The 71427-nt window shown below is 44.4% G+C and overlaps 2 protein-coding genes across 3 annotated transcripts; one reads left to right on the top strand and one right to left on the bottom strand.

Annotated features, from left to right (window-relative positions):
• Positions 1-37536: 37536 nt before the first annotated feature.
• MFAP3 (microfibril associated protein 3) lies at positions 37537-51974 on the bottom strand. Its single transcript, XM_032771620.2, has 3 exons — positions 51830-51974; positions 42969-43455; positions 37537-40937 (listed from the first exon to the last, which is right to left on the bottom strand). Exons 2-3 carry the CDS (start codon positions 43258-43260, stop codon positions 40195-40197), a joined length of 1035 nt encoding a protein of 344 aa, XP_032627511.1. The 5' UTR covers positions 43261-43455; positions 51830-51974; the 3' UTR covers positions 37537-40194.
• FAM114A2 (family with sequence similarity 114 member A2) lies at positions 51963-68262 on the top strand. 2 transcript variants are annotated; one of them, XM_032771600.2, is made up of 14 exons: positions 51963-52134; positions 54496-54725; positions 55825-55924; positions 56590-56685; positions 57037-57149; positions 58004-58138; positions 58338-58496; positions 60053-60176; positions 61286-61365; positions 62373-62501; positions 62721-62860; positions 63705-63777; positions 64664-64717; positions 66427-68262. In XM_032771600.2, the coding sequence occupies exons 2-14, from the start codon at positions 54510-54512 to the stop codon at positions 66526-66528; spliced, it is 1521 nt and encodes a 506-aa protein (XP_032627491.1). In that variant the 5' UTR covers positions 51963-52134; positions 54496-54509; the 3' UTR covers positions 66529-68262. The 2 variants fall into 2 exon arrangements, with proteins under 2 accessions (XP_032627491.1, XP_032627498.1); XM_032771607.2 differs by lacking the exon at positions 51963-52134 and adding an exon at positions 54238-54352.
• Positions 68263-71427: the final 3165 nt, after the last annotated feature.

The raw sequence follows: 71427 nt of genomic DNA, 5'->3' as shown, positions 1-71427 counted from the left end.
TGCTTGGACGTCGTCTCACCAGTCCTTACGGATAAGTAGTGACCGTCCCCATGACAGCGCCATCCTGGGAAGATGACTATAACAGACCCAATCACAGCTCTTCATTTGCAATGCCTTCTCCCACCTCCTTTGTTGCTACCCAGTCCTTTGCTGCCTAGGGCTCTAAGAAGCTGGAGGGGAGGGGTGGAAATGGAGATAGGTCCTCCACTCATATCTCAGAGAGAACTCAGAGGGTTTTCATCCTCACAGTCCAGTGGGAGCCTGCAAGGTCACTCCCCACAGAGGTCCATGCCAGCCAAGTGTTTGTTGGGCTAGTTCTAGTAGGCTGCATCTGACACAGCCTCCTGCCTTTTCCCATCAGACGATGCTGGGTGTCACAGCAGCTGCCATCCAAGCAAATGAGAAGGCACTGACCTGGCACCTGTGACTGCTTGCGTGGGAGTTCAACGGGGGATCTGGTAGGTGCTGTATGCAGTAAGAAACAATCCCTGTCACCAAGAGCTTACCAGCTAAATAGACAAGACAGGGAAATGGGAAACTAAGCCACAGAAAGGAGACATGCAGGGTCACATAGCATGTCATTGGCAGAGCCGGGGATAGAACCCGGGTTCTCTGAGAATCCACTCTCTCCGGTGGTTGGCTGATTCTTGCTCACATGCCCAGGGTCTAACTAATTACCATATTTGGGGTTGGGAAGGAATTATCCCCCAGGTCATATTGGCAGGGACCAGGAGCTTTTTTCACCTTCCACTGAGCATGTGGGTCACTTGCCAGGATCATCTGGGTTTATCTCACTTAATCATTTCCCTGCCATTGCAGGGGCCTTGGGCACTGGTGCACCTCAGTCCCTCCTATTCTCTGCCTGGGGCATGTCATTTCCTGTAATACTTTGGTCTGATTACAGCTGTTGGCTTGGTCTGCAGGTGCTGGGTGGTTGTTAGTGGCCTGTGAGATACAGGAAGTCAGATTAGATGATCTGGTGGTGCCTTCTAGCCTTAAACTCTATGACTCTTTGACTATGATCTACAGTCCAGGGCTCTATCTGCTAGCCTACATTGCTTCCTGCACAGCACTTGAAGGAATATCCTTTAAAGATGTCATAGTCCATGCTCCATCGCTAGGCAACATAAGTGTATCATCAGTGGGACAAATTCCTGTATATTATTCTAGGAAATGTAACATGAAGAATGAAATCAGGTACTTTAGCAGAGCAGGCAGAAAGAGCAACTGGTACTGATCATGAAAGTCAGTTCATGGACCTCTGGGAGGGGTCCGCAGATTATGTCTAAAAGGTCCATGAAAGGTTGTCGTTACCATAGAACGGTGGTTTTCTACCTGTGGTCCGCAGACCCCTGGGGGTCCGCAGACTATGTCTAAGACTTCCAAAGGTGTCCACTCCTCCATTTGAAAGATTTTAGGGGTCTGCAAATGAAAAAAGGTTGAAAACCACTGATGTAAGGAGTTTTGATTCCCCCCCTCCCACCCCCTCCACATCTTTTCTTCATACACTAACCCAGAGAGCCTGCTTTGAGGCATTCTTCTAGATGTGAAGGAATAATGCCTTCACATGGTACAATGCAGAAGAATTGCATTGCCAAAGGTTAACTCTGTTGGGCTGTGCAGTCTTGTACTGACACACTTATAATGAAGCCCATGCAAAAATAACGCGCTTTCCAAATCTTCTTTTTCATGTCTCAGTTTGTAGCATTTCTCTGGATGTCAGCCTTTGGGATTTTAAACCAAAGATACAGGTTAGCTGTTCTTTGAGATGATATCTGAGGAAATTATGCCGGAGTGGCTTGTAAGTCCCATTACTTTCCTGTGACTTCATTACAAACAACATGTCTCAATACATATCCCTGCCCTTGTTGCCCACATATTTGCCAGAAAAAAATGTCCTCCATCATTTTTCAAATCTAGGTTTTAACTTCCAATTAGAGGGTGATGGAAGGGGAATTGTGTCTTGATGTGACAGGAAAATCAATAACACAACGTTTCAAAGTGATCCCTTTTGAAAGGGCTGATAGTGCTTCACTGAAAGCCCCTTTCTGGATGGGAAAAGAGAAATTCACATGCCAAAATGAATGGAATCTAGTAAAAAAATGCAAACATTTGTTGCTGTTTGTGCTGGTTTTCCTGAGAAGGACCTTGACTGCTGTTTCCTATTTGTCCTCTGAGAGAAAGCTCTCCCGCCCACTAGTTATTATGGGGCTTAGCCTCAGCCCCAGGACTCAGAGACAAGAATACAGAAGCTGGCCCAATACATAAGATGATCACATGGACTCTTTGCTGTAATGAGGCCATGGAGGCTGGCCACAAAGGTGGCTATGTTGTAAATAATAATAATACATAGCTCTTTTCATCCACAGAGTTCAAAGTACTTTTCATCATCCCCATTTTACAGAGGGGGAAACTGAGGCACAGATTAAGGGACTTGCCCAAGGTCACTCAGCAGGCCAGTGGCAGAGCCAGGAACAGAAACCAGGTCTCATGAGTCCCAAGCCAGTGCTGTGTCCATAGGCCTCTTCATTTTTTATTTTATTTAATTTTTTTCTGGAAATTTATCTGTGCTTATTACTATAACAACAAAAACAGGTGAAAATTGGTGGAAAAAATTATTAATAATTTTTCTGGGTAAATATCAGGAGTTTATTTTAGTGGATGGAAGGACGGGGAAAAAAGTATTCAGTAGATTCATGCTTTGAATTCCATTCAGCAATGTGGTTTGCTGCAGAACTAAAACAGAACTCAGAACACAGTGCCACCTCTGAGTTTAAACAATATATCTCTAATCCCTAAAAAAAACTTTTCATTTGAACAAATAGTTTACTGTTGTAGACTTAGAATGATTAGCCTATAAATATTTACATTTAATAATTGGGGCACAGCAATGTAGCGCATACATTCACTGTCATCCTTTTCTTCTGTTTTTCTTTTTTTAAAACATTGGAATACTTCCTTGTGTTCTGAAACATATTCTGATACAGATTTTCATTTTCTTCCCATTTCAGTTTGTCAGATCTTTAAACTGTTATCTGCTAATAGCTTGAAACGTGTACGTGGCAGGTGTGAGATTCCTCAGTACGTTCAGATGCGCACACACTTCAGAACTTGCTTGCATGCCTTTTTGTTTATTGTGTGTATCTTCTAGCTTAATACAAAGCCTTACTTCAACAGGCAGCTTTGCATATATACACAGATTAATGTGTTGTCATAATACCTCTATCTCATGCAATGTATTGGATTTTCCTAACAAGACAAGCTATTGTTTATATATTTGAATGATACAAAAGTAGCGTGAAAATCGAAAAATCCCCTTTAAACTTAATTCCTAACTTAGATCTGATAACGCTGCCACCAACCAAAATATAGTGTTTGGTACACTTTCTGTCCCCCAAAAACCTTTCCCAGGGAACCCAAGACCCAAATCCCTTGGGTCTTAAAACAGAGAGAAATAAACCATTCCCACCTCCTTCTTTCTCCCTCCCAGACTTTCCCTGAGAGATCACTGATCCAACCTCCTTGGATCCTAAAACAGAGAGGAATTAACCTTTCCCCCCCTCCATCTTCCCCCCCCCCACTCCCTGGTGAGTTCAGACTCAATCCCCTTGTCTTACACAAGGAAAAAAATCAATCAGATTTTTTAAAAAAGAAGCTTTTAATTAAAGAAAGAAAAAAGTGAAAATTATCTCTGTAAAATCAAGATGGAAAATGTTTACAGGGTCTAAGCTTATGTAGACTAGAGGGAATCCCTCCCCACTAGCCTAAGATACAAGTACAGCAAACAGAGGAAAAAATATCCTTCCAGCAAAATACACATTTGCAAATAAAGAAAACAAACATAAAGACTAATCCGCCTTCTATCTAGTAGTTACTATTTTTGAACATGAGAGACTGTTTCAAAAAGGTTGGAGAAATCTGGTTGCATGTCTGGCCCCTCTTAACTCCAAGAGAGAACAACGAACAACCCAAAAAGCACAAACAAAGACTTCCCTCCACCAAGATTTGAAAGTATCTTGTCCCCTGATTGGTCCTTTGGTCAGGTATCAGCCAGGTTCACTGAGCTTGTTAACCCTTTACAGGTAAAAGAGACATTAAACCTTAACTATCTGTTTATGACATCTCCGAATAATACTTGTAAAACCCGGGACCTTTTCGGTAAAAATTGGTTTAAACTGAAAAAGTAGGGGCTTATGTGTCCACTATACCTCACTGCCTCCAAAGAAAAGTGACCCGATCTGCATTGCAGTGGAAAGTCACAAAGCTGTCTGTAGTGCCTGATGGCCAGTAACTCACCTGAGAAAAGGGGCAAGGTAGGGGAGAATGAAGCGGTGACACTCTGCCAGGGTCTGGAGCTGCAGCTTGTCATCCCACATCATCCTTTCTCTCCTCTAGGTTTAATCGGCAGTGAAATAGTTAAGAAGACTGATCATGAAATGTCCATCACTGCTTCTGGAAGCTCTTGCAGAGAACTATTATTTCTGCTTCTCTGGAGAGTATTACTTTACATCTGTGTCACTTTAAGAGATTCTTCACCACTGTCATGGCTTGAAATATCATAATCATCTTCTTTTTTTTTTAAATGAGGGTTTAGAATCTGAAGCACAAGATGCAGCCGCCAAGGAAATGGAGCTGGTTTCTCCAGCCGCCGTGAGCCGCCCATGCTGGGCCCGGCACTGGAGACATTCAGACAGGCTGCTGTGCTAACAGTCTGGTACCCGACTCACAATCAATGGCCAGTAGAGATGTTCAAGATACCTGTCCTGAAAAGTGACGCGATGGGGAATAGGATTCTTTCAGCCTCTAGCTACAAACATGGGAAAAGGCCCATTTTACCAAAAGTTCACCAGGTGTCATGGATTCTCTCTGTAGGACGATGGGATCCCCTGGCATGACACCGAGCCTGTTTCGTGAGGAAACAAGACATTTCTCAGCGAGTGGCATCTTTGCAATTTGAAATGGGAATGTTTCTCTTATTTTCAAGGAGAAACAAAGAAACAGCTAAGCAGAAGCAAAATGGGAGGGGTCTGAAAGACCCTAAGGGGTGGGTGGGGGGACGCTGGCCTCGTTTCAGTCAGATATCCCCAGAGCCAGAATAATCACCCAAGAGACAAAGAAGCAGCTGTTTTGGGAAGTCACATGATTCACCATCTAGTGTTCCAGTGCCCAGTTTGTCTTCCTGGAGCCCAACAGTCTTCAGTGGGAGCTAATGTACCCAGCATGGGGGGAAGCAGGCTCTCTGTATCTGTAAATGCTGTGTGGTTCAATGAACAAGCCATGGAGCAGCTGATAGTCTTGACATTTTGTGCCAGGCTGCAGCAAGCAGTAGCTGCTGGTGGCACCTGCAAATGCAAACTGCTCTGCTGTGTGGAAATTAGGGGCAGCTGCCTTTCACTTCTAAGTTGCTGGATCTAAACGACTCCTTGCTACCTGAGTATACAAAATGAGCCAGTGTCTGAAATCCAATTTCTAGTGGACAGGAGTGTGGTGTATGGAGAACAATGTTGGAATTGTGAGCTATCGCTTTAACAGCAGGGAGGGTTTCTGGGTCCTGCTTGCAGGCTAGAGGCTGGGCTCTATTGCATGTGTGCAATCTGGGCCTAGTTAGCAGAGTTAGGATGCAAAAAGTCAGCTTAAAACAAGGTGGGGAATTGTACCTTTCTGTTTTTGGGAGCAGCCTGCTTCGTCTCTCTCTGTTTTGGGATTCTTATGTGGTCTGGATTCTAAGAAACAAAGTAGCGTTATGTTGCAACCTTCCAGCAAGAACAATTTACCCTTTATCTATTTATTCTGTTTGCATGCTGTGAACATAACAAGGAGCTCCCATCTCACAAAGAGCGAGGCCATGAATTGAAGAGGTTCTCTCTCTAGGTCAGGGCTGAGACAGAATGGGGAAGTTGAGACAGCTGCCACCTAGGCTGTGTACCTTCTCTGTGAATAAAGAGAGGACTTCAGTTTCCAGAGCTCTTACTTCAATGCCTTTCACTAGGACTCAGTTCACTTGAAGCCCTCAGTGCAGAGAAGCGTTCAGTATTGATGTCATGATACAGACTCAATCATTCCCTTGCAGTCTCATATAACTCAGAGGCTGCTATTACTACAGAAGCTTTTGGATTTTAGTGGGCTGTTGCCTCCTTAGGCTTCACTTCCTCCTGTGGGGATATTCTAATTGCTACAGTAAATTGCTGGAACAGAACATAGCAATTGTCACACAGAAAGAGATCAATGGTCCCTCTATTCCAGTACTCTGTCTCCAACAGCAGCCAATACTGAAGAAATAAAATCCTTTAATGCACCTAATTGTGCAATGCTATGCCAAGGGGGACATTTCTTCCTGACGCCAGCTGATGATCACCTTATGCCCTGGAACATGAGGAGTGAAAGACCTTCTAATAATTGTCCTACATAGCGTATCTGCAAAATCTTTTCTTATACAGGGTTTCAAAAATGGAGCCCCACATTTTGCTCACAAATCACACATACAGCTATTGTCATTGAGCCTGCTAATTAAGGAACAGCAGGAGCCAATGATCCTTAGGTAGCTTTTAGTATGTGCAATTCTCTGACTATCTTGTGCTATTGTAGTAATTGTCCCTGCAGCTGTGGAGGGTATACTTTTGCACGGGTGATTTTTTTTCCCATAGATCTAGGTATCTAAATGTCTAATTTAAAAGAAAAAAGAAAAAACTTACTAGACTATTTGCCTTTGTAATGTCTTCCAGCACTGAGTTCCACTGGTTAACTCTTTGTTGTATTAAAAAATTATTATCCGTTATGAATCCGATGCAAAGCCCACTGAAGAAACTGGAAAGCCTCCAACTGAGCTTTGGGTCAGGCACTATCTGAATAAACAAGTTGTTTATTCTATTCTATTCCATTCTATTGTCCTTATCACTGGAGTATCTGAGCTCCTTCCAGATGTGCCATGTGACTAACATTTGTCAAGTGTGGTTCATTCATTCCCATCCTCTCCCCACAGGGAGAATAATGTGAGCAGTGGAGGCTTTTGGTTTGTTAGAGGATTTTTTGTTGGTGATGGATTTTTCCTTTTAAGTATGTCCGGGTTGTTCTGGATTTCTAAGTAGAGAAGGCAAAGTCCTTGCACTGGGAGTGGAAGGTGGTGAGGGGTTTTGATGGTCCTGAATTCCTGTAGCAATTTGTTCCACAGTCTCAGACCAGCCCCAGGAAATCTCATCACTTTTCTGGAGCGCCTTCCTGTGTTCATAGTATGGAAAATGACAACTAGAAGCACTAGACTGGCTTCTCTACACCTTTCACATTTCTATATACCTCTGCTGTATCTCCTCCTACTCATCTTCTTGCTAAAGTAATAATGTCGAAGTTCGCTTTGGATGGAAGCTCCTCCTTTTCCCCTGCCCCTCCCAAGGCTGCTAAGCATCTTTTTTTTTCTTTGTTAAGCCTTTTTAACATTAGTGATCATTAATGATCATTAATGATCTGGAGGATGACGTGGATTCCACCCTCAGCAAATTTGCCAATAGGGTGACCAGATGTCCCGATTTTATAGGGACAGTCCCAATTTATTGGGGCTTTGTCTTGTATAGGTGCCTATTTACCGCCCACCCTGTTCCAATTTTTCACACTTGCTGTCTGGTCATCCTATTTGCAGATGACACTAAACTGGGAGGAGTAGTAGATACACTGGAGGGCAGGGATAGGAATACAGAGGGACCAAGACATATTAGAGGATTGGGCCAAAAGGAGTCCGATGAGGTTCAACAAGGACAAGTGCAAAGTCCAGCACTTAGGAAGGAAGAATCCCATGCACTGCTACAGTCTAGGGACCGAATGGCTAGGCAGCAATTCTGCAGCAAAGGACCTAGGGGTTATGGTGGACGAGAAGCTGGATATGAGTCAACAATGTGCCCTTGTTGCCAAGAAGGCTAACGGCATTTTGGGCTGTATAAGTAGGAACATTGCCAACAGATCAAGGAATGTGATCATTCCCCTCTATTCAGTATTGGTGAGGCCTCATCTGAAGTACTGTGTCCAGTTCTGGGCCCCACACTACAAGAAGAATGTGGAAAAATTGGAAAGAGTCCAGCGGAGGGCAACAAAAATGATCAGGGGGCTGGGGCACATGACTTATGAGGAGAGGCTAAGGGAACTGGGATTGTTTAGTCTGCAGAAGAGAAGAATGAGGGGGATTTGATAGCTGCTTTCAAGTACCTGAAAAGGGGTTCCAAAGAGGATGGATCTAAACTGTTCTCAGTGGTACCAGATGACAGAACAAGGAGTAATGGTCTCAAGTTGAAGTGGGGGAGGTTTAGGTTGGATATTAGAAAAAACTTTTTCATTAGGAGGGTGGTGAAGCACTGGAATGGGTTCTCTAGGGAGGTGGTGGAATCTCCTCCCTTAGAGATTTTTAAGGTCAGGCTTGACAAAGCCCTTGCTGGGATGATTTAGTTGGGGATTGGTCCTGCTTTGAGCAGGGGGTTGGACTAGCTGACCTCCTGAGGTCCCTTCCAACCCTGATAGTCTATGACTTTTGTCTCAGTGACCATAAGACACTTTTGAAATGAAATTACCACAAGTGAAGTAATTTTCCTGGTGAGGATGTACCACTAGTTTGCAAAAGGGCACTATAATATTTTCCATGTTATTTTCCATCCTCTTCTCAAGACAGCCTAACATCTCCTTGAGATCATTAATAAAGCCGTTTCACAACAGTGGTCTTAATACTTGTCTATAAGGCAACCTATACTGGCTTTTTTCCATGTTGAGAACTGGCTCTTTATTCCTGCTCCCAGGTTTCTCCAGTTAGCTCTGAACAAAGCTTTTAATTCATGACAGGACTTTACCTCTCATCTCATACTTACCAAATTTCCTTAATAGTCTCTGCTGAGGGACATTATCAAAAGCCTTTCTGAAAATATAAACAAATTATACCCTTCAGTTCTCTTTTATCCTCTAATTTGCAAATACCTGCAGAGAAATCTCACAGGTTGGAGAACCAGGAGTGACCTTTAGCAGAAACTAGCCTACTTTGTCCCAATCATATTGTTCTCATCAGTAGCCACATTCAGAAATATGATGTGATCACAGCTGACCAAATGACAGTACACAAAGTAGGTGCATGCAAATAACTGTCCCTCTCTCTTTATGTAGGTAGGGAGAGATGGTTCCTATGGGTACATCATTTACTTCAGCAAGATATTGATGACCTCATAACTTGTGGAGCACAGTAGAGTCCTCAGCATGTTATGAGGTAATCAATAATGAGTGGAAATTAATGCAGTGGAACTGATGGGTTCAGAGAATGCTCTGTATATACAGCCCAGGTTAGTTTGTCCATTACTGATGGGGTTGCATTGTGTGCTGGAGCAACAGCCATCAGTTTTTTCATAGAATATCAGGGTTGGAAGGGACCTCAGGAGGTATGTAGTCCAACCCCCTGCTCACAGTAGGACCAATCCCCAAATAAATTCCCAAATGGCCCTCTCAAGGAGAGAGCTCACAACCCTGGGCTTCGCAGGCAAATGCTCAAACCACTGAGCTATCCCTCCCCCATAGGTGTCCCCCTGTGCTGCTCTCAAGCCCCTCGGTAAGGGAGAGAGAGAAAGATGGCTTCCAAGGTCCTCTGGCTAGGACAATAAGTGCAATCCCATCCTGCTGTTGCCCTGCATGTGGGTGGGAGGAGGTTTCCCATCTTACTTCCCCTACAACTGGCTCTAATTGTGCTTTTAATAATCAAACGGCATCTCGTTCACATTAAAACCATGCCCCATTAAATGCTTCCTGTGAACACAAACCAAAGCACATCCACTCCCACCTCTGTTGTTTTCTGCTTTAGCTATTCCTTTTATTGCTTAATAAACAGCCTTTGGTGCAATTTTCTAAACAATCTGCAAGACCATGGCATTGTCTGCTGCCATCTCCATCCTGGGTGACCCTGTTTTCCTTGATTTCAGCTGCACTCCAAGGCAGGTGGTCGTCTCCTTGTCCTCTACGCAGCAATCTTGCAGGTAAACCCACAAGAAGACACCTGTCTTTGCAGTGGCAAATAGAGGATTTGCTCAGAGGAATCCTCCTCTGGCCTGACTGAGCTGAGGGATTCCAAGGAGTGACTTCTTTTATCAGCCAAGCTGTAAACATTTCAGAGATGACTTCCCCTTCCCCTCCTTCTCACCCCGTGGGAGCCAGGGCTGACGTCATGAACAACATCATTAAAATTCTTCTTGAGCTGGGGAAACGAACATCGTGCTGGCCTGTGCGTGTGAGGAGTGAGTGGCCCTGCGAACGCAGTATATGTTCAGCGCCACAGTCCCTTGCTTCAGAAGGGGCTGGTCTGGGGGACCAGGAGGTGACTGTGGAGCCAGTTCTGTTTCCTGCTTCTGTGACTCCACTGGCTTGGGGAAATTACTCCAGCACAAGTGAGAGGAATGTCAGGCCCAGTGATGTCGCTGGAGCTGCTCCTGATTTACACTTGTCTATGGCCTTACCTGACTCCTATCGCCATGGCAACTCTTTAATGGCACTACCCTCACAATACTCCTGAGAGGAAGGTATTAGTCCCCTTGCGCAGATGGGTGGGCAAGTGACTCACCCAAGGTCACATAGGACAGAGTGCTGATGTTGGGAATTGCGCCCTGGTTAGCAGTGAGCACCAAATGGCCACACCCTTCTTCACTCCATTGGTTGTCTCCTCAGGTTCCCACGTCCTCCACAGAGTGAAAGAGCCAAGTGTTCCTACATACAGCCAGCTGCCCTCATCTTGAACTGTAGCTCGGGCAATGGCTACTATGCAACCAGTGGCTCTGGTGTTAGCTCCCTCAGTTATGCAAATGAAGAGAGTCCTGCCACGTTGGCCTGGTGCCTCATTGCCCTGCCTAGCCATTTCCATGTGATGCCATCGCCTTACAACACCGTGTCCCATTGCATCATAGCAAGAGGAGGTTGTGTTTACTGAAATAATCTTTTGGGGGGAAACTTTTATCCATTTCCTTATTTCTCTACCTTTGTAAAAGTGCCCATCCAGGGCTGTGTTCTTGCCTCTCAAAACTGAGAAAACCAGAACCTCAATTAACTGTTTAAACAAGCAGAGAAGCATGTGTTCCAACAAATTGTCCTCATGCTCTGCCGAGCAGGGGTAAGTGCTAGGACTTCTTTGGATGGCCTCGTAACATACCACAGGAACTCAGCAGAGAGCCAAAGAACTATAAATCCAACATGGTAGGACCTGGAATTTCTTCCTATATAGATATTTCTACGGTCTCTAACCTTGCAGTATCTGAGCAACTTATATATATTAGACAATTAATCCTCATGACACCCAGGCAAGGAATGGAAGCATTGTCACCCCATTTCACAGATGGGGAACTATAAAAGAGAGAGAGAGAGAGAAAGACTTGTCCAGTGAATCTATGGCAGAGCCAGGAGCTGAATCTAGATCACCTGAGTTCCAGTCCAGAATCTTAACCATAAGGCCAATCCTCTTTTATCTCTGTGTACGCACTGTGTAATTGGCCAGGTGCATTATGGGGTTCCCCCTTCTCCACCTTTATCTGAAGCATGAGGTGTTTGATGTGATGTCTATCTTCCTATCTACCCTAAGGTTTTCCATGTAAACACTTTCCAAGTGCATGTCTGTGTAGAAACTGGGACTAGACAATAGGATGGATCACTAGAAATTACCCTGTTCTGTTCATTCCCTCTGAAGCATCTGACACTAGCTACTGGTTGACAGGATACTGGGCTAGATGGACCATTCATCTGACCCAGTATGATCGTTCTTATCATAGAATCATAGAATATTAGGGTTGGAAGGGACCTCGGGAGGTCAGCTAGTCCAACCCCTGCTCAAAGCAGGACCAATTCCCAACTAAATCATCCCAGCCAGGACTTTGTCAAGCCGGACCTTAAAAGCCTCTAAGGAAGGAGATTCCACCACCTCCCTAGGTAACCCTTCCAGTGCTTCACCACCCTCCTAGCAAGGGTGGGTGTTCATAGCAAGGTCCCTAGGTGACTCACAATACTCTGTTCTCCATTTCCTAAGAGCAGCCAAAACAACAAAAGCTTTTGTCTACATCCCCCCCAACCCCACGAAGACATTCACTGCCAGAAAGAAGCTACATACGGAAGTCACTCATGATTCTGACAGAAACATAGTTTCACCAGCAGGGTAAGCTTGTCCTAATGGCCCTAATTGTGATATTATAAACAGAAGATCATGGTGGGGTCAAGTAGAGGGAAGAGCTGGGCTGGAAAGGAGAAAACTCTGACAAATGCCTCTACTTATATCAACGTGGCCAAGGAAACAGCTTCTTGCATCAATGCTTCCTTTTAAATATTATTCTCTGTAGCTCTCTGGTACCAAAGTCTTTTTTAAAAGAAATGGAGAGGAATTTATTTATTTTATTTAATTTTTTAAAATTTTGATCCCGGTCACTTTCTATCACTAGATAGATTTGTCCCTTGGTTGTAGCCTGCAATGTCATGTCAGCACCATCTTTGGCGTAACTAATGCGCTACACCAGGCATGAAAAGAGGTGCTTGTGTTTTGGGAAAGACTGGCCAAGGGTTTCATTGCCTGCCCAGATTCCTCCTGAGATTTTTCTGGTGTGAGATATTTGTGCGCAATGTTTGTTCACGGCAAGGTTCCCCAGAACACTTTTAGTGCACAATAGGCCTGGTTCAATAACCCCATTACAGTCTGTCTTCAGGATGGCAGGACTAATTGGCAGGCACTGGGACCTTCTACCTCAGCTGAAATTTTACTGCTTGTCACCATTACCCATGATGCTGATGTATCTTGGATGCACCAATTCCATGAACTTAGTTTGGAGTCCCATAATGTTTGCTCCAGGCCCTTAATACGCTCGGTCCCCAGTCTGCTGACATTAAAATGCACGGTCATTGCCAGAGCTGATGCACAGTTTGCGGCCAGCAGGATTTGTTTCCAGCATGTTCATTTGGGGGTTCTTAAGACACAAAACACCCCTCCTCAGACCCACATACTCTAAAGGAGGGTGTATGGAGCAGATGGGGAGTGGAGATGCTGAAATTATTGTACTGGCTCTGCTATGCCAGCTCAGATTCAAGCTGCCTGAGCCACCCCTCGGCCTGCTGCTGACGACTGGCATTTTGCAATCTGGGAGCTGTTTGGTTAGCTCAGTCGTTTCTCTCTGTTGCAGCTCACATAGGCCCTGATCCAACAGTCCATCCCTATTCAGCTGAGCACTTGAGCACTTGCTTAAGTTTGAGCACATGTGTAAACCCAAGGCTGTATCTAGGGGTGGGCAAGCAAGGCAGTTGTTGTGGGCACCAGCTTCCAGGGAATGCCATACTAGCCAGCTGGTTTTGCTCCACCGATTTGCTAGCTTTCCCCCTCCGCCCCCTGCGATTGGCTGTCTGCTTTTTGATTTTTTCTGCAGAGCTTCTGCAGGAGGGGAGGCTGCAGTGAAAACATTTCCCACCCTGGCCAGCAAATCGGGTCATTGTAGCTGTTAGTTTTCAATTGTTCTGGGAGTGGTGCCATTTTCCATGTGCGTGGGAGAAGTGGAAGGTGGGGACTGGTTTCCTTCAACACAGCTAAGAAGACATCTTATTCCTTTCTATGCAATTTTGATTTAAGACTTTCTGCCCCCCAAATGCAAGTAAAGGTGTGGGGTCAAATTTTCCAACAGGCCCAAGTGATTTAGGCACCCCCAATTTTCAGAAATGACGTGGACATTTAGACATTTTAATCTCATCGAAAGCCAGTGGGACATAGGTGCCTAAGTCACTTGAGCACTTTTGAAAATTTTCTTGCTCCTTCCCCTCCTCCTCTGCCTTTCTCCATCTAATGTATAACTGACCCTTCTTTAGAGCAAAGGCCTCCTCTATCCTACTATGTCTGTGTGACCCAAATGCTGGCATTGATCTGGCATGATTACAGTGTAAGATATGGAATCACGGAAGTTATCTGTGACTCTGCGTCTGATATTGGAGGGCACTGCTGGTCACGCTGGGGTCTCAGAGCTGGTGCTCACCCCTCTTCTTCCATTTGCTTCTGGAATAAAGATTTTTAAAAAAAAAAGTCAAGTGGCATCGACTGGCAGAAAAGCAGAAATTCATGGATATTGCCTTAGCAGGGATCTATTTCAGGGGGCCTAATTCAATTTTTGCTTCATTTGCTCACAGAGAATATAATTCTTTAGCAGGTGTATCCCTCCATCCTGAGAAGGCAAAGATTTTGAGCATCGTGAAGAGGTGCTAGGAACAAGGGTCCTCAGTGCAGCTTGGAGTTCACCACCAGTAACTTTATATTAGAAAATCTGCATAAATAAGATTCTAGCTAGAAGAAGGAAAAGTTTGTCTGTTTTATTCATGGAGGGCTTGTTGAGCTCAGAAGCAAGAAATGCAGAAGCTGATCTACCCTGCTTTCACCAACTGGTACTGGTTTAGCCAAAGGGAATACAAAAAAAGCATGATCATCTGGCAAAAGCACATTGCCTGATTTAGTCAGGATGAAAACCTAGGAAGGGCTAGCCATTGGATTGCAGAACCATATGCCAGGTGTTTGCGGGTGTTTGGCAAGTCAGCCTCAGTTGAAAAAAATTAGCCATGTTAGTGATGAAATTTGTATTGAATGCAGGCAATAGAAGCAGATATCTGAGCTGTAACAATCTGAATGAGGTGTCACTCTTCTGTCAACTTACTTTAGCTGCTCTTTATGCTGAATGAACACCTGTTTTAGTCCATTTTTTTCCAGCTGTAGCAGTTTATTAAAGTAAAACCAACCCCTGAATTTTTTCTTACTCTGGTTGTTTCTGGGCCTATTAGCTAATTGGGTATCTTTTTGTTAAGAGAGATCATTTTTAACAGCATATGCAAGTTTAACCCAATGGCGAGTACATTTTACAGGCTCCCCTCTGTGTCTGATTCATGGAGGACATGAGCCTATTACAATCCCATCTCGGCAGTTTTAGCTCAAGCTTTTAGCTCTGGAGGTACCTAGGGTGTTCCAGAAGATCAGATCAGTAGTGTGTTGATGACATCAAAATACAGGCCTTTCTGGTTCATAATTTTTTCCCTGAGAACCAAGTATTGTGATATTTATAATTAGGGCCCTACCAAATGCATGGCCATGAAAAAAGCATCCCAGACAGTGAAATCTGGCCTCCCCCTGTGAAATCTGGTCTTTTCTGTGGCTTTTACCCTACACTATACAGATTTCATGAGGGAGACCAGCATTTCTCAAACAGGGTCTTGACCCAAAAGGGAGATGCAAGGGGGTCGCAAGGTTACTTTAGTGGGGGTCACAGTATTGCCACCCTTAATTCCGCGCTGCTGCCTTCAGAGCGGGGCAGCCAGAGAGCAGCAGCTGTTGGCCGGGCACCCAAGTCTGAAGGTAGCATCGCACCAGCAGCAGCGCAGAAGTAAGGGTGGCAATGCCATACCATGCCACGTTACCTCTGCGCTGCTGCCTACATAGCTGGGCGGCCGGAAAGTGGCAGCTGCTGACTGAGCTCTGCAGGCAGCAGCACAGAAGTAAGGGTGGCAATACCACACCAGGCCATCCTTACTTCTGTGCTGCTGGTGGCGGTGGCTCTGCCTTCAGAGCTGAGCTCCCAGCCAGTAGCTGCCACTCTCCGGCCACCCAGCTCTGAAGGCAGCGCCACTGCCAGCAGCAGCGCAGAAGTAAGTACCACAACCTGCCCCCCCACAATAACCTTATGACCTCCCACCCCCCACCCACAACTCCTTATTGGGTTAGGATCCCTACAAATTACGACCCTGTGAAATTTCAGATTTAAATAGCTGAAATCATTAAATTTAGGATTTTAAAAACCCTATGACCATGAAATTGACCAAAATGGACCATGAATTTGGTAGGACCCTATGTATAGCCCCTGGGCTCCAAAATGCCAGCTTCTCTGCTCTGTGACTCTATGGTTTAGTCAGCCACCATCACATCTTCCTCAGGAGGAAGAGGCTGTTCCCATCTATATATCTCAAAAAGGTTGCTGATCACACCATCAGTTTGAGGCCTCAGCAGATAATGCACCTATCTCTGAGCTCCTCCTCTGATTTGGAGACTGTATTTCCGGTGTGCAGTGTCGGGTTGGGGCAGTATTTCATTGTTGCTGGTATTGGCTGATAAACTCTTGATTTTTGCTTCTGGGAATAATAGCATCGTAATGAATTATATTCCCAAGAATAACTGTAATAGCATAAAACTGCAAATAGAAGAAAACTGTAAATCAGTCATCCCTCGTAATGGGCTTACTTTGTCTGAATTACCCTCCCTGGGCAGCTTATCAATTTTATTTGGCTTTTCCATCCTAAACTTTTATTAAGCTTGGTGCCTTATGTGGAAAGATAGAATAGAAGCCATATGTTCTAGGGATTTGTTATCTGTTTATTTTCCCTGCCTTCTCCCTCTGTGTATGTGTGAGCAATAGTTCTCTGGAACTGCAGGCTGCTGACATCTTACCATAAAAGGCCCATGTCCCAGGTGCCAGCTCACCTTTCTTGTGCTAAAAATAAAAGCTGCCTCCATACTACCGTTAATGGTTTGCTTTGGGCCACGCAGAATTACTCCAATGCCTCAGCACATTTAGACTTTCATGTAATTAAAATGAAAACTAATTAGCATATCTCAAGAAGCTTCACCTTTTAAATCCTTGGCCCGGATTTGCACTGCACTCACAGTGCAAAGCAGCCGTTGTGCCAGTTTAACTGGTTGGTGGAGGATTGTGCCTCTACTGGTGAATCCCTGGGTAAGGAGAGCCAGTACACTGTTCTCCCCTCCCAGCCACCACAATAAGTGTGGGTGGCCAGGGAAAGGGAGTGTGCCTGGTGTAGGCCTATGCCCAAGTGCTTTCTAGTGGCTAGAAAGGCCCTTCAGCATCATGGGCTGCTGTGAGTTAGAGCAGACCTGAGGCTGCTCTAATTTACACCAGCTCCTCAACCAGCCCCAAAGATCATGGAAGTAAAAGTGGTGCAAAGCCTCCCCTGCCTTTCTGCACCAAGCCCAGTGTGGCTGCAGGCCAGGATCAGAGCCAGAGCGTCGTACTATTTGAAAATGTGATACCATATAAAAACCCACTTCAGGAATAAGAGATAGCGTGATTTGCACTGCGTTACACACGAGCACGCTTTCTACCATGCTTTGGCTATGCCGTGTGCACTCTCCCCTTAAAACAACAATTAGGTGAAGTCATAAAATGGCATCCAGTGGCCACCATTATGAAGTAAGCATCTGCCAAGACTTTCTACCCAGTGGCATCTGGGATGCCAGACTTCTCTCCCACTCTAAATCTAGTGAAACACTGTGGTAACTTTTGGCAAGCCAAGACCTTCTAATTACAACTGTTGTACTTTCAGAAAAGGCCTTTGTGCTACTTCAACAAACAGAGGGCCCGATTCACCCCACCACTGCCCCAGCTTTATACCAGTTTAACACCACTCATTTCACATGCGTTGCCCCATTGTAAAATGGGGGGAAGAGTGGGGAATCAGGCTCATGACATGAAAGGAACTAATGCACACACACAAATTGTGTAATCGCTAAGCGCAAATTATACTAAACAAAAATGCAGCCATTGGGTTCAATTCTCTTTTCAGAAAGCTGAACAGCAAACCTAAGAGTGACGTTTGCTTCAGCTAGACTCAAACTTGCCAGATCCAGCATGGATTTTATTTAGTTTTTGGAAACACAGCCTGCAATTTTCCATTGTAACTCAGCAGGAAAAGGAGAAACCCACAGCGCTGATTATTTACAAGCAGCTTCTGTTAGAAACCTTACATTAAGCCATCTGAAATTACTACACCACAAAGAAACCCAGAATAATTGCTCCTAACGTTTGTTTTCTTCATTGTTCTTCGTGTTCTCTCTGCTTTCTTCTCTCCTGCATATCCATGGAATGCGCTGATCATTGTTAATGAAGTCTTGCTACTTTCCCGCTGTAAGAAACTTCTGGAGGAAGGAGACAGGTATCACTTAAGATGTCTAGATATCAGTTTCTTACACAGGGGAAGGATCTGATCCACAGCAGGGGAAAATAGACAGCAGCTTTCAGCTAGGGAATAATGGTGGTATCAATTCACCATGCCTAAACCTGTCCTTCAGATCTTGATTCCAATTCAATCCATTGAGCAGCTCTGTATTGAATGTGGTAGTATCAGGGTACACTCTTTCCAGAGTAGGTACTTTATCTCTGTCGTGGTAGGTGACAATCAAGAAACGCTTTCATGTGTCTGTCACGCCTCAAAAGCTTTTTCTCTAAGACCCAGATTTTCAGCTGGTGTAAACTGGGAGTGCCACTGAAAGTGAGCAGAGCTGCACTGTTATACATGAGGATCACATCCCCAAGATGGTACTTCCCCTGCCTTACTGCTGCACTCTGTTTATAAGCTTCGTAGAACTAGAAATACATATCTGCGCAAGATTCAGTTATAGGAGAGGAAACTTCTCTGATCTGGCAGGTAACTTATTTTAGTCCCCGGTTCTGTTTCCTAGGAGACATCACCTGAGCACTAGTAGAGTTCATCTGTTCTGGGTGGGTGGGTGAGTGGGGAGGAGAGGGGTTTAGTAGAAGATGTTATCCTTGCAGGATCTTTCTACCCGCTGGGCTTCATTTCACAAGTCAGCCCTGTCATTACAAAAATAAAAATTGCCTGCTCTTTCATCTGTGCGGTGCCAGAGTTTACTGGCCGTGATTTTGGGAGGCATGCGTTACCGTGCCCAAGAATGTCTGGTCTTCGGCCACTTTTGCAGATTGATCTTTCGCACTCTCGATATGGGCGATCTATAAAAGCATATCTGAGCATGGTGAAGCCTGGAGGTGTCAGCCATTCCTGGCTGCAGATGAAACCTGTGCTTTGCAGAGTTTTGCTTTTCTGAGGCCTGGACTTAGCCCAGCGAGGTGCTGGGCAAGTCAACCCATTGAAATGCACATTATCTCCACTTTCAAGCACAAGGACCTCTACATGCTGGCTATCGATTCTGTTGTCTTGTGTGTTTTTACAGATGGCATAGGTGGTGGAAGTTTTGGAGGAGCAATTTTCAATTAATTGGAATATGCACTCCACATGCTTGGAACAAGGAAGGCTGCAGATTGATATCGGAGCATGGAGAGAGCTCTGATGAGGCAATTTCAGCAGGGAGATAAAGATGCATGTTGATATGTTGTGTTGGAATGTGAATGTCTAAAGCTATAACCACAAAGAACAAAAGCAAACAAATTGATTTGAAACATCTCCAAATGCCATCAGCTGTAGATGGCTCATATAGAAAGTATCTTTGATCCCTAACTCATGTTTTGCAAGTGGAAAAGCATAAGAAATCAAATGTTCAGCCTTTATTTGCCTGTGACAAAGTGTCTTACAAAGCTCGACAAATATGTGTTTGTTTATACTGTATCCTTCCCCCAAGCATAGACCATGAATGGTTCTGAAAAGTAGATTAGCTCCCTTATTTCATCGCTGGGCAAGTGCTTAAAACCAGATGAATCACATGGCAAACTTTTTAAACAAGGCACTGTTAATGCCCAGGGCAGTCAAACAATCAAACAGATTGGCAGAGGCTCACTCATCATTGCTGGGAAAGGCTGCGGTAAGCATGAGCTCCTTTTGGTTGGCTTAGTTTAGCTGCTACACTTTATGTTTCATGAAACGCCGAGGTCAGGAAAAAAGCATCCAACATTTTAAGGTCACTCTACCAGATTACTGTACACAGAGCTCTGCTGCAGCGCCTACCTCCAACTGAGAGCTGTGCAAGCTCTAACTCGGATCCTGGGACTTGGGGAAGAGCACGCTTGATGATGGGTAAGAATGCACGGAGCTGGATGGGGTGGCGTGTCCAGGGGCCAGAGGTTTATCATTAAGCTATGAGGAGCCTGAAGGGCCAGAGATAGAAGTTCACTATGGGATAGGTGGAAATGTGTATCCTGGGATATAGCTTGACCAAGGGATTCTGATAGTATAAACCCTGAGAGCAGCAGCTCAGGTTGTTTGCAATTTCTCAGGACTTGGAAATGGAATAGAGTCAGACCTAGAAAAGAAGAAAAAAAAAACAAGCCCCCAAACATCTACATTTTAAAGACAAGCCCGAATTCCAAAAGTAGCTGAAAGTTGAGCATAACGTCGCTTGTTGCAGCCAATTAGCAATGCTAGAAACACAGCAGGAGCTCCTCGTATTTTGACAGTGATAAAAAGGCGTTGAAACGAAACAATCTGAATTGAACACTGCAAGCTGTCATTCAGACACACACATCATCCACCTGACGGGGGCTCCTTTGCATTGTGATAGATCAATGGAATGCAGAACAGAGTTTGAATAAGAGCTGGGAAAATGCAAAAATCCAGCATCCCTTCAAATAGGCATCATTTCCCCATGAGCAGCTGTGGTTGTCTTTATCAGCCTGAGGTCAATTCCTTTTTGTAAAGGCCCCTTGTTCCTACTAGAACCTCGTCTGGCAACTTTGTGAGCAGCGTTCTGTCATTTTTTTTAACCTTTCGGCCAATCTTTGTCTCTGGGTCTGGAGGAACTTAGAGACTAAAGAATAAGTTTGCCTTGTTTGTGAAATTAGGGACCAAGGGCTGAGTTTAAGGCTGAGGTCAAGTTCAGGGACGCTGGTACTGACATCCTGCATGCTGTTCTCATCTGCTTTTGGCCTCTGTTGGTGGAATGTGCTTGGAGGATTTGGGCTGGACTAGACTAGAACCGGAAGACAGAACCAAACCCATCGGGGACGGGGCGAGGCAGGTTAAAATTCAGGGGTTTCAATGTTAAACCCCCTGAAATTCAAAGGGATTCTGAGCTGAGGTTCTGGTTTTGGCCCATCTCTGTTCGACACTGAGGACCATCATTGCTGGCATACTCTGGCTGCACAGAGCAGCCATTAAACAGCAAGTTAAATTGGGTATAAGCTGCTTTGCTTTCCCAGAGGGCAGCAGATTGGTGACTCCGGCCCCGAGTTTCACTTACAGGCCCAATTCGCTTCCAGGTCCAGCTTTTTGCTTCCCATGCTGGCAAGTTGAAGGAGGATCATACTGTTGCTCAGCAACAACAACTGCAGCCAATGAACAACCAGTCCTAAAGACAGGCCCGTCTGGCTGCCCCGAGTGGGAGGGCCAAGGTGTGGGGTGATGTCAAGTGGGGTCAAACTGAGAGAGAACCTTAGGAGACGGCAGAACAAAAGCTGCTCCTATTGCCCGGCCTCCAGCCTAGGAGAAAGGATTCCACATTTTCAGCAGTTTCCATTTGATAATTTCCCACAGGACACCAACAAATGGACCATTAGAGCCCTGGAATCATAGAATCATAGAATATCAGGGTTGGAAGGGATCTCAGGAGGTCAGCTAGTCCAACCCCCTGCTCAAAGCAGGGACAATTCCCACTAAATATCCCAGCCAGGGCTTTGTCAAGCCTGACCTTAAAAGCCTAAGGAAGGAGATTCCACCACCTCCTAGGTAACCCATTCCAGTGCTTCACCACCCTCCTAGTGAAAAAGTTTTTCCTAATATCCAATCTAAACCTCCCCCACTTCAACTTGAGACCATTACTCCTTGTATTGTCATCTGGTACCACTAGAGAACAGTCTAGATCCAGCCTCTTTGGAACCCCCTTTCAGGTACTTGAAAGCAGCTATCAAATTTTCCCTCATTCTTCTCTTCTGCAGACTAAACAATCCCAGTTCCCTCAGCCTCTTCTCATAAGTCATGTGCTCCATTCCCTAATCATTTTTGTTGCCCTCGCTGGACTCTTTCCAAAATTTTTCCACAACCTTCTTGTAGTGTGGGGCCCAAAACTGGACACAGTACTCCAGATGAGGCCTCACCAATGTCGAATAGAGGGGAATGATCACATCCTTCGATCTGCTGGCAGTGCCTCTACCTATATAGCCCAAAATGCCGTTAGCCTCCTAGGCAACAAGGGCACACTGTTGACTCATAACCAGCTTCTCGTCCACTGTAACCCCTACATCCTTTTCTGCAGAACTGCTTCCTAGTCATTCAGTCTCTAGTCTGTAACAGTGAATGGGATTCTTCCATCCTAAGTGCAGGACTTTGCACTTGTCCTTGTTGAACCTCATCAGGTTCCTTTTGGCTCAATCCTCTAATTTGTCTAGGTCCCTCTGCATCCTATCCCTACCCTCCAGCATATCTACCACTCCTCCCAGTTTAGTGTCATCTGCAAACTTGCTGAGAATGCAGTCCACGCCATCATCCAGATCATTAATGAGAATATTCCACCAGAGCCCTTCTCTAGGGAAAGTGGAGGCTCTACAGCGAAATGGATGTTGTCATCTCTCCCTTGCTGAGCTGCAAATAAAGACAGACTTGGTGGTTGGTCTGTATTGCTCACACGCTGGCCTGAGTGATGAAAATGGGCCGGGAGACAGTGCTTTTGAGCCAGATGAGTCTCTGAAGATTCCTTTCGAAAGCCAGTTGAATATGTCTTTGGCGTGCTGGTGGTGACAGGTACCAGGCTGACCCAGCCAGTAATGGAAACCTGCTCTGTCCACCCAGCTCACACCCGGCGACCCCGTGAGCTGCCATGTGCCAGGATGGAGTGATGGTTTCTAACAGGGAGGTGGTGTGCTGATCCCCATGCATGTGGGTTCTCTGAACTTCCTACATAGGAGCCTATCGCTCTGGTGCATTTTATTATGTGGATTCTGGCCACAACCAACTGCACTGGGGCCACTGACTCAGACCCTGCATGGCCATCACGTGGCCACAACTTTCAGGGCCAAATGCACCTCTGGGCCAAGTTTGGTGCATGAACTTGGCCCAGCCAGGTGTGTACCTGCTATGGGAGAGGAGTGTTTGGAGTCTTCTGAATGTGCATCCTCCCCATGTGGTACCTGTGCCCGCACTGATGCTGGCCATGGTGCCTGACCTGGCTCCTCCAAAGACAGCTGCTAGGGGAGGGTGTGAGTGTGTGTGGCAGCAGGACACAGGAATTGGCTGAAGGGCAAAGGAGGGGGAAGAGACTCTATCTGACCAGGCCCTGGGGTGGGGGAAATGCAGATGGGTGAGAGCTGAGAATTGTGATCAGAGCGAGGAGCAGAAGAGGTATGTGTGTGGTGAGGCAGAGAGAATACAAACTACAGATCAGCACAGCAGCAGGGCGAGCGGGGAGGCTGATCTGACAGAGGGGAACAGAGCCATATAGAGCTAGGCTGGGCTGCTGGGGAGGGGAAGAGGAGGACCAGGAGGGCCACCAGGCATTGACATGAGGGGGTGTGGTAATCTAGCCGTCCAGTCCCAGACCTGGACTTTAGGGTCCACCAGTCTGGTCCTGTCCCAAACCTGGACTTTTGCGTCCAACGTTTGGGGGCTTACCTGAAACTCCCCCAAGCTCACTACCAGCTTGGATATTCTCGCTGCCACCAGATCAGGAATTAATCTATGGGGCCTGATCCCCCCTTTCCTCCCTCTGGTGTCCCCAACCCTCCCTTGGTGGGACACCCAGATTCCCAATCCCTTGGATGCTAAAAGCAGGGAAAATAACCCCTTCCCCCTCCTTATCAGGCTTGCCTCGCGGCTAACCTGTGTGACCCAAGAAACCAGCTTTTCTGCTTCCCTCAGGACAATGGAGATGCAAAATACCCACAGCTGGGCTCTGCCACCCCCCTTGCTCCAGGAATGAGGGAAAAACTGTAACCACCAGAGAACAGAGAGAATTCTTCGTCTCTTTCCCTGTAGTCTGCTCTTTCCCTGGACCCAAATAGGAAAATAGCCCACAGCCTGGCTTTTCCCTTTGCCTCCCTAGGAAAAGAACTTTCACAAGGTTTAAAAAGAAAACTTTATAGAAAAAAAGAAAGAAAATATAAAACAATCATCTTGCATTAAGAAACTCAATACAGGCTCTTGCTTATAAGAAAATATAAAGAAACAGTCTGATTTAAAAGATAGCCCAATTAAACCAGCACAACAAATTAACATACAGGTAAATACACCCCAAAGACCATCATAGCTGAATTACTTTGCGGTTCCTGGGTACTTACAGATGTTTAGAAGAAGTATTAGGAGAGAATTAGAAGAAGACTTGTTTCCTCATAGCTAAGAAAACAACAAAGACCCCGAGTATACAAATTCCCGCCCCTGACTTTAAACAATCCAGTTCTCTGATTGGTCCTCTGGTCAGGTGTTCGGTTACCCTTTTCAGGTAAAAGAAACTTAACCCTTACCTTACCTATCCATTTATGACAGGGGGTGCTCTAGGTTTCACATGTGAAAGAGTGCATCGTGTCATGTCCCTGTCCTTGTCCCTAGCCGCAGCCCCCATGTCCCCTGCATGCTCAGCCGCATGGCGGTGGTTAATCTGCAGAGGGGGAGCAATGCAGGGCTGGGAGAAGCCAACAGCACATGGCCTCCCCTCCGTGGTTTCCTGCTGTTTAGCAGCTGACCACACAGCAGAGGGGCCAGGAGCCTTGTGGCTTGTCATTTCTGTAGGCTCGGGGACAGATTGAGACTAAAGTGTCTTTGGATCCTCTTTCCAATCGCTCACACAAGCGGTTCTCAATCTTTTCCACACCGGACCCCACCTGCATCACTGCCAGGCCCTCCCTCCTGCTCAGCAGTGCTGAGTCCCTGACACTTACTTGCAACCCCCAGATTGAGAACCCAGCCCTGAAGTCAGTAGCTTCTCCCATCCTAGGAAGAGCAGGAGATTTCCCCTAATGGGTCCAGCGAGCACAGCAGGACAGGCTTCAGCGTGGCTAAACCAAGGGATTAGGAAACGAACTAAAAATGCAATCCTGACTCCTTGAACAAGACCACACCAGCGGAACACCGTTCTGAGCAAGGCAGACCCCTGTCCTTACAGATACCCGTGCAGGTCTGAGTGTAGTCATGGCTAATGGCTTCAAACCCACGAGTAGAAGATGACAAAAGGAAGATGCTAGCAGAATAGCACCTCAGATCATTTCAGTCCCTTGGTTTCCATCTCTGAGCCATGCTCTGTGATCAGCTTAATGAGGAAAAGCCTGCAGACAAAGCCCCTCGGTGCCGCACAAAGAGCTCTCGGACCCGACAAAAGCAGCAAGGGGGAGAAAGTAATGAGCCAGTGACGCTCCTCAGTGATTCTCTGCCTGCGTCGTCCTCACATGAATTGTTCTTTTGGGAGTGGAACGGGGGAGAGGGGAGAGAGAACCAACCCCCGCCCCCTCCCCGCCTGTGACTTGACTTCGCACATTGTAACGAGCCGGTTGTGAGGAGGATGTACCGTGGGAGGCTGTGCTCAGCAAATTGTTTGGTTTAATTGTTCAAACGTTATTATGCATTGTTTATTCCTTTAAGGCAATAAGCTTAGGCCACAGCCACACTGCCTCTGCTATTGTGGCACCTCCATGGAAAGGGCTTTTCCATTGATATGGTTTGTCCTCCTCTCTGAGAGGTGGAAGCTAGGCCAATGGAAGGATCCTTCCTTCCATCGAGCTAGCCGAGCCTACACTAGGGGCTAGGTTGGCCAACTACAGAGTGCAAAACTTTTCATAGCCCTGAGTAATGTAGCTACGTAGGTTGATCTAATTTTTAGGTGTGGACCAGGGCCAGGCCTTAGTCTCTGTCAGTTGCAAAAAAAAAAGAGCAGTGCTGGAATGCAGCTGCGGTGAGTCCTGGTAACTCAGGCTAAATGAAACAACCTTGGCAGTTCATGAAGTAGCTCCGGAGCCTCTTAGGCAGGGAGGTAAAGACCAAATGAAGGAAGACCTGGGTAGTTGCATCCCAACATTAACTGGAAGGGCAAGCAGTGCAGTTCCTTAATGCTCCCATGTCACTGTAAGGCAGATGTCCAGCTAGTATATTTTGGAGGTACCAGTGGGGGACATATATGTTGCAGGTATGTGCCTGGAGAGCATGTATGTGCATGCGTGAGCAAGTGGTAGCTGGACTAGATGACCTCCTGAGGTCTCTTCCAACCCTAATCTTCTATGATTCTCTGGTAGGTTTGTGTGTCCATTGCTTTCTCAGACAGGTTGAGCTTTGGGAGCAGAAGGTCATGCCTTCTCTTCCCTAAGCCACGTATGTGGGGTTAGCTGGCAGCTGTGCTATCTCTGTTTGTAGCCACAAAGGAACAAATAAAAGGAGGAGAACTATAGTCTCTGGTATCTGAGTTAGCTAAATAATCACAAGGAAGTGTTTTTTCCCTTGTAGTTAAGTCATTCTAATCACTAAATCGTCAGTCAAAGCCACATCTGTTAATCTACAGAAAAAGAAGGGCAAATAGAATCCTCTCTTATCTGCTATCCTCCCCTTGCAGGAATCTCTTGTGTGATTAATAGGCTCTTTGTAATGAGGCTGGCATTTTGAAAAGGACAGGTTTCAAGCAGGCTGGGGACGTGGTAGGAACCAGATGGGGTGCAGGTGACGGACATTACATGAACTCTGGCTCCAAGTTCAGTAACATGGCTGAAACACCCCCAGTATAAAGCAACCGCAGAGTTGATTTCATGCTCTGGGGCCATCAGTCCCTGTCCACTCAGCAACGAAGCTGGTTCAATCTGAGCGGTACAGTTCATTGCCTTATAGTGGGAGTCAGGAGGAGCCAGAGCTGTTTGGGAAGATCCTTTTGGAGATGGGGAGGGATGTTTGCAATGCGGAGGAAGAAAATAACTGATTGACTGATAAGCAGCGTCATTGTCAGCTTCACCTATATGAGTCACAGTACAGTGCTCCCGGGCAAGATGCAGTGGCAGAGCTGGGGTATAAGCCGGAGAAGGGTAAACCCAAGTGAAATGGGTGGTGTACCAGGACAGGGAGAAAGCATGCTTCACTAGATGAAGGCACTGAATGAATCATAGAATCTCAGGGTTGGAAGGGACCTCAGGAGGTCATCTAGTCCAACCCCCTGCTCAAAGCAGGACCAAGCCCCAGTCCCCTAAATGGCCCCCTCAAGGATTAAACTCACAGTCCTGGGTTTAACAGGTCAATGCTCAAACTACTGAGCTATCCCTCCCCTGACTCCAACCTTTCTCGGTGCATGAGCAAGGATTGCAGCAATTTACTCAGCTTTCACTTAGTCAAACTCCCACTGAGCTCAAGGAACTTTTTGCCTGAGAGAAGTGACTGACTTACAACCTCAGACCTGGTTGCTATTGCAGAGACAGGCTGCGTGGCCACGTTTGGAGACAGGGTTTCTGTTCAGGCCGATCTGTAATTTATGGAAGAGGCAAAACCCAACTGGATCACTCAATGGGTTCATGTCGTGGATTCGCGGGTGGCTAGATCTGTGCATCCCCCTCAGTATGTCTTCCTGCAGGGAAGCCGGTATACCTGGGAGCATTCACATGCTTGGTGTGGGGCACAGCACTGATCTCTCTGCTTAGCCTTATCTACACAAGCACATTGCACCGCTGAAATGTACACTTGTGCGATTGAACCGGTGGAAGTTGCAAGGATGCAGTACATTCACACGAGCCCTCCTGCCTTGAGTCCACACGTCCACTCCCAGCACTGCCTGCAAACCTTTCAGCAACACCGCGCTGTGACTACTTAGTATCCCGTGTTCTGCGGAAGCAGATGTACTGCTGGCAGTGCGGAAATGAATCCTTTCAGACAGTGTGAAGTGCTGTGATAATATACATGGGTTGGGATCCTATTTTATCCCAGGAACTGTGATGCCCTGCTAGGCTCGCAGGCAGTCAGGGGTGGGAGGAACGGCCTGTGCTGCCTCTCCCATTTCACCACCAGAAGCAGCTGAGGTAGCTCCTGAGAATGCACGTTCAGAACCTCAGCCTGCTTGAGTGTCCAGGAGATGCTTCTCCATCAGCTGCCCAAGCGAGGTCCCAGCAAGGTTAGAACGTTCTTATTGCAGAGAGGAAGGCTGGTCGGGGCTCTGGAGATCTGGGCTCAAGTCTCAGCTCTACCACAAACTCCTTATGTGATCTTGGCAACTCATTTCATCGCTCTGTGCCTTAGCTCCCCAGCTGTCAGATGGGGATAATGAGCCCTCATCTGCCTCATTTAGATTGTAAAACCTTCTGGGCAGGGACAGTGTCTTCCCACATGTTAGCACACTGGGGCCCTGCTAGCAGCTGCAGGCTCTAGGCAAGAGGGGCGTGACTTCCTGTGCACTAGTGTAAGATTTGCACAGGGACATGATGTGTTACAAGAGCGGCGGGGGCTTGCAACACCAACTGCTATTGTGGAGATGAGTCTCCACTGATCCCAGCTTTTCTCCCAGCCAGGGACGCTGGCAAGAAAGGTTTGAATCCTCCCTCTCAGTTTGGAGTCTGGAGCAGGAACAATCCCTCCCCTGCATTTTCATTGCTCCAGACTGGGACCTTCCTCATCTAATTGCTGAGCAACAAGCTTTGCTGCTGCCCTGGCTGTGCTCTGAAAAGGCTCCTTTGAATGAAAACAATTCCCCTGCCAGTAACTACATCAAGCACCCTCCAGGCCCCAGGGATGTTGTGGGGTTTGCTTTTCCTTTCAGCACACTCCCAGAACAGAGCAGGAGACCTAAGCCCTCCCCAAGGCATATACACAGACCAAATACCATTGGCCCAGCAGAGAGCCAAATCCTGCATCTACCCTCCCCTCCCAAAGAACTGGCTGCTCCCTCCCTCCTTCCTTCTGCCTTTTATGCAGGTCAGCTGGACCTGGCAGCTTGATGAGCCCCAGCTGTATCCACAGCACAGCCAATTAACCCCTCCCTGCTCAGATCCAAGCCCAGCAGGGAACGTTTAGGCAACTCAGCCCAACTGCTTAGGTGCTTTACAGGGCTCCGAGGAGCAGTGCCCCTTTTAGAGATCGCTCGCATCCCAGTGGGAACTTTGGGGCTCTGGCTCAGCTCTTTTCTGCATTTGATGTAAAACCTCACATAAGATTGGGTGCAGCTGACTCCTTGCACCAAGCAAGTTTTGTTTTAGAAAGAGCGTGTGCTACGCTCTCCCAGAGGAGCACCTTCTGCTGCTCGGCTGGTAACCCTTGCCCGCAGAGATTGTGATTGCCAGCAGCTGCTGCTCCCTGCCTGGAAACGATCAGTCTGCACGAACTGCTCCTGTTGAATTGCGATTCCCTTTGTGTCCCTATCATGTTCAACCCAAGAGCTGCCTCTAGCGTCGGCTGGACCTAACGACAGGTTCAAACCTCAGCGCTTGCACTGGGGTGGAGGAAGCTGCTTCCAGTGTGAGTTTGTTGGGCCGTGTAACACCAGTACAGAAACCTGAGGCTGCAGCTGATCGCATCTTTACTACACCTACCTGGAGCAGCAGCCACTTATGACAGTTACAGAAGCGAACTGGCGTCCATCGGTCCATACAGTTACGTCGGCTGCTATGCTGTATACACAGGCAGGGAGCTCGCTCTCTCTTCTCCCAACAGGTCTTGGCAGACTGTGGTCCTTGAGGGTAGGGACCAGACAGCAAGTGTGAAAAATTGCGACGGGGATGGGGGGTAATAGGAGCCTATATAAGAAAAAGACCCCAAAATCGGGACATCTGGTCACCCTACTTGAGGGAAGCTCAGTATCTTTTGTAGTTTTACTCACTGTCACACCAGTGTTAATCACAGCTTAAGACTGGCTAAAACTTGAACTCCAAACACCCCTGAACCTCTGTGAAATTTGGAACCAGGTTTTAGCATTTAAACTGTGGCTTGGGCTCATCGTCAGTGACAACAGACTGTATGTGATCAGCAGCCTTGTATGATTAGACTAGAAACAGACACCTGGCCGGCTCCATGTTTTACCAGTTCAAGGGCATTTGGATTTGAAGCAAAAAGATCACAAGCCAATGCGGTAAATCAGGTGACATCAGCTGGGCTCACAGGCAATGAGTTGGCTACTCCAGTTGCACTTTGCCTCTCTCTGGGGCTGCACTGTAAATGCCTGTCCACTTAGATCAGTGCGGGAGATTAAAGGCAAGACTATAACGATCCTATGGACCAGAGTTTCTAAAGGGCACAGAAAGCAGGGAAAGCAATTGTCCACTTCTGATCTGGAGCACAAAATAATCTCTGATGCAGCCATAGAAACTTGCATGCAGTTAGGATGCAAGCATCACTGAAAATGTGGTGGCATCGTATTCCCTCCTCTTGAGAACAGGGCACGGTTTGGGGCCCTACTGCTGCAAACAGCTATGCACGTGCTTAACTTTAAGCTAGGGAGTAGATCCATTGACTGTGATGGGACTAATTATGTGCTCGAAGTGAAGCAGATCCACACCTGTCTGAAGGATAGGGCCTGGGTCATCTCACTTTTAAAGAGGCATAGCACAGACTGAAAAGCTTCAGAAAAGGGCAAAAGACGTGGACGTCTATGACAAGACACTGTGATGACCCAGCTTGGAAATGAGATTTGATTGAACCGAAGTGGAAACATTTACCGTGTCTCTGAGTACAAGCACACAATGAACTGAAAAGGCAGTGAAAGAACTCAATTTATAGCTTACCTGCCATCTGAGATTACAGCCAGATTGTGGGGGCCTTTTTTCTCGTAAGGAATTGATCTTTTTATGCCCACTAATGACATTTGCAGCTCTGCACTTTAAGACAGTGATAAGGGTAATCAAGCTGTCATGCTTTAATATAGATGGGGAGCCTGCAGGAGTCAAGCAGAGATTCCTCTTTGCCTTGTGCTGTATATTATTAATATTTATTCTCTCTATCACAGCAGCACCTAAGCCCCCCAGTCAAGAAGCAAAGCCTCATTGTGCTTGATTAAAGTGACCAGATGCCCCAGTTTCATAGGGAGAGTCCTGATTTTTGGGTCTTTTTCTTATATAGGCTCCTATTACTCCCCTCATCCCAATTTTTCACACTTGCTATCTGGTCACCCTATGCTCAGTGCTGTACAGAGAAGGAACAAAGGAGACAATCTGTGTCCCAGGCAGCTGACACGCAGGGTTGTGCAACTGGCTGGGTGCATCCCATTGAGTGGTTTTATTTGCCTGCCTTCCTCTCAAGTGTCAGCTTTTGGCTGCTGCCGGAGACAGGATCCTGGGCAAGGCGGAGCCAGCATGGCAAACCCTGTGTGGTATCCCACGAAGGCATGGCGCTTTTTCAGTTATGAGATACTACAAACTATGAACAGAGATTAAAAAACAAGCCAATCAACCACAGGGGAGGGACTGTAGCTGGCACTGGGGGCCTTAAAGGGAGAGTTTTTAATGGGGTGAGCGGGGTGTAAAATCCATCCCTGCCCCTCCTCCCAAAAACAGAGCCATCAGAGCACTGAGTGGAAGCCTGTACAATCCATCTCATAGCTCGAGAGCAGGCCACGGGGCTGCAGATCAGCCTCTCTCTGGCTGCCCACCTAGAGCTGGAATGGTGCATGCTACTTGTCTGAACCCTACCAGTGAGGGATCCGGTTCACTGGGTCCCCGAGCTATGGAGTTCGTGCCTCCGGTCTCCCTCTGGACGCTGACCTGCTGGAGGCAGCGCAGAGCTGCTCTCCTGGCTGGACACAGTCTGCAGGCCGCTTTGCTTGCGGTGCTCCTTGCCACAGGTGCAGATGGCTGCGCTGATACTCCCCCTGGCAAGGTGAGCGGCACCCGGAGTGACTGACTGTACAGAGCAGACTGTGAAATGCAGCCACTGCAAACCTGCTCTTAACTGAGTTAGACAAGCGTTTAGCGGGACTAATGACAGGCTACAAATGCTGGACAGCTGGGTGGATAGGCGCAGCTGCCCTCCTTCCTTTTCTGAAGGGCAGAGGCAATGCAAGGAGAATGCTTTCCAGTCTAGAAGTCATGCTGGTCTTTCTTTTAAAGGAAGGACAAAAATAATTGACGGGCAGAAGCATGGGAGTTACGCACCGAAATACCTTTGAGGAGCTGGGCCTTCTGGATACGTCTCTGCAGCTGGTTTCCCCGCATGGGTAGACAGATGTGCTAGCTCACCTCGAGCGCGCGCATGCTAAAAACAGCAGTGTGCCCGCGACAGCCTGGGTGGCGGCTTGGGCTAGCTGCCTGAGAACAAACCTGCCCGACACACTGGGTACGTACCCGGGTGGCTAGCCTGAGCCACTGCAGCCACACTGCTGTTTTTAGCATGCTCGCTCGAGCACAGATAGCACGTCTGTCTTCCCACACTGGGAAGCACCTGACACGCTGCCGTAGCCTATCCCTTGTGCCTTAGCCCTCATCTGTTCAGTGGGGATAACAGCACTACCCTGCCTATCCATGGTTAAGGTTGTGAGATGCTCAGATAATGTAGTACGGAGGGGCACACTGGAAGCTTTTAAGAACAGGTTGGACAAGTATATGTGGTCCTGCCTCAGTGCAGGGGATGGACTTGCTAACCTCTCTAGCCCTACACTTCTGCGACACTGTGGTATAGGATCACGAGATGGCTTATGGTAACTCTGTGCTTACGATCCATAATTCAGGGATTATTTTCCCCCGTGTGCTAGGTGCTGTACAAACACAGAACAAAGAAGATAGTCCCTGCCCCAAAGAGCTTCCACACGCTGTATACCAGCTCCTCTCCAGCCCATTGCTTCATCATGACACCTAGATTGTTCTCTCTTTCTCTTTTTCGACAGCTTCCTTTCTCCTGCTGTCTGCTCCCCACCTGGGAGGTGCACGGCCCAGCTAACCTGCTATGTCTGCCCTCGGCCTTGTTTTCTTGGTGACGCAAGCTTGCTTCAACCCCACCCTGTCTCTGTCCTTTATTACACCCAATAGCCCATGATGCTATTTCTTTAGCTTGGAATAACAAAATCCCACGCATAAAGAAAAGCTCGAAGGGATCTGACCGTTAATTAGGTTTATGATCAAAGAGCCACTGTCCAGAAGCAAAAGAGAATCATTTGCAAATAATGAATTAACTCGGCTAGCCAAGAAATCCAAGCAGCAAAACGGCTCCTTTAACCTACAGGACCATACTCCCACCTTCCCCCAAGCCTGGGTTAAATAAATGGCTTTTGCAGCATGTCTGAAAGGTCATCAAATAATAAAGCAATTCAAATCTAGTAAGGGAACTGCACTGGCCCCACACTGTGAAAGAATGGCTGTCAAAACCAACAATCAGCAATGGGGAGGTGATGCATGCACAGTTCCCGTAAGAAAGCCATGTTCTAATCTCAGATGGCTGAAGTGAAACAGTTTCATCTCTTCTTATCAACCTCCCTCCCCCCATTCATTACCCTTGAAAGTTAAGTTGTCAAAAAATGAAAATAGGAAATTTTAGACTGTGCCACAAAGGCACAGATGAACCAAATCCCTTTAAAATGCAGATAATTTATGCAGACGTGGGCACCACTGATGGCAAATATGCAGTGAAATATTGAATGGTTCTAGAGAATGCAGTAGAAGTCTCTTCACTGGACACCCCAGTGGATATCTTTCACCCCACTGAGAGGAATTTCAGACAGAGAAGACATCTTTGCACAAGGAATGCTGTGGCCCGAGGAGCTGCAGAACCCGTTGTTATTGGAGCTGGAGGAGACATTATCCGCAGAGGGGCAGGGACTGAACCTGCTGTCTACCTAGCACTGGTGCCAGTGGCAGCTGCAAGCTCCAACATGGCAGCTCAGCTGGGCAAGGAGAGAACATCTCCGAACAAGCAGCAGTGAAGCAATTCGTAACACTTACCCAGCGTACCACATGTGCGGGGGCCGGGGCTGAAAGGTCAGAGGTGCAAACACACAGAAGCAGGATGAGAGAGACCTAAGCACTATTAAATGACCGAAGGTGTCCCTATGAAGTGGAATTACTGTGCCCATTAAGAATTAGACATTATCATTAAGTACCAGTGGGCTTAAATAGGTTCCCTAGAAGATGTTTTCACTCAGCAGATTTCCCTGTTAAGCTAGGCTAGTTAGCCGAGGCACTCTGTAGATTCTCAACAAAACGAGGCTGAGTTTCAGACAAGTTAGGAAGACAAATGCATGCTTGGTTTGCACACCGAATGACTGTGATCAGATAAATATAGACACAAGTGGCTAAATATGGCCACTGGATTGTGTAGTCACCCTATTTACCAGTACAATCACCAGAGCCGGTGCTAGGCATAAGCAGACTAAGCAATTGCTTAGGGACCAAGCAGCTCCAGGGAGCCCCCTATTATTAGTCTGTGTTGTGTGTATCGGGGAGAAAATATTTCTCCCTAGGGCCTGCAATGGGCTAGCTGCACCTCTGATGATCACAGCTGCTGCAATTTTGTGTTTGGAGACAGCAGACAGTGGCAGACCCAGGCAGTCAGTTTCAGCTGCCTTACTCCATTGACAGTTAAAGTAGCAGGAGGCCTATTTTGACTTTGCTCACTGGTGTAAAGTCCATAACAGAGCTTACACCAGAGGATCAGGCATAGCAGAACAAGGAGAGTTCCCCCACTGGCTATTTCTGTCCTAAGGTTCTCCTCTGTCGACGGGTTGCAAAGTGTCCTTAGAGTACCAGGGAGTCCGGCCCGATATATGTGAAGCTAACTTGTTTAAAAATCAGGTCCAAAGCGTGAAAATCATTTTCAAACTGGGGCTAAATCTCTCCCATCGGATCCCACTTAATCTTTGCACAGCCTGAAATCCGACAGGCTGGATTTCACAGGCATGACTTATATGTATATATTATTTAATACTACGGTAGCAAGCAGAGGTGCTAATCAGGCTATCGCCTATAAAAACATGTTGATAGACATAGTCCCTGCCATGAAGAGCAGAAACATTGGCTTTGATGGACATGTCTATCCTTGGAATACTGATTAATGCTGTACTTGATTTTGATTTACTTAGACTGCAAGCTCTTGGAGGCTGGAACATTTCTTTGTTACATGTTTGTAAGCTGCCTAGCACAACAGCGTCCTGGCCTCTAAGTGCTACTACAATATAGTATACTGTTTGCACCGTACCTCCTGACAGCAGATGTCATGCATACTAGTGTGAGTGAAAAAATAATTCCAACCCCTTGAAATGTAGCTGCGTCCTTGGATCCCATCTGGAACCTCTGGGCAGATGGATGCACAAATGTATAATCTACTTCTCTATCTGCTGAAGTAAGTGTCCCAATGCAAGCATGAACCCTCATGTACATGCTTTGAATTTGGGACACTGAAGAATTTTTAGTTCCATAAAATAAGTAAAATAAATGTTAGTATCTTGAGATAAGCATAATCCTGTGCCTTTTCATTAGGCTAATTAGTTGTTTCCACAGGGTTTTGAAAAGGGAAGGGGCTGCATCATATTGCTCGGTATTATGATGATCATTGTCAGACAAGAATCAGCAAAGCACAGGCATCTCCTATCTTAGAAATAGGCGAGGGTTTTTTTTTTATATATTGCATATATCTGGCATAAACCAAATGGTGAGTTATACTGTTTTTGAGCACAAATGAAGACACTGTTCATGTTGTGATGTGTGGGAGTGAGATGCCAGTAACAGCAGAAAATCAAGGGCAGATTCTCAGCTAGTGTCAATTGTCATAGCTTAATTGAAATAAATGGACTTCTTTTAGTCCTACCTTCATCTGGAACTTGGATGATGATCTAGTTCAGGCAATAGGTGGCTTTGTATGATGCATAACTTTTAAAAAAAATTGGTATAATCCACCATGGAACAATCTTTTGTTTTCAGTTCCCTATTGTTACCGTGTTCATCCAGCAAAAACAGAAATTTGTTTCAAATAGATACAAAACCATGAATATGTTAGCCCCATTTAGGATTTCTGAATCTTATACTCTGCATAGACCCAGATTAAAAACAAAAAAATCTTTTGTGTTTGACTGCTAGTACGCTGTGTCATGAACCAGCAACATACATTTAAGTGGAACCCTAAATACAGGGCTAGAAGCCAGTTACTGACTGAACACTGACCCCAGCCCTGATTAGTGTGGATTTGTTACTCCTTCAGCTGCCAGAGCCACGCAGTAAAATCCACACTGCAGGTGGAGAAGGATTTGGATTGAATTCCACTGTTCTACACATGCAGAAATTGACAATTGGAACCAAACTTTTAAGAACATTGTGATCAAAACAGACGGTCAAATTCTGCTCTCATTTACACTTGTGCAACTTCACTGACTTTAATAAGGTTGCCCCAGTGTCCTCAAGTGGGATTTGCTCTGCAGATTGCATTTAAAACTTCGATGACAGATCTGACTGCACTGCTACTCAGTGCTGGATTATACAGTTCACGCTACATTACCCTGCAGGGAGCACCCAAAACTTCAGGGCATGCAGAAACTGTGTACACGCTGCTACATTACTTTATGGATGCAGATAACTTCCCACCCTGCACAGTGACCCGCAAATAGGGAGGGCGGAGTCATAGTCCCGCTTCCTCTCCGTCTAAAGAAATGTAGGGAGGAAGCAGCCTCTGCACTCTCTCAGTGCAGGAACTGGGAGTCTGCCAGGCTCTATGTGAGCTGAGCAAGTGAGTGGAAGACTTTTTATACACTCCCATTGCTCGCCAGCATGGTGAGGCAGAATCTGTCCCTTGAAGTTTTAATTAGTCCAGCTGTAGATTTGTGTTGTATTAGTTACGTGTCTCCTTCTGTGGAAGGGAAGCTCTGTCAAACCATAGGAAAAAGGCTCTCAGAATCTAAGATTAGAATAAAGACAGAAGAACAGAACAATTGTCTCTATAGGTGTGGGTCAGCAAATGTAGGTTTGAGGAGGCAAAGACTGCAATTTGTAACCACTCTTTTAGCTTGCTATAAGAAGCAATAAAGAAACCAAAGACTCTACTGAAATCATGTCAGGGCTGCTGTTCTGTAGCCATCTGTTTATGCAGCTGGTAGGAATCATTACAGATGGCCATGGGGACTTTAGGACATTACAAAATGACAAATCAAAGATGTTATGGCACAAATTGTCTTGCAGATAATCAGATACACAGGCAACCTTTACCAGTTTGCCTAACAGCTTTGCTGGCATTAGCTAAAGACAGCTGTTTATTAACTGTTTATGGAGAGCCCTTCTTTCCCCCTTTCTGATGCAAGAAAATTTAAATAGATCATAAAACTCATGGGTTTTTTTGCTAAATTTATTCTGCCAATCTACCAATTAATTTTATGAAAGTATGAATCATATGTTGTTACATAACACAGTCACATTGCACTCTATAGAATACAAATAACCAAGACAAAGTTACTTTTAGATACAATCTTGGCTAACGAGTAGAGTTTACAGTACAAGAAGTAAAATTGAGGTTAGGAAGAAAAGATAAAACAGCCGTGTGATTGTCAGAGACATTAACTGAAGCTAAGAAAAAGCATGCATCTTTTACAAGGAGTTTAAAAAAACTCCCACGTATGAGGTTTGAGTAATCTTTCCAAAATAAATTTTAGTTAGATGTATCAAAAAAATCCAAGCAGTAACAGATATCACTAACCTGGAAGTAATAGGTCAACCTGTTTGGAAACCACTATGTTAGGGTCCATTATCTGGAAATTATGGGTTCTACACATCATCATCATCATCCCTGCTCGCAGTGTCATAGGAATCTGTTCAATACACTCGCTGATGTCATATTAGGTTCCAACCCTGCTCTGATTAAGTTCAGTGGAAACAAGATTGGGCCCTACACTTCATAAATGCTACTTATGTACTGAAAATCCTACAAAACAGCCTCTCTCCCAGAAGTGAAATGACTTATTACTATGGTAAACTGGCCATTTGATTTTGGATTTTTTTTTAAAAAAAAGTAACTATCCAGCACATCGTTTCTGTATTTTCTGGCCTAATGGAACAAGTCCTTTCTCTCTGCTACTCAGACACCAGATGAAACAGATCGATAGGCAAAGACAGACTTGGTTTAGTAAGAACGCAGTGTTATCTACATAAACTATACAAATTAAAGAACAGATTCAGTTAAATCGGGAGCTGTTCTCTTACACTGACCTCACATAGCTCCAGTGTCATTCTGTTGCACGCAAGCTGCCATTTTTGATGAGACATCTGTCAATCATTATTGCACATCTGCTGGTTTGGAAGTATTTAAAAGGAGCCTTGATTTTACAGTTCCATCTCCAAATTGCATTTATAACATGGGGACAAAAACATTAAGGATGCTGCCACCATACGTAGTGTGAGAGTTTGAAAGAGGGGCACAGCGGCTTCTCTGAAAGACAGGCATGGTGAAGTGGAAACCCTGTGGCCTGGGGACCCTACAAGTTCAGAATACATGGTCATCTCTTCTGGCCTTAACATCTTTGAGCTATGACATTCAAACTCAATCAAAGGAAATTCTTTTCACCAGCATGCACAGTTAGCCTGCAGAATCACTGCCACCAGGAATCACTGAGGCCAATGGTTCAGCAGGATGCAAAAAAGGATTGGCCATTTATCTGAACAACAAGAATATCCGGAGTTATAACCATGACTATTAAAGAATAAATAAAGAGCTGAGAAAGGAATATAAACCCTTAAGATGAAGAGGAGCATAAACAACCTCTAGCTATATGAGGGTGAGGAAGAATCTCTCACTAAGGGCAGGTTATTCCAGATCTATTCCTCTGAAGCACAGCCACCTGTCAGAAACTGGAGACTGGAACAGATGGATTACTGGGCTGATCCAGTCAGCAATTCCTTTGTTCCTGATAAACACAGGCCTCTCAGTCAAGACAAGCTCTGCTAGACCTGCATTGCTTGGGTTTGGCTTCAGAAGCTTCTAGGAAAGAACTTAAAAATGCTTCAACCTCTAGTTCGCTAATACTGACACATAAATAGGATTTAGTCATGCTATTTATTACAAGGATGTATTAAAGCAGATGACCCTGCTTTGCAGAATGGCACTCCTGTATCTGTTTGTCATCCACCTCCACACCTGTAAACGTAACCTTAAAACCTCTGAAGAATCTTGACTGTTCCCTCTGGAAACCACTCGTTCAAGTCACCTTTCAAACATAGGAAGCAAAGAAAGAGATGTGGGAAGCTAAGCGGTGCTCCTGTTGCCAAGTTGTTAAAATTATATGGCAATATGCTTCCAGCAGTTGTAAGAAATTAATTTGCGGAGTGCTTAAAAGCCTTACATATATTTAAATCTCAATGCGATTTAAGTGATACACTTGTAAATGTTAAATAAAAAAAAAGGGAAAAGATCAGCATCAAAAAGCGAAACCAGGGGTCAGATTCTCTTCTACATTTCAGTTCCTAGGGCTTGGATCTCCTCATCTGAGGAATCTCCTGGCACAGGAGAGTCTCTTACTAGCACAGGGCAATGTATGGTCAGCTCCAGTGCTAGATCTCCTTGCAGCTCTAACCACAGGGCTTGCTAGAAATGAAAGAGGGCGTGGCCACAGGGTTACTGCAGATAGCAGAATCAGGGAGACATAACTAGCCACAGCTAAGAATCTGGCCCTAAGTTCCCCCTACTTTTCTTGTTAATGTTGTTTAGAAACAACTGCCTGAGACACTTGATCTGTAGATTTTTTTTTTTTTTTAGGACAACCAACTACCAGCTTGTCATCCCTTGTTCACGGCAATGTCAAATCCACCACAATCCTTTGGATTTTCTGCAGTGAGTAAAGTCAATAAGGTTCGGGGGGCAGACAATACTAGCAGTGCTGCCTTTCTGTCCTGCCATGTAAAACAGAAACAGAGAAGGCATCTGGCAATACTGGTCATTTAAGCATGATGCTGATTATGTCAAAATCAAGATTTAATTTTCCATATACTACAACGGCATTTTGGTAAGTTTCTGCAGAATCATCAAAACCTGAGAGCCCTGGTTATTCCATAAACTGCTTTGAAACAATGACAATTTAATCCAGATGCACAGTCTGGCACTATTCCTTATTCGAAGTACAGTACATTTTGCTGGTAACACAGAAGCAAAATACACAAAGCAGATTTGCCGAAGCCCGTGGTTTTGATGGGCTGCACACATCAAGAGGCAATTCAAGAAGAGCACACCTCTCAAATCGTCATGACAATAATGCAGGCAGACTTGAATCTGAAAGAATTCAGATTTCTTTGTGTAGATGAAGAAACAGTTCACAAAGGGAAGGATCCTATGGCAGGTGTTTAGCTCAATTTAGCCACCTTTGATACAGTAACTGAGGAGACCAAGAAATTGAATGTGAATCATCCCCTTTGTGAAATGCTTCCAGTGGAGTATGTTTGCTTTACAAAATTGTTGCGAAGGAGTATTCCAAATGGCCTCATCTAAGCAGGCTTTACATCTCTAGATCAGCACTGAGAAACATAGGTGAGGAAATGCCCAACTTAGGTAACAGTTTTGGCACCTCAAATTCTGGAAAAAAATTCATTATTTCTTGTGCACATTTGACTATGGTTCCTTTTCTCACGACGCCCTACAGAAATCAGATGCACCTTTAATAATCCCACCTTGCAGAATTCAGCAGACCTCTTCTTCAGATGGTAAAGAATGGCAGCTGTCATGGGAAACAGTGTCAATGCTTTGTATTTCTGACTGAAGGTGGACCGATACCTGGACTGCTATTTCTTGACCCTGCTCATTCATGGAGCCATCATCCGAGTCCCCTGCTGGTGAATTACTGCGCTTGAGCTCTGGGTTGATGGGGTAGATTGCATCTTGGGTAGTAAGGGCCTGGGTCTGTTTGGTGTCACCAACTTCATCAGGATCATCAACTCGCACTGCTTCGAAGATCTCCTCCATGAATGCCCTACAGTTGAGGATCAAAGGTGGGAGAGGGATGCTTCTAGCAAGCTCTTCAATGTATCGAGCAAATTCCATAGTCTTAAACTGGGTAACTTTGGCCAGCTCTAAGGTTTTGGCAGATGTGATGATAGGAATGCGCTTGGCGATCTCAAAGGCTTTCTGAAGCTTCTCAGCCCCTTCTGTCCTGAAGAACTCATTGATGGCCTTCTCTGTCTTGCGGAGGTGGCTGCTCATCATACACAGACGGGTGATGTTTAAAATGAGGATGATTGTGAAGGCGACCAGACACACAATCATGTAGTAGATGCTCATGTCTCCCGATGTGAAGACAACCCTCAGAGTGACTGTGTAGTAGGAGGTGCCATTACGATTAGTGGCTGCACAGGTGTACCGCCCGCGGTCACCAAAAGTTACACTGGTAATGTTAAGGATTCTGTCAGTGATCAACCATCTTCCACCTAAAGACCCAAAACAAACAAGTACAGTAATGAGACAAAGAGAATTACGAAAATGTAACAAATTATGCTTACTCCTTTATTGAGATACAGGCCTTGGCACTAAGTACTGCATCTCTTACGTAATACAAAGATTCCTCAATGATTATTCTAAATGTTGTGGAGATTTCGTTCTGTAGCTTGTTTAGTGAGAGTTTACAACTCAGGTGCTACAAGTACTTTTCTACCATAAGATTTTGCTCAAATCCCACCCTTTATTCCATTTTGTATTGTTCCGTGCTGTGCCTTTAGACTGACAGCTCTTGTGGCATGGATTCCAGTATTTGTGTAGCACATTTTGCCCACTGTACAGTGCTGTGTTTATTTACTGCTCTATACAATTATAACGTCCAATTTTCCATGTGGGTTGACTACGGCAAAAGTTAAGTGAGACATGGAAAAAGTCACACAGTCAGTAAGGGTATGGTATGGTTTTCCACTGCACACGAAGCCCAGGTCTGTGGGACCTGGGCTTGTGGATTTGGTGTTTCCAAGCCCATGCCTGAGCATCCAGACTGCACTGTACACTTGGGTTAACAATTGCTGGCCTGTCTCTCACAGCCGTACTAACGCCTTCATACTGCACTGCGCAGATCTTCTGACTTGGGTCTGTGACTTGACCTGCATCCTGACTGCAAAATGACAGGCCTTGGATCCAAGTCCAAGTGGGGCTTTTACTTGGGCTCTGACTCCCCTCACCCACATCAAGGTCCTAGCATCTGGGTCCTGCTGACCAAAGTCAGACTGAATTGCCTGTGGACAGGAGAGGGGCTTGGACTCAAACCCAAGTCAGAGCCTGTGTTTAGTGTGCAGTGTAGACATATCCTAGTAGCTCAGCTAGTGTTAAAACCCATCCCTGGAGACCCAGTCTTTTGCTTTAACCACTACACAACTGTGCTTCTTCTACTGACTGACAAAACTCTTGGTGTAAAATAAAAATAATAATAATACTGGCTTCCCAAGCTATTTCTTACATATTTACTAAATTAGGGATGACACATTTGCTTTCATAACTCAGTCTCTTCATTTACTCTGCTTTCAATTACATTTCCAGATGGCACCTAAAGATTATTTTAGCTGCACATAAGCTGGATAATACTCCAAATTAACATGCACAGCATTAAGAGGATACTGTCAAGTAGCTCAGGTTCACAATTTGACCTAGCTTAAAACTCGTTATCTAATGAGGAATGTTTTCCAGATTCTATAAACAGTATTACTTTTTTTCTTTTTTTAAATTAAACACTGAATGGCTAAGAGAGTGCATCTCCCTCTGTAGCAATGGTTAACCAGCAAAACTATTCCCTGAGCAGTTAAACATCCTGTTGATTTCCAGAGAGTTGCTGGCACATAAATCAGGAAGTAAATGTAATCACAGTCTCTCTCCTTCAGAAAGGACAAGAAAACAAGAGAATAGCTTGCCAGCTAGAAAAGGTCACAATTTGAGTGAAATTATTTTTAATGTATGCACCTAAGATGTTATCGTGTCCCTAGCCTCTGCTGGTCAGAGGGTGGAGATGGATGGCAAGAGAGAGATCACTTGATCATTACCTATTAGGTTCACTCCCTCTGGGACACCTGGCATTGGCCACCGTCGGTAGACAGGCTACTGGGCTGAATGGACCTTTGATCTGACCCGGTATGGCCATTCTTATGTTCTTATAAAGAGCAGGGCAAAATAAAAAATCAGTTACGGAGCTGATACGATGGCTTTTTAATTCTGTACCTTTGAAGCAAGACAGTTCAGCTGTACAAGATTAAGCATCACTGCAGAAAGGGTGAGCCAGTGGTCAGTCACTAGCCTGGGACTTGGTTCAATTCGCTGCTACACCACAGATTTCCTGTGTGACCTTGGGCAAAACACTTCGTCTCTCTGTGCCTCAGTTCCCCATGTGTAAAATGAGGATAAACCTCTCACGAGGGTTGTGAAGACAAATATGTTAAAGATGGTGAAGTGTTCAGATACTATCTATCTAAGAGAGGAGCAGAGCTTACCTTCATCTCTTTCATTGAGCAGCTGTGCTTTTGAATTGTACCAAAGGATAAATTCATACTGGCTGATGTTCAGTTTACATTCAATTAAAGCACTGGCCCCCTCCTTTGCTATGATATCATGATGTGCTGGAGAATTTGCCAAGACTCGGAAGACTGGATAAAGTGAAGCAGTCAGAGAAATGGATCTTGACCCAGGTGTAATTGTCCTGTTAGAAGCTACATTTTCCAGTGCAAAAGCAGCAGGCAGACCAGCACTAACAATCAAAGCTAACAGGCAAGAAAGGAGCTTCATGGAAGATTAGAGAAAATTGTTTTTTCATTTAACTTGAAGTAAGGAGCAGGATGTGTAATATCAAGCTGTCTACATTAAACCGAGATCAGTGAGGAGGGTCTTGAGTTGTTCATTGATAGAGAGCTTCCTGGAAATATCTGAATCCTAGTGCACTTTCAAGACCATCAATGTTAATAGTGGAAATGGGAAATCCAACTGGAAAAAAAAAAAGAGAGAGAGAATTAGGTTTGTTAATAATACCAAGCTTATGTGGTTTTCAAATCTCATTTCCAGTAAACAGATTTCAGACTAAAATAATTTAAACTGTCAGCTGAGAGGTTTGGCATCAGAGATGAGCTTAGGGCATGGCAAAGGGATGAGGGTAAGATGGTATTAGCATGATCAGTACTCCAGTCACTTCAGATGTACACTTGTCCTCCCATCCAAAATAAGACATCTCAGGGAGGCTAGGCATTAGGGGCAAAAAGAATGTAAGAAAAGGGCCAAAGTGTTAATAGATTGGAAATGCGTAGCTCCCATTGGGATCAAAATGTGGATTGTGTGTATGGCAGATAAAGAAAAACAGTTTTCACAACAGGGGGAAGACGAAGGATGAAAATGTAATTTTTTTTTTCCAAGTGATTTCTAGTCCTGATTTTCCAAAGGGTATTCACTCAGCCTCTTGTTCTGTACCTACAGATAACTGTGGATGCATTTCATAGCCCTGAGACAGGTACAAGCAGTAGTTAGATGCCTAGGTACTATAAAATGCACCCACAATTTTTTGTGCTTGAAAAACTGTATCTGCAATTATTTGTGGGCACAAAATGGAAAGTCACTTCTGAAATCTGGCCCTTAATGTCTAAATGTTCTTCCTCATGACAACTTTTCTTGCTTCCACATTATCAGACTCCACATTTTTACCATTATCTGATGCTGAAAATATTGCACTAATGGCTACTACTATTTAGCACTTACAGTACGTTTTTCATCTTCAAAGTGCTCTAAAAGCTACGAGTGCCAAATTATGCTCTGCATCTCCTAGTGATGTCAGTGGGTATTTTGACGAAGGACAGGACCCACAATTTTTAAAATGAAGGTGTGCACAAGATAACGGATGGCATTAGAACAAAAGACCAATATCAATGCTTCTGGTATATATCAGTTTTTTTCCACTGACAACCAAGAAGCAAAACATTTCAGTAAATACACTGAACTCCAAGAATGAATTGGCACGAGGAAGGTTTACATTTGTATATAATTTTCATGAAACCTGACCAGATATTTCTGATCTAGTAAATGTTCCTTAGACTCACAGAATCATAGAATATGAGGGTTGGAAAGGACCTCAGGAGGTCATCTAGTCCAACCTCCTGCTCAAAGTAGGACCAATCTCCAACTAAATCATCCCAGCCAGGACTTTGTCAAGCCTGACCTTAAAAACCTCTAAGGAAGGAGATTCCACCACCTCCCTAGAGAACCCATTCCAGTGCTTCACCACCCTCCTAGTGAAAAAGTTTTTCCTAATATCCAACCTAAACCTCCCCCACTTCAACTTGAGACCACCACCCCTTGTTCTGTCATCTGGCATCACTGAGAATAGTCAAGATCCATCCTCTTTGGAACCCCCTTTCAGGTAGTTGAAAGCAGCTATCAAATCCCCCCTCATTCTTCTCTTCTGCAGACTAAACAATCCCAGTTCCCTCAGCCTCTCCTCATAAGTCATGTGCTCCAGCCCCCTAATCATTTTTGTTGCCCTCCGCTGGACTCTTTCCAATTTTTCCACATCCTTCTTGTAGTGTGGGGCCCAAAACTGGACACAGTACTCCAGATGAGGCCTCACCAATGTCGAATAGAGGGGAAATGATCACGTCCCTCGATTGGCTGGCAATGCCCCTACTCATACAGCCCAAAATGCCATTAGCCTTCTTGGCAACAAGGACATGCTGTTCTTCATTCCTTCCAGACTGTCCCATGGCAATGAAAACCAATTTATGATGGGAAAAACACAAACTAAAATACTTTGGTATCTTAATGAATATCTGACTTCAATCTTTATCATCTGTTCTTCTACCAAAAACAAATGCCAGTAGGGTTGTATTTCATAACTATGACAGTACAAAGGATTAAGTGATTCATCTATATGCTTTACATAAATGAGGCAGCAGGCACTTGATAAGTTTTTCTCATCATTTTGACATTACTAGTTAACACTGCTTATAGTACTTTAACATACCACAGAGGAACAGGATCACTGCACAAAGGATTACTCTACAAATGAAGGCACCTATTTTTTGCTCTTTAGCTCCTTTATAGGCTAGATCAATCAATCACATCCAGGAATTAGGAAATTCATTTACCATATACTATGCAGGCTCAGAATTTTTTATTAAAGGTTATTTGCCAAGGATGATCTGGATTTCTAATCTGACAAGATAACTTTGTCCCATCATTGGTTGCTGTTGTCAAAAATCAGTTAATTAGAAAAAACAGTACTGTTATTTGGCTCTCCTTCAAGGTTCAACTGACAGGCATGTCTAAACCTGAGGTGGAGTTAAGAGTAGGCCCCAACTGTTGTTTCTGTGTAAACCCACTGAATGGCACCGAGCCTGTCTCTCCCCCCATTCTTTTTTCTGCATGTCTCATTTCTTGTTTCTTCCTTTAGGATGAGGCCAGTTGCTGTAGAAGGAACTCGATTAGTGCCACGCTACTGAGCAGAACCCATTTCCCACAGGCAAGCTGACAAGGAATGGAGTTTCCTAGTTAGCTGCATTCCACCAGGGGCATCTCTGGGAAAGCTCAAAGAAATGCAAAGAAACTGGTGCTGATCCAGTTCTGCTGGAGCTAGAGCAGGCTGTCCAGGGAGATATTCTGGGGACATTATTTAGCCCCTAAGGCACACTGTTGCACATATCACATCCACCAAGCTATTTAATATCTTGGATCCCTCTTTCATCTCCCTTTACATTTCCCCCATTCTCTTTCTTGCTCCCGATGCTTTCCCCAATCATCTTGCCTTGCTCTCCTTTTTCTCCTCTTGCCTTTGTGCTTTCTCTCATCCCCCTTACCCATGGCAAATGGGGGCAGACAGATATGCCAGGTGCCCTCTCTGTTCCTTCGCATCCTCCTTGTTCAACTATTCCTTTTCCTCTTGACTCCTAATCAATAACTCCACAAACTTCATTTCCCTTACCATGCTCCTCAGTTTATCTGGTGTTATTTTGCTGGTAAGCTGTGTAGGATAAGGCACATGTCCTATTTATTTATGTCTCTGACACACTAAGTAACTTTACCACTCTCTCACTTTTATAATGAAATCAATAAATAGTATTGTCAGCACTTGTTTCTCTCTGGTCTATATGTCAGCTGAGAAAACCCATTCGGGGCTGAAACTTGGCATGTAAACATCTTAGTTTAGTAGTAAATTAATGCTTTTAAATTTCAGAAGTTACATAACTGTAAAAATATATAAACCAAAAATGTTAGAAGTTGATGAGCTGAAGATTTTTTTTGTGCTTATATAAGTACTTTGATTTAAAAAAATATTTTATCAAGTAACTATTCCATAATATGAACTAATCACTATTGGTACAATTTAAAAAAAATAAAAAAGTTTAATACGCACAAGACAAATGCAAAGTTTCAGAAGGATATTTTCCATACACACTTAATCAAGCGACATGACATCTGTTCTCATTTCTTGTATATATATGAGACACTATTTTATAACACAGAGGTTCTGCTTTTTCTTTAAACTTCCCCCTAACCCACAGGAAACAAAGTGCAATAAACAGTTCTGTATAAAAGAAACAACAAAGAGCAAGAAGATTCAAAGTTTATATTGACACACAATCTTTCACTCATTTTTTTTTGATGGGGGTGAAGACAGAACAATAATATGAATTAAGGCCAAGGCGTTAACCTACCCTTTGTCTTTAATGTCACAATTTAAATGTTATTTCAAGATAGGGGTTGCAGCCTACAAACCCTTACTGATATGAGTAGGATGCAATCATGAGTAAGCATTATTCATGTGACTAAAGTTTTAAAGCATCAGTCCTAGTTTTGTCAGATGAGATCTGATTCAATAAAAGTTGTGGAAATGTAGTTCATTTAAAAAAAGGTGTTAAATATAGTTTCAGATACTACACGTGTTTCCACATGTCCCTGCTGCCAATTTTTGTGGTCTTATCTTATTTTTTCTATTTTTTAAAAAAGATTTTCCTCATTTTATTATTGTTGTGTGAAAGACTATTCTAACAGGGTAAGAAAATTGCCAATACAGGGGAAACAGAGAAATTGACTATAAACAAGTGTGTCAAATGCTCAAAGTAAACACACTGAAAAAAAAGAAATTATGTTTTTCTTTTCTCGTTTTTAATTACAGTAATCTTAGGAGCGGCTTACAAAAATTATAGCTAGAACAGTTTCAGATAAAAACACTCCAGGGGTGAATGTTTTTGGAAAGTATGAGCAAAATCAGAACACTTATTTTTCAGTTAGGAACAAAACATTTCTATTTTAAAAGATTTTACGATCTGTTTTCTATGCAAGTACAACTGAAAAATATCCAAACACTACAAGTGGGGTATCCGCCTTCCTGAAAAACAGTAACTAGGGCCCTGGTCCTGCACAGACTTACACGTGTTTATCTTTACACACTGTAGGTCAGATTCTGTGTCACTAACATCCATAAGAGCTTTGACACTGACTTCAATACAGGCAGGATGGGATCCTGTGAGCAATCTCACCGACTTTAACAGAATTACAGTGCATGAAGTTAAACACGTGCTGAATAAACTTTTGTATGACCGAAGCCCAGAAAGAAAAATAAAGGATAAGAAATGAAAAAACAAACAAGCAAACAAAAGGGTGTGTGTGTTGGAACATGAATAGCACAAATATTCCCATTAAGTTTTCAGTGGGTATTATTTATGTGACTATGGAATCATATAATAAATATAAATATCAATTTTAACTCCATACGTGTGGTTTCTCAGCTGCTTTTGCTATTTGTAGTTATAAAACTGACTAAGCGCTTGGCTATGAAACTGGAAATACACAGCACAAGCTGTTGAGTGATTAATGTTTTACTGTTCAGTGATTGTTAGTTATATTGTTAAATGTAACTTGAATATACAATGGGCCCAAACCTGCCACCAGATATATACACATAGCTCCACTTGACTTGAATGGGAGTTACAAAGGTGTATCTGAGGGCAATTTTGGTTCTGATAGGTGCAAAGGGAGCATGTTAAAATTATACTACATAACAATCAAGTTCTACATTTCCTCAGTTCAGAGTGTTACAAGTCTCAATCCTACAGCTGCATGTGCAGGTGGACATCCCTATGCCTGAAGGATCAAAGTCTAAAATATTAATCTTAATGCAACATTAACATACATTTCTGCAGTCTGTACAATATATTTAGATAGCAGATTTAGGGTATATCGTCACTCCAGAGTTGAGTGATTGAGTTAACTCCTCTTAAATTAGCCCAGCTCCAGTGAGAGCAGTCACACTGCAAAATAACATTGCAACTGCACAGAGGGGTTGTGTCAGCAGCTGATGAGTTGTGCTAACTTGAGCTGTAGTCTAAACCAGTGGTTCTCAAACTAGGGCCGCTGCTTGTTCAGGGAAAGCTCCTGGCAGGCCAGGCAGGTTTGTTTACCTGCTGTGACCGCAGGTTCGGCTGATCGCAGCTCCCATTGGCCACGGTTTGCTGCTCCAGGCCAATGGGGGCTGCAGGAAGGGCGGCCAGCATGTCCCTCGGCCTGCGCCGCTTCCCGCAGCTGCGATCGGCCGAACCTGTGGACGCGACAGGTAAACGAACTGGCCCAGCCCGCCAGCCAGCCCTAGTTTGAGAACCACTGGTCTAAACTCACTGAAGATAAAAGCACCAGCACACTTGGATTAACCATTTTATGTGGTTGGGATATGAGTTAAGGGCAACATGCAAGTTAACTCTGCAGTGAAAATAAGTTATTATTTTCTTTACTGAATCAGACACAGAGTAGCTTATTATACTGAATCACTGTAATCTCCTGACTAATGATGTTTTAGAGTGTGGAGATAATTCCAATATCTCCAGTGGTTTTCTTGTGATAATTTTAATAATTCAAAATGAAGAAATTAAGTTATTAGATTTTCAAGTTTTTTTAACTCTATTTCTAAACTGACATTAGAAACCTAAGTCAATCATTTCAACACTGGAAATATCTAGCAACATTTTCCCTCAGCAGAGTGAGCTAACTATCTTAAGTAATTGCATATGCTAACCCCTATATGTGCAATGAATTTGCATAATGTATAAAACATCAGGAGTGATGGGTCATTGAATTTTACCATTAAATTCTTCAAGGTCTGATTTATTATAAATTGTTTGTCACATTTCCCTTTTTGCAAACCTATTATTATTAAGCAGACAATGATCTTTCATTGTCAACTGCTGGAAGAGAATGTTTTGCTAAATCCATATTACTCAACCATCATCACATTTCTGCAAAACAGCTGCTGAAGCTGATAGAGTCAAAAAGAGGATAAAACATGAAAAGTGCAAACATAACATTTTTCAAGAAAGTATTAAAACCAAGGCAAGAGAAAGCATTCACAGTAGTAATTGGAATTGTTTATGTCTGAACCTGAAGTTAAGCTCAACATATTTAACCTTTACTGAGTCGTAAGAATGGCCATACTGGGTCAGACCAAAGATCCATCTAGCCCAGTATCCTGTCTTCCAACAGTGGCCAATTCCAGGTCCCCCAGAGGGAATGGACAGAACAGGGAATCATCAAGTGATCCATCCCCTGTTGCTCATTCTCAGCTTCTGGCCATACTTAACAACAAAGAGTTGTGGAGGGATAAATATTCAAGATGCATGTGGTTATATGAGTCAAATCTTTGGCTATCACCTGTGAAACTGACAGTTTAACTTTAACTGTCAATGAGATTACTCATACTACTTAAAGTTACACGCATGCATAAGTCTTTGTACGATGGAGACCTGAGAGATAGTAAGTTATATAGCTCTACATCATTGGGTGTAACATCATTTCACATATCTAGATAAACTGGAATCAAAAAACCAAGATACACTTCCCAATCCCTAGACTGTCCAAACTAATTGGTGATTCTGGCAAATGACTGGGGTATCAATTTTAAAATATACCAACTCCATAATAACCAGCATTGGGACTATCAGACTGTAGCCCTGAACTCTGAATTTTCCTATCTTTAAAGCTCCTTCTATAATCATCTACAACAACAACATTTAATTTTCACTTCAATCACAAATCTACTTTTTCATGACTAGAAAATATTCTCTTACTGTATATATATATGATCTTTGTGTAGCCTGTCAAGTAGTTTGTTACAATACATGTTTGAAAAAAATAAAGTTGAAATTAGTGTATGACAATTGACATTTTTTCCCACATGATAAATGTGATAATATATTAGAAACTACAGGGGATTTCAAAATGAGTAAACTGAAAATTGAGTCTCTCAAGGGCCCCACAGCTGCATGTATTTATGCATTTGCTTAATTCTATTCATGTGAGTAGTCCTACTGAAATCAGTGAGACTTCTCACAACAATATGCATAGTTTCAAGTATAAAATCCTTATCATTAGGCCATTGATTTCAGTGTGCTTTGAATTAGACCTAAAGCCCCCATTTAAAAAAGCCCTTAAATACATTCTTAAATTCATCTCAATTCAAGGAGGCACTTAAATCCATGCTTAATTTGAAGCATGTGTTTGGTTGCTTTCCTGAATTAAAGATTAAGGCTTCAATTGAGCATGCTGATTCATGTGGGCAGACCCTTCCATCCAGGGCAGAGCTGTACTGATGGCAATGGGGCTCTGCAGGATGACAAGTGCCTGTTTGCCCAGATCAGTTTACAGGATTGAGGCCTAAGACTTAACCATTATATTTCTCCCCTTGCACATTTTATAAGAGGGGCAACCAGCTCTAGAGACTGTATGCTGTCCTGGTAACCATGTCACTGATAATAACCATAGTGGTAGAGTGTGAATAAAGATACATATCATGATTTTTTAAAAACATATTGCATTTTAAAACAAATCTGATAGCAGCTGCAAATTTCGCGCTCTCTGTTTTAAAAGCGCACCAATGGCTCAAATGACATCTTAAAATGTAACAAAAATGAAAACAAAACCCAAACAAACCCGCAAACCAAAACACCGTGGCCAGGGCATCCCAAAGTGTCAAGAGCACCATCCCAGAACACAGGGCGGCCGGGGTATCGAGGGCTCGCTGTGATGCAACAGGGCCCCGCCAGGCTGAAGCACTGTGATGTCATGACAGAGCCCAGGTGAGAGGGGTGGGCTGCATGACACCGGCCACAGGGCATCCCCCAGCAGGTCTCTAGGGAAACACAGTGCAACCTCCCTGTGCTGCAGCGTCCGCGCGGTGACGTCATGGCCTGACTGCCCGGGGCAGCATGACGTCAGGCCGGGCCACTGCAGCCTCCTCCTAGGACTGAACAAGGCTTCGCCGAGATGCCCCCTGACATCACTGCGACGTCACCGCGGTGACACGCTCTGTCGTCACGGCACGGCACCTTACCGACAGGCTGAAGCTGGTAGGAAGTGGGCTTGGCCGGAGCCCCCGGACCGCTCGGACCCCGACCCTGTAGAGAAGCCAACGGACCTTTCCCTCCCACTGCCAACCCGGAAGTGCCTCTGTGTCAGAGAGAGGCGGCTGCCGGGTCAGCGTGCCCTTCCGGGGTCAGCGGGGGGCGCCCGTTTGCCCTGCAGTCTCTATGGTGCCGGTCCTCCGGCGGTGTGTGTCCGTGGAGGGGCACGGCTGAGACGTGGCGGGGGCTGTCACCGGCAGAGGCGGGGGCGGCCGGGCGGGAGCCTGCCCTGCAGGTGAGCGCCGGGGTGGGCGATCCTGGGGGGCAGGGGGCGGGGCGTTGGGGAAGACCCTGGGGTAGGGGCGTAGGGCTAGTGGTGATCCTGGGAACAAGGGTGGGGCGTGCTGGGGAGATCTTGGAGTGGGGACAGGATGGGGTGCTGGGGGGCAGGGATGGGGCGTGCTGGGGAGATCTGGGAGGGGCACAGAGGGAGAGGGGTCTGGCGTGATCCTGGGGGATGGCGGGCGTGCTGGGGAGATTTGGAGAGGGGTCAGAGGGAGAGGGTGCTGGGTGATCCTGGGGAGCTGGAGTGGGAGATGCTAGGGAGACCCTGGGGTTAGGGCGTAGGTGCTCGTGTGATCATGGGGACAAGGGCGGGCGTGCTGGGGAGTCTTGAGGGGGACAGGAGGGAGTGCTGGGGGGCGGGCTGGGGAGATCTTGGAGGGGGACAGAGGAGAGGGGTGCTGGTGATCCCTGGGGTGGGGTGGGGTGTGCTGGGGGAGATCTTGGAAGTGGAGTCAGAGGAGAGGTTGCTGGGGTGATCCCCCTGGGGGGCAGGAGTGGAGGGTGCTAGAGGAGATCCTGGAGGGGGGACAGAGGGAGAGGGGTACCAGGGTTGATCCTGGGGGGCAGGGGTGGGGTGTGCTAGACGAGACCCTGGAAGAGGGTGGCAGGGCATAGATACTAGGGGAGATCTGGAGGAGGAGGGCTAGAGGGCTGGGAGGGGTGTGTTGAGGGGGACGAGGGCAGGAAGCCATGTTTGAGAAGGTAGCTAACAGCAAACATGTTTTCTCAAACTAGTCCATCTTCTAGTCACTTTGGAGTCATGCACCTTCATCTGGGTGGGTGACTACCTGGGAGCATGAACGTTGAACCTTGGGAGGGAGTTGAAGCCCTAGTGCACTTGTCAAGTTTTTTACATCCTGTGTCTGATGGAAAACGTGTCTAAATCCTGCGGGCAAGGGCTTGAGCCTGCACATGTGTTTGTAAAATACCAGGAGTGTAGAAATGTCTCTGGGACGTGTAGGTGGGGGATGAAGAGACAGAGGGGAAAATGGGGTACATGCACCTAGGATTTTGGAAATGTCATCTTAAATTGACAGAGTGGTGATTTGTCTCTTCTTTTTTACTAAGAGAAAGGTAACCAGTACATTACAATGTAACAAGCTGATCTGATTGCATCACCAGCAGACTTTCTGGGATTTATAAATAAATGTAGAATGGAATGTTACTGTATTGATTCACCAGAGATATTTTAGTACACCTAAGTCAGGCTATTTAAAGTCAGATTCCCATAGCAGCCATAAGTTGGCATCCTTTTGCTCATATAACGAGCTTCATTACAATGTCTTGGAGTTGGAGTTAATGAAATTATGACTGTTTGGCCCATCAATAACAGGGAAAAAAACTCATTTACAAGTGGTGGTTTATAGGTCCTTATCCCACAGCTGGATTTGTATGGCAGCTTGTGACTTCAAATGCAAATTGTCAGTTACGATGGATTTCCAGATTGTTTGTACACTTTAAAAAAGCTCTGCCATAAATGCACAGCACTCAAATAAATACGCTGCAACTTACTCAACTGCCCAAGTTCTAATAATGCTGTTCTTTCATATTTGGCAAACGCTTTTCAAAAACAGTCCACCAAAGCTGTCTGGGTTAGTGAGACAAGCCATAGATTAAATTATCTGCACACCCTTTGTACCCTTTGTAAGTGCAGAACTTACAGATATTGCTCAGTTCCTTTCCTGCTGGGAGGGTATAGCTCTTAGATAGAGTGACCTCTTGTATTTGGAAGTTTAAAGTCTGTCATACTGTTTCCTGTCAGTCACGCATAGTTCAGACTGGGAGAGAATTCTGCTTCCTTCCCCAGACTTGAAGAATTCTTTATGCTGGTCAGTGAGCAAGCCAGACTGCAATTGCTTTTAGTATTGACTGGCTAACACATTTTGTGTGTGTGTGGTTAGTGCTTATGTATCTATAGCTGTATCTCCAGTGTACAGCCCCTGGTGGTTAATCTTATTTCTGATTCAATCACTGTTTTCTTGGTGGCAAAATTGAATACAGTTCTATCTTAGAGTTGAAATAATAGCATCGCCTCCTCTAGGACAAGGTATTACAAGAAGAGCTCGGTGTAGCTTGGAAGCTTGTCCCTTCCACCAACAGAAGCTGGTCCAATAAAAGATATTGCCTCACCCACCTTGTTTCTCAAAAAAATCATTGACGTATAGAAGGTGAATGGGAGCATATATATGGGGAGAGGAAGAGAATAACTGTCTTCTCATTTAGCTGTTCAGGAGGGCACATAGCATTTTAAAGGAATGTCAAAAATATCCTAGTGGGTTGCTGTTATTCTTGGAATCGCTTTATTTTCTAGGAGATGTTCTAGTCATGTCTGAAAAAGCTGGCAGTGAAAGTCTGAAAGCAGGTGCCTCCCAGAAGGATGAGAATGGACAGAGAGTGGAGGAAGCTGGGTCCGTTGAGAGCAGTGGTAGGGAAGAGGATGAACCTGAACCTGAACCTGTGGCTCTGACTCGGAAAAGACCTGAAGCCAAACCCTCCAACGAGCCTATTGTTGCAGAAGAGCCAGTGGATCAAGCCCTGAAAGTATGTTTCTGTGCTGACTCTTTGAACATGCTGATTGGTAAATTGCACAAACTTTAAACACAGCAGAATCCTGGTTGTGTTGGAAACAACGATGAAGCCCTTTCCTGTAAAGTTGTGGCAGAATAGAGTTTTGCACTGAGCAATGCTGAAAATGCATTATTTTAAATGTCATTGGTTTGAATGGGTTTTGCATCAAACCTGGCAATTGGGTCTCTGAATGTACCCCATGAGTGGCAGAAAGTCATGGCGCTATGTTAGAACTGTACAGATAGGATAGCTAGGAACTGGCTTCTTCCCATGGGGGGGTTAGATAAGGGTGGAACAATGACATTAGAACACTGACTGCACTAGAAAGATACAGGACGGGGGGAATGAACTGTGAAGCTTTTTTAAAAAAAAAAACAACTTCCTCTTTCCTACCTTCCTTACCGCTTCCATACCCCAACCTTCCCACATTTTGCAACCCCATTTGTTTTTCCTTAAAGTAGAGTGAAGTTACTTTGCGGTCAAATACACATCGGATAGCTCAGCATTAAACTTTGGTATTGCACATCATTCCTGAGAGAGGGTTGCATGCAGAAGAGGAAGGTTACAGGGTACCAACACTGACGCTTCTGCTGTTCATTCCTGCTCTCCCTTTTTCTTCCTCCATTTTTATCTCTAGTACAGTAATGTCCAAATTCCTTCCCTCCCAACTCTGAAGTAATGCCCCACCTAAACTCTGTTTAGGGTTTACGAAGAGACCTTCATTGGAAACTGGGGAAGACTACCCCACATTTGTACCTTCCTCCGAAGCATCTGGTGCTGGCCACTGCCTGAGATAGGATGCTGGACAAGATGGATCACAAGTCTGATACAGTGTAGCAATTGCTCTGTTCACTTATTCTGGCTTTGTTGCAGGAGGGTGAACTTAGCCCTAACTGAATAATTGTATGATACTTATTGAAGATCAAGGAGGTCACAGATCGATATGCGATATGTGTTCATGTTGGCTGAAATTCAGTGTCGTTACTACTGTTAAAAAAGAGGTTCACAAAGATACAGTTCAGAGATCAGTCAGTCACTTTGCTCTATTCCATCTCTGTTTCTCTAAATAAAGGTATCTGATTCCACTGAAGCATCTCAGACAGGATGGGGATACTGGGGGAGCTGGGGAAAGTCACTTCTCTCCACTGCCTCAGCCACAGTAGCTACAGTAGGTAAGGGCTACTGGTGTTTTGCTAATTTGATATAATTGGATCAGTTGATGATTCCCTGTTTTGTTCATTCCCTCTGGGGCACTTGGCCACTGTCGGAGGACAGGATGCTGGGCTAGATGGACCTTTGGTCTGACCCAGTGTGGCTGTTCTTATAGTAACTCTTTTTGCAGTCTAAAATCAGGCTTCAGTTTTCACGAATGTCTCCAGCTTATGCTGTGTTGCTTGTCTATAAAGTACAAGATTTCAGATTCAGAAGCAAGAGTTGGCAAAAGTCAAGCCCTCTGTTCAAAATACAGGGGAAAAAGTCAAAAGCAAAATGAGAGGTAGGGAGACATGTACAGCAGAATAGCTTTCAGGGTTTTAAGGGGCTGGCACAAACAATGGCCAGCTGAGACTTTTCCATCAGTGGGATACAGCATAAAGGCTTCAATGTAAGATGAATTCTTTATGCTGGTCAGTGAGCAAGCCAGACTGCAATTGCTTTTAGTATTGACTGGGTAACACATTTTGTGTGTATGTGGTTAGTGCTTATGTATCTATAGCTGTATCTCCAGTGTACAGCCCGTGGTGGTTAATCTTATTTCTGATTCAATCACTGCTTTCTTGGTGGCAAAAGTGAATACAGTTCTGTCTTAGTGTTGAAATAATAGCATCGCCTTCTCTAGGCCAAGGTATTTCGAATGTCATCGAAAAAGCAGAGACATCCCTTGGGATCCCCAGCCCTAGTGAGATCTCATCAGAGGACAAAGTTGTTACAGGAGGTCAGTTTTTATTATTAAAATTAAGAAATGTAATTTTTGAATTTCTCCAAGCGTGGTCTAAAAATAGCACCATCTTACACTCAACAGATCTGCTCTGTATGTATTGAGATTGACATCTGTTTACTACAATAATATTTCAGTGCTTATTTCTGTTAGCTCTGCAAAGTCTTAGCATTATAGCAGAGTGATCTTAACTCTTTCTGTCTCATGTGTTGCGGCCCTCTCATCTGTCTGAGATTTGTGCATTTGCCTGCCTGAAATGGACAATATCTGTTTACAATCTGAACTTTGTTGTCATTGTTTGCGAGTTTTGAAAAATAAAACATCTTTCCCCCCCGCACTCCAATGCAGGAGGCCAGAGTTCTGAAGCAAGCAGTACAAGTTTAGCTGATGACAGCAGTTCCTCGCCCATCAGTGGAGCTTTTGGAGTTTTATCCACTTTTTCTACAGCTGTTCAAAGCACAGTGAGTGGGTGGGTGGGGAGGCTGGGAAATAGGCTAAAATAACTTATTTTTCCTTGTCTCTGAAGCCTCATATCAACAAACCTTGATTCTACTCTTTATTTTATCTGGCTTTTCTTTATGAAAGTCTGAACGGGTTATCCTGGCCTTCAGATCTGCAGCATAGTGTGTGTCACCCCAATGCTCAGCTGCCTTTTCTGGTTCCCTGTAGAATAACAGGCCAAATTCAAGGGCTGGTTCATTCCTGGCGTAACTCCACTAACTTCAGTGGAGTTTCTAGGAATGACCCCAGCCTTCCTCTTCATAGTCCTCTGTGGGATTGACCCAAATTACTTGGGGTGGGGGGCAACTTGTCCTACTGATCATAGCCAGTTCCAATGGGACTCTTTACCCTGAGGGGTAAAACTCTGGAGTCCAGGAGGCAGAGCTTTCCTGGGGACTGGCCCATGACTCTGGAAGAGAAGCCTCTTTACTAGCAGAGCAAAATGCAAAGGCCGCTTCTTTCTTTTAAGTTTTAACATACTTTAAAAATGGATAAATGAACATAGTCAAGTTTCTTCTGACTGAAGGATTTTAATTTGTGCATTTTATAAATTCAGGATGGCTGTTACAACTGTGATGGAGGGCCATATGCTCCAGCTGAGCACTCCCATTAAAACATTGGCTGCTAGTGTTTCTTTCTTGGTTTTCATGCTCTTTACTGTACATGGGGATGGGGGGGTCTTGAAACACGAGCATTTGGCCCACATCATTTCTGGTATAAATCATATTTTAATAATAAATTTAAACTAACTGTAGCTAGACAAACAGAAGTATCATTCACATGCATTCTCTCAATTTGCAAATCTGCTTTCTAGGGGAAGAGTGTTATTAGTGGAGGTTTGGATACCTTGGAATTCATTGGAAAGAAGACAATGGATGTGATAGCTGAAGGAGATCCTGGATTCAAGAAGACAAAAGGCTTAATGAACAGGAATTCTACACTGTCACAGGTATTGGTTTCTCTCCAACCCCGACAGTGAGATTCTCAGCAGTTTCTCTCTTTTATTTTTTTCTTCCCTATGTTTTCCTTTTAAAGAACCTGCAGTATTAGCATCAAGTGAACGCTTCCTAAAATTGTTCATTGGGGCCTTCACCTCCCTTATCCAACTTCTCTACCGCTGGTTTGACGCCTCTGCTTTTCCTTTTCAGGTCTTGCGAGAGGCAAAGGAGAAAGAAGAGCAGCGGACAGCTACCGAGGTTACCATGGCTACCGAGAAGAAAGCCCATTATGGGTTACTCTTTGATGAGTTTCAGGGTCTTTCACATCTGGAAGCCTTGGAGATGCTTTCCAGAGAGAGTGATTCGAAGGTAGTGGCTTTCTATTTTATATGTGCAGCTGAAGAGGGAAAAGATTTTATTTATGCACAAAAACCTGTTTAAAGAACATTATTATGGTTGCAATGTCAAGCATTCAAAATTTTGGCAATGCCAGAATTAAGGTTAGTTGTGCAACCTAATTTGGCCCCCTTGTGTGTATGCATTATGATATTGTCTGATTGCACGATCACACGTAAGTAACTTCATCTCCTCTCTCTCTTCACCCCCTTTCATTCCCCTCAACTTCCAGAGTCGATGTGCTTGCCCAGTCAGTACCAGTTTTTGCATCCTTCAGACTCCTTGTCTCAAGTTACTTTGTCTCCCCACCTGCCCTGAGAGCACAGAACAGACAGTCTTCCTCCTCTCAGTACACATGCCCAGATCCAGCCCAGCCCAGAGCTGCAATACCAGGGAAAGTCCTGCTCAGCCTTGAGGCTAGAGCGTGCTTTTGTAGACGTAATCTTCAGCTAGAATTGAGCTGCTAATATCTAAGAAGTCTCCAGTGAGCATTAGCAAAGTGTAATAAAAAATAAAGGCTTATAATTGTCCAAATGGGGTGGATTTTCACAGGGGTGGCAGGAGGCACTCTCTGGATACAAGGGATACCCCTGCCCTCTGCCAAATTTCAAGTCTCTGCTCCAAAGAATTGGGGTGCTAGAGCATATTTTTTATTTTTAAATCACCAGGAATTAGTGAACATGGGCAGAATGTATTTTTCCCTAGAATGGCTGAACCATTCCAGCTGAAATCTTCCCAGAAAAATTCATCCTGGGGCAGACAACTTGGCGTGGAAAACTTCAGTCCAAGTGGCTAAGCAACTGAAAACAGGGTCTTCTTATGGGAAGCGTTGGAGAATCTTAATAATAGTGCCACGAATCTCATCTACATTATATATGTTACATAAAAAATAAGTTTGGTGACTGTTGCCTTCAGGCTGAGCTGAACACATGGACAGGAAATGGAAAATGGTGAGCACTAAGCCAAGTAGAGTATGTTGCAGTTTAGCCTGTAACAGAGGAGCCACTCTCTGGTTTTTGTTTTCTTTAAATAAGAATTTTCCCTGGCTGTCATTTGTCCTCTGGCCAACAAGCCGGTGCTTCTTCATTGGCAGCAAACGCCTGTGCTCAAGTAGTTAGCGGCAGGTGCAGCTCTCTAGCTTCACTTTGACCCCTGATTCCATAGACCTGATGCTTGATTGGCTACTGGGTCATACATTCTCTTCCTGGGACACACAATTCTATTCTTCCTAGCTTTCCTGATGTGTGGTACTGAGATATTTCTCAACCTTGGTGATCCTACTAGGTTAATACAAATTGTATCCCAGCTATTCAATTTTTGGCAAATATCAATTGAAACATGAAACATCAGGAAGCCTGGTAAAGAATCAATTACTTCTTAATGGGGCCTGGCAGAGAACTCTGTCCTAAAGGGATGGCTGCATTTGGTGTCAGCATGTCATTAATACTGCTGCACTGTATTATTTCCATCTTGTTTCTCTTTCCTGTTGCATTTATGATTCTTTTTATGGCTGTCTCGCTCTTAACTAGGTGAAGTCGGTTATAAACGCCCTCTCTGGAGAAAAGTTAGACATGTTAAAAGTGGAGTTGGAACAGCTCAAAGAAGCATTTTCATTAGCTGAATTTTATGACGATGAAGAGGAAGAGAAAAAGGGTAATAAAGAGGATCCGCGTTTACAGGCGGGGAGGCTTATTTTTAAACTCCAATTTAAAACCAACTAGCCTTCCACAGCAATGTGTGAAAGGCCCAGAGCTGGTGCTTATTCAGCTGGTCCCTTGATCCTCAACCTATCAGCAGTTGGGAACGCTGTTGAAAGGCAGGGGAGAACTCTCCTCTGCAGGGAGCCATTCCAGCGCACCTTGGGCAGAAGAAAGGAGGTCCCTCTGATGCAGGGTCTTGTGAGAGAAGAAAATGAGGGGAGGACCCGGGCGGAAGGGCATGAAGGGAGAGGCTGTGTAGGAAATCCCAAGAAAATAACTTCTTCCCAACTGCCTCCTTTCCTGGAGCTAAGGGAAACCTATTAGTGGCAGTATCTGGCTTCAAAAAAGGCACTTTTTTTTTTAAAGGTAAAAGTTTCTACTAGTGTTGGCCACACAGTTTGGAGGGACATCGTAAAGCTCTGAAACAACCTGCGCAGCAGGGAGCATCCAGTTGTTGAAGCTTTCACTAATTTGAACATAAACGACTTTCTTGTTTTGATTTTACCAAAGGGGCCGAGCAAAGAGGGCCGGTGCATTCAGTGTTAGGTACTCTAGAGACTTATTTATAATTTTTATCTTTGTACATGATGGATCCAACAGCTTTTTTCCTGTTTTGTCAACATCTGGCCCTGCATATATAATAGAAAAACCATTGGCTTTAAATGGCCTTAAAAATTCTCTAAGGTGCTGTGCAAGCAGATGTCTTCTGAAATGCAGAATTTATGTTGTTTGTGGTTGGATGCTAGCTGTAAAAATAGAATTACCTTGGCCAAAGGCTAGTGAGTCCTAGTGACATATCTATAGGCCCTCAAAACCAAATAATGCCCAATAAATTGCATTAAAAAAGACCAAGTTTGAGGGGTTTGAATCCTTTGTTGAATATGTGATTTAAAAATGAATTATATGCAGCCATTGGTTGTCAGCAGTAGCTGAACCCTGGAGGCATGTGGGCAGAAACAAGCTGCATGGTTATACAATGTATATTTCCTGATTATCACTTATTTGTGTAGTAGAGACTATCTTACTCTACCGAGTCTTGCAAACCTGCTTTGTTTCCTTCAGGAGACGAAGATTTCACAAAGGAAATAACTGCACTTTTCTTCGAACTGCACATCTCTGCCAAGCCAGACAAACTAGTTGCGGTGAGTTAGCTTTGTGTCCGCTGATGGCTGGTGGATATATCTCAGGAGACCAGGTCCTGAACTTCTGGTGAAGGTGTTAAAACTATAAAGCACCGTTCATCCGCCCTCTCCCCCCCGGGGATTACAAAACGATAAGGAGCATTTAAATGTTGGAGCCCTTGATAAGATGAACTTTCTTGATCTCATAAGAACAGCCATACTGGGTCAGGCCAATGGTCCATCTAGTCCAGTATCTTTGTCTTCCGACAGTGGCCAATGAACAGAACTTGTAATCATCAAGTGATCCATCCCCTGTTACCCATTCGCAACATCTGGCTTTAGAATCATCTTCTATCTTTAAAAGTGTGCCTTCCTCAGAAGATTATATCTATAGCAATGGCCCATTCTGTTGAAACTACGGAAAAGGAGCAAGGGATGTCTTTATATAATAATAAAAATGACAAATGTTCCTTATATGTTCTCAAATAGTTCATAAACATCTCCATGATTCTCAGTACTGGAATGATCAAGTATCTTACGTATAGTTCACACACTGGGTTATTGCTGGTCAGTTTCATGATCCCATAACCCAGTGTCTGAACCCCTCTTTAGACAACTTCCTCTCCGTCAGACTAGTTAATAAATTTAGAGGAACGTCTCCTTTTCTTACCCTCTTACAATACCATTGTGGTCCACTGAGTGGCACTAACATCTATTGGAAACCCTAATAAAACCTCTTGATCTCACTCGTGCTGTTAAAGCAGCACATGTCATGGGTACATCTTGTAAGAAAGAAAAACAAGTGCCAAAAGTATGTGTTCACAGTAGCCAGTTCCCTTAGGTTTCACTCACCCCGCTGCAAAGTTCAGCAGGTAACTGACTTGCTTGTCCCATTTCTTTCCACCAGTGCAGGGGTAATAACTGTTTCTTACAAAGAGATCCAGTCTTCCACCTTCTGCAGAGTGCAGGAGGATCTCATCCCAATCATTAAGTGCCATGCTGATGTGTCTGTGCCTCCTCTTACACAGGCAAGGAAATCTGCTTATGAAGGGATTGAAAGACTCAACGTGGAAACTCCAAAAGAGGGGAACATGAGCGAAGAAAACCAACAGCTGGATTCAGGGGATGCTGACCAAGATGTTCAAACATCGGTAGAGGTAACTGGGCAAAGGAGAGAGAGAAAATGAAATCTAACTGTGGAGTGGCTGGCACATTATCCTATATTGACAACTGGTTGCTTATGGCTTTCAACCCGCAGTTAGAATTTTACATTAACTCCTAGAGATGGGGGAATAGGGGGAGGAGCAGAGTGGAGAGAAGTCTTATTTTAAAATGATAGCAAACCTATTGGAATGAGCTCTTTGTAACTCCTGCAGGATATTCACGCATTCGCCATTAGAAGTCTGGCTGAACTGACCGCCTACTCCATTGAAATGTTTCACAAAACTGCAGCATTGGTCCTACATGGTCAGAAGCAAGAGGTGTCAGCCACAGGCCGAGCCAAAGCCCTTTCACAGTAAGTCCTTTGAATTATGCTATAGTACCTGGTTAGGTTGGCATCCTACTGTTGGCGTAGGCATTACTGTGCAGCTTCTCTCCACAGTTCTCAGCAGGCAGTTTACGTCTGATTGCATTTATGTTAGAAATTGCTAAGGGCAGTATTGTCTTCACTAAACAGAACTTGACTGTCTTTTGTACATACAGAAATTTCTCGACAAGAACACATGGAGAAAGGAAAATATTATGCGACAGCTTTCATGCAGCTCGGAGACAGGAATTTTGCCCTAAACTTGTGCTAGTTTAGTAGACAGGCATTTAAAAAGGAAAAAATGGAGCCCACAAAATATTCTGTTTAAAGTAGTGTAAAGAGAGCCATTCTCTTTATGTAAAATGATTATTCAGTAACGTTTTGCTAGCCTGTTGGCACATTAGATGCCTAATATTAAAATCATCCTGAGCAGATTTATCACCGATACTGCTTAAGACAAGCAGGGACTTGTTTTATTAAGAGGCAGTTGGTGTCCATGTAAAATAACTATTTCTCTCTTACAAACAAGAGGACACTTCTTGCTTGTAACTAAAAAAGCAAGTTAGTCATGTTCCCTTCGGACCAGGCATTCCTGTTCTCTGACATCTGCTTCCAATTGTCAGCCTTGTTCTCTTTTCAGATATTATTTGGAACTTCTCACTCTTCATATGCTATGTTATTGGACCCTTAAACATTTATATCTATCTTTTTGTTTTTAAAGAAAAAATTACATGTGGAAGTGGGTGATTTTGTTTTACAGATGACAATGGCAAAGTAAAGAGGATTTTTTTTAAAGTGCTTTACTACATAATTTCCTTTTTTCCTTTCCCAGAATGACTATTGTGCTGTGTAAAGAATTGTCTTCGCTATCTAAAGAGTTCACTACATGCTTAACAACTGCAGGGGTAAGACCTACTTCTTGTTTAACAGGAATGAGATTGGTTGGTCCCGCTCAACCTCATGCTGCATTCAAAACAGACTATAGTGTCCCTGAAATGCTCTCGTGCCTTGTTCAGCTGCACAGCTTCTCACGCTGTCTCAGCTTCTGTATTTTTAAAATACCCAGGTGTGTTATTGATGAGCTTTGCTGCATCCTAATTCATTACGACCTTCAGATTTTTCACATTATCACCCTGTAAAGCTAGTAGCTTTTCAGCCTGGATTGGAGTTCAAAGTGAACTTTACTGAAGTAAAGTCATCCAGCTCAGACAATTTCTTTCCATGCTTTGAGGAGAATAAGTAGCTAATATCTGCAATGATGAAGGTGTAATTATTGTAGGGTATTATGTACCCCTCTCACACGTTGGTAGAAGAAATGGTGGGGAAATTGTGTTTTATGTTTCTATGGTTTGTGATGTTCTCCTTCATGGTATTCTCTGCAGAGGCAGAGCTGTCTCTGAACGGAACCTGCTGTTTGCATATATGTACAGTGCTCAACTTGTACACAAGACCCTTCCATTGTCCTAGACCTGGTTCATACCAGCCTACAGCTGCTTTTGTTAGAAATATGTCCCATTAGCTTGCTTTTATTCAGGAAGCTTTCCCCAGTTCATCTGGAAGTTCAGTGCACATCGTTGTATATAGCACGCTTTTGGTACATGCTGGGACTTGTGCGAGTCTATATTTTCATATTGTGGTCCACATCCTCAGCTGTTGTAAATCAGTGCAGCTTCACTGACGGTGAGAGGGCTATGCCGATTTCTAAAGTAGCTGAGGATCTGGCCCTGTGTTTTGCTTAAAGGAAATGCAATCAGGTTGTCAAGCAGGATGATATATCTCTAATCTTTTCAGGTCAAAGAGAAGGCAGATGTGCTGAACCCATTAATCACTGGAGTGTTTTTGGAGGTCAGTTATGATACACTTACAGCTACGAATGTTGAAATGTGGACAGACTAGTCAATCCTCACTTCATTGTCCAGTTTTCTAAACCATGGCTTAAGACTGCTTCCCCGACTGGTAATTTACAAGTTTTAATAGATAGCCAAGGAAACATTGCTACTATCGTCTGTGCCAGATGTGCAATGTATTTGGTAAAGTATAAACACGATCACTTCAGAACAGTCTAGAGAAGATGCAGCAGAAGGGAATGTCATTTTGTGAAATGTCTGCCTTTCCTGTCAGCTAATTGGCAATTCTTCTTCAAACAACTCCCAAATTTCAGCTGGGAAACATAAGAAATTCTACAGATTCAGACAAAACCAATTGGCTTGTCTTTCTAAACACTGTAATTTAATAAGATTTTCAGAGGTAGTCTTGCCAGGAAAACTTGATTCTGATGGATTTTTTTCAACATGCCTCTTTCCTCCAGTTAAATAAACAATAACTATTTCTCAGATAGAAGCAAAGTAGAATTGGAATATTTGCACACTACCAATAAACAAACAAAGGTGCTAAAATATTAAAGCCAGTCCTTACATGTTAATCCTGGCCTACTAATGAGACTGAGCTGAAACTTTTCATCAGGCTCGTACTATTTTGTTTAACTTTTCGAGAGAGAGCTCATTCTAAACTGATGTGATGAAAAATCCATGTCCATTGTGTGGATGGGCAAAGGGCTGCAGCTTTCAGATAGTCACATGTGGTGTGAAATGTTGCATTAGAAATTTCAAACTTCCCCACTGAAAGTTTAGTTCTGAATAGCTATTCCCATTTGCTCGGAGTGCCCGAGTAGGGGTTCTTATGCTTGAAAGCCAAGGATTTATTATTAGCAGAAATTGCTGGTTTCTGTTTTTGCAGCTCACTTTTCCCTCGGGATCTGAAGCTGTTCACGCGGTTCAGGGGTATCGCCTGAATGCGCAGCAGATTTCACAGTCCAGGAGGCTGTGGGGCTCTAGGAATTGCTAGAGCTGTGCAGACCTGCCAGTAGGAAACTCATCCTGTTTTCTATTAGAAACTCAGCCCAAGTCTGTTGAAAGCCTGTGAAGCTTCTAACTGGACCATGGATGACTTGTGTAATTTGGCATGAAACTTTGTTTCAGTTGATGATCGATTGCTTTGAGTGTGAGCTTCCAACCTGAAATGTTTTGGGAGCCCCTGTGGCTCAAAATGGTAGACTTTGCCATAGCTCTAGCGGTTACAGCAAAGGGCTAGAAACCTAGAAACTGCTGTGTTCATACCTTGGACAAGTCACATCATTCACTGTGTGACAATCCATATGCTTCTCAACTGATTCCCAAAGTGGGTAACTGCTAATTGAGGGGGTTAGGAAGAAACGTTCCTTGTTGGTGCGTGCTTCCTTTCTGCTGCAGGGTTTCTTATGCCTTCCCCTGGAACAGCTGGTACTGAGTATCCTCAGAGACAGGATACTGAACTAGATGGATCAGCTTGGAAATGATATGGCCATTCTCCTGAGTCAGTTGGCCACCTTTTGCCCAGTGGGATAAACTGGAGTTTAAATAGTAGACTTAACTGAAAAGAAGTTGCTGCATCTGAGAGTAGTAGTCTGATATTGCTTATGTATATTACTCATCAGTGACCGTATAGTATACACGCGTCAAGCAGAAATGAAGACTGGTAGCATGAATGGCTCTGATGTAATTTGTTTTGTCTTGTAGGCTTCAAACAGTGCTTCGTATATCCAAGATGCCTTCCAGCTACTCCTGCCTGTGCTACAGATCTCTCTGGTCCAGACTCGAACCGAATTATCACAGCAGTGAATTAATCCTGCTAGTCGAGCAGAAAACACATCTGCCCACCTGATCGTTCCCTTGCTTGGGAATGGGGTAGGGACAGAAAATAAACGAAGCTTTAATCACTGGTACTACAATGGTGATGATAAAATGCTGACTGGCCAGGTCTTCGCTGTACAATTTGTCAGGAGACATGAAGGATGCAATTAGCAGAGTCTAGGCATCTGGGCAATTTGGCAGGTTAAAAATGCAGGTTGTTTCTTAGGGTATGGCTACGCTTAAACCGCTACAGCTGTGCCTCTGTAGTACTTGAGTGTAGACACTACTACGCTGACCGAAGGGGTTCTCCCATCAGTGTAGGTAATCCACCTCCCCAAGACGCAGTAGCTAGGTCAATGAAGAATTCTTCCGTTGACCTAGCCGTGTCTGTCAGTGGTGTGGATTTTTCACACCCCCGAGAGACGTAGCAGTGCCGATGTAAATTCCCAGTATAGACCAGTCCTTAGTTTGGCTGACTGTTTATCACTCTTTGCTCTGCGCTCCCATAGCTGAGTATGTTAATGAGCTCTTTCGGGAAAGACTATTTTGAGGACGACTGAAGCTAAATCACTCTAGAGAAAAGACTAGGGTAACCAGTTAATGAGTATTTAGCCAAACTTTCCAGCTGAGTTTGAATTTCAAGGCACGTATTTATGTTCCTGCTAAGTGTGTGCTGGATACAAGATACGGCAACGTTCAGAATCTCAGGAATGATTTCAGCTTTGAAAGAACAGAATCTAAGGTCCCTGATGCTCTGTATATACAAAAGCAGCAGCTTGCTGAAGGGTGCTGCTCTCTTACGTACTGTGGTCTTGGATGGAGCTTGGGGATTTTGACGTGTTCCTCTTTCCTGCAAGATGTTTGCTTCAAGAAGACAAGTGTTGCACACAGGGTTACACGTAGGCCCGTTAGTGAGCAGAAAGCTGTAACAGGGCTGATTTGTCCAGCATAACAGGGTGCGTGGCCCTGTAGCAATAAATGAAGCGCAACCAGAAGGGATGGGTTCCTGTTCAAGTGATTAAGACAACAGAGCCAAGAATTTCTCATTTCCTTTCAGTACAACGTGACCCAGGAGTCAAACTGTCTGTGTAGTACCACTGAAGGGCTTGCTTAGGCTACTGTGTAAAAGTGACACACTGCACTATTTCATGTCTCAGTAAGAGGCGATTGGAATACGTTAGCGAGGAAAGAGCTTGACAATGGCACTGAGACTCCTCATCTGCTCCACAAGCTGCTGTTCCACACAGGGCATCTTTTTCTTTGTGCTTTAAAAACATCCTTATTCTGTTACTTTTGGCATGTTGTAGCTTTTGAGCTTCTTCGCTGGAAGGGAACAGCCTCTGCTGCACCAACATGGAAAGAAAAAGGTGGCTTAAACAGAATAAAAAAGGAGTCTAGGCAACTAATGAGAGTAGACTGTCATACCTGCATTCCTCAGTATTGGCTCATCAGTAATGATGAATCTCTAGTCCCAGCCTTCGACCTCTCCAGGTTTTAGCGGGTCTTGCAAATCTCTACTCTTGGGTTTCGTGCTTCCCTGTGCTCTGCCCCATTGATGCAGCTTGTTGCCAAGTAGAGAGAGTTATTTTTTACTATAGAAACACCTTTTTGCAAATAGCTTCTCCTATTTTGTATAACTGGGAAAATCCTTGCTTCAGTTTTGTTTGAATGATCAAATCTGTGGATGGATTGACTTTTCTAATAATAAAACCATACATGCAATAAGTGTTCAGTCATTGCCATGAGAATCCTACATCATATTTGGGGTGGGGGGAGAATCAAAGGGATGAGGAGGAAAGAACAACACCTGCCCCCCCCACCACACACACACTCTATGCTCTCTTCTTTCACAAGGCCATTCTATTCTGTATATGTTCTTATACTGTGCTCATCACCGTAGTGTCTGAATAGCTGTGGGTCACTTGTTCTGTGGCCAGGAGCTGAGTTAAATGCCAATGCTGTTTCACGTATCATGAGCTGGCAATAACTTATCTGGTAGTATTGCAGTTGTGGCCTCACTCTATCTTCCTTCTCCCCTGCCCTGTGGCTAAGCAGCGTTTTTATACCTGTATATAGAAGAGAGGCCAGAGCTCCATTCTCAGCCTGGGGCGACAGTTGCAACTGATGCTATCAAGGAAAGTGCATTGATGCTTACAGTAGCATTGTTTTCTATTGAGCTCCCTTTCCCAGCCTCTGGGTGTGGTTTTGAGCCCCATGTTTACCAGTTCTTACATTGGTCCCCACAGTCAGCCAGAGAGAGACAGGCTCCTTGGTGGATATTGTAAATTCTCTGAGATGTGCTACTGGTTCAATGATACAGACTTTATAAGCTCATGATTAAAAGGAAGTTTCTGCACTAACTGGCTGAACACTTTTTGTTCTGATCCCACTGTTCTAAACCCACCAAACACTGACTGAGAATCTGGCTTAGTACCATGAAGCCGACTGAGTAGTTCCTACAGCAATAAGAGAAATGCAAGAAGACAGTCAGAATGAGATGAGTCTGTCTTCACTTTCCTCTTTGAGTGCTGCCACTGGCCAGGTTTCACTACCCTTGTTCACAGGGCATGAGATTTTAGCAAGTAGTCTGCATGTTTAATGCCTTTCTCCACATGCAATCCCATTGAAATCAAATGGGTGGCAGAATCAATCTCTGTACAGAAGCAGGATTAGCTGAACTCAGGCTGCTAGTGCCAGTGTAATTGTGTGGGATCGTTTTTAAATCCAGGATGTCAAGTGGGAAATAAGCAGCGATAGCAAACAAGCTATTTAGAAACAATCCTTGAGTCTTTGCAAACTGCCAACCTCACTGATAAAGCCTACAGGTTGAGAAATAGAGAAAATGATAGACAAGCAGAGTGAATTAAGGAGAATGGGTTTTGATGATGCAGGAGCAGCAGCTTTTCAAACGCATCCAGCATTCTAGTCAGAAACACCCCAAACAGCTACATTTCTCTAAGGAATAAGATGGCAGGACTGTCAGGCTAGATATTTAACAGGAATTCACTACAGTAACAAATAGCCAATGCTAGAATAGCCTCATTCTTGCTCATACAAGTAGTCAATCTAATTTACCAAAGAAAACAGCTATAGAGTCAATTCAAGTGCTTACTCAAAGGCTTTGTCTGACTGCACTGTTTTCACATGAATAGGGATCCTATTACTCAGCCCTGGCTCATGCCTGAACTTGATGAGAGCTGGAAGTAAGGTGAGAGCTCCTGGTGCTTGTTCTTTGAGGAGGTAAGAGGCTTTCTAGACTAGATAAGGGTCAGATAAGATGGAGGCAATGAAGAGTGAAATGGGAAAAATGTAATTTTCTTTCATTCAATGAGATTCTGTTACACGTACACTTAGAAAACAGTCTTCCACCAGCTGCTGTGCTAATGTAAAAAAAAAAAAAAAATTTATTGTCTGTACTGGATGGAATTATGGATATTTCCTCCCAGCGCTTGCCCAGCTATATCCCCGCTTGTTAATTTGTTTTATTATTAAGATACAAATGTGGATAATCAGAAAAATGTTTTACGTGCCTGGGGAATGCAGTAAATTTTCAGCTGGCTCACAAAGGAAGAAACAAAGCTCTGCTATCAGCAAGAGGTGGCAGCAGGACTGCCCACCAGATGACCGAAACCTCTAGTGAGTGAGGAGCTGGGCTGTCCCGAGTGGCTCAGATAAACAATGAAATGGCATGACTCAGAACTAAAGAGAGAAGATCAACCAACAGATGTGGGGTATAGTGAACCTGAAATCTTTCTCAAAGGTGCCCAAGTGCTAAACAAACCAGCTTGTCTGCACAACATGGCAGTGTCTTGAGTTTGGTGGTAGTGTTGTCCATGGAAGGATGTGCTCAAGAGTGAACAATTGCACCCTGTTTATGGACATGATTCAAAACAGTCTCTCAGATCTTATCTACATGGGAAAAGTTTTTGTTTGGAATAAATTTAGGGTGTGGGGGGGCAAAGAGGGGGGAGATAGAGAAAACTACCTTGAATCCACACACTGAAAGTTCCTTTTTTGAACTATCTGGCATCTTACTCTGCATCAATTAATCCCTTTTGGAAATGTTAATAGACTCCTTTAATCAACACATCCATCCTCCATCTTATCCTGTCTGAGGCTGAATGCAACAGCATGTAATAAGGGGCACCTGTCATTTGGGAGCTGGCCAGCTGTTTGTACACATCTCCCATGGCCCTGCTTCAAGTCAACAATCGCAGTCTCCCAGAAAGAAAGGTGGGTACTTGCTTGCATGTTAATAGCCAAACTAGACATGCCACCTGGCTGAAATGTCTCAAAACTAACTTTTTATGGGTGATATTTCACTCTCGCTAGGGATAAGTACGTTGACTGCGTGACTACCTTCCCCTCCTGCTTTGCTTGGTCTTCAGTGCTCTGTTAAGTTCAGCACACATGAAAGTGATGAGTGTCATGCTTACCAGAGTCAGGCATAGTTCAACCCTGGGAGCAAACCAACAAGAAGGTGTTTCAGCCAACTGTACTGCTGCAGTCTGGCCTAGATAGAGAGGTGGTCTCTTGACACAGTCAGCTCGCAGGCCTTTATGGGCTCATGTTGATGGTTTAAACAGCAGTGACTGATATTCTGCACTAGCTGAAGCTTCTGAGTGGACCTCAAGTGTAACCTGAAGTTGAACAGTTTTAGAGTCCAGCCTGGAGCTGGCAAAGGCATGACCACCATGATGAGATCTCCAGCAGAAAGGAAAAATCACAATCTCTACGTCAGAATGCATGTTAAGCCACTGCTGTCACCTGAGAATTGCAACGTACGGGGTTGTATTCCATGAGATGCTGAGATTGCAGACTGAATCCCCAGGCTCTTTTCTTGCAGCTGAGAAATTTTAGGTGCACCTCTGGAACCCACCAACTCCA

This window comes from Chelonoidis abingdonii, chromosome 7 (genome assembly GCF_003597395.2).
Source record: "Chelonoidis abingdonii isolate Lonesome George chromosome 7, CheloAbing_2.0, whole genome shotgun sequence".
In the NCBI taxonomy this organism is placed as follows: Eukaryota; Metazoa; Chordata; order Testudines; family Testudinidae; genus Chelonoidis; species Chelonoidis abingdonii.
The sequence above is the reverse complement of the archived record's forward strand: the minus strand, read 5'-3'. Positions and strand labels throughout refer to the sequence as shown.

What these genes read in the sequence shown, in the direction of transcription:
- MFAP3 (XM_032771620.2), bottom strand. Translation starts at nt 43,260, where the DNA reads ATGAAGCTCCTTTCTTGCCTGTTAGCTTTGATTGTTAGTGCTGGTCTG. An exon ending in GCTCAATGAAAGAGATGAAG is followed by an intron (nt 40,938 to 42,968) that starts GTAAGCTCTGCT and finishes TTGGGTCTTTAG; the next exon opens with GTGGAAGATGGTTGATCACT.
- FAM114A2 (XM_032771600.2), top strand. Translation starts at nt 54,510, where the DNA reads ATGTCTGAAAAAGCTGGCAGTGAAAGTCTGAAAGCAGGTGCCTCCCAG. An exon ending in CTACAGCTGTTCAAAGCACA is followed by an intron (nt 57,150 to 58,003) that starts GTGAGTGGGTGG and finishes TCTGCTTTCTAG; the next exon opens with GGGAAGAGTGTTATTAGTGG. An exon ending in CATGCTTAACAACTGCAGGG is followed by an intron (nt 63,778 to 64,663) that starts GTAAGACCTACT and finishes TAATCTTTTCAG; the next exon opens with GTCAAAGAGAAGGCAGATGT.